We start from the raw sequence: 67,231 nt of genomic DNA, 5'->3' as shown, positions 1-67,231 counted from the left end.
CAGAGGAACATCCACACTGAGGGCAGGAGGACACACCAGTGAAGGGCAGGGGGACTTTGGTAGGGACACATTAGTCAATGCCAGGGGAGCGCCCCCATCGAGGACAGAGTGACAGCGCGGACACACATCCCCATCGAGGGCAGGGCGACACGTAAGGGAGACGGGACCCCCGCCCCTCGGCCCCCGGGCAAGTCACAGGGCGATGCCCTCGGGCCCCGCCCGCCCCCATCTCGCCTCCCACCGCCTCTTCCCGGGCCGGTGGGGCCGTATAAAAGCGGGCGGACCCCGAGCACAGCCCTCCGTGCCCCGAGAGGTGCCAGCCATGCCCCGAGCACTGCCTGCTCCGGCCCCATCACCCCCGGCCCGGCCCGACCAGACTTTCACCATCGAGGCTCTGCTAGGATGCTCCTACCCGCCGCCCCCGGCCCCGCCGCCGCCACCGCCGCAGTTCTGGGGTCCCTGGGGGTCCCTCCCAGAGTCCGGCCCCGCCGCCCGGCCCCTGCCGCCGCCGGTCTGCATCGTCTGCCGCAGGGTCCCGCCCGCCTGGGCCACCCGGCTCGGGGACACAGGTACCAACGGCCCTGCCAGGGGACACACCGGGTGGGGACACAGCTCAAGGGTATCTCTTCCAGGGGGACACACAGCCGCCTCCCCTGTGGAGCTGTCTCCCAGCCATGCTTTGCCAGATCTCCAAGGGGACATCCCTCCAAAGGAGACCCCTTCTAGGGGGACTCACGGTCACCTCTCCCATAGGGATATCTCCAAATGGGGACCTCTTTCCATTTCTTTGAAGGGGCACCTTCGAACAGGGCACTCCCTCTCAAGGAGACCTCTTCCAGGAGGATCCACACCCACCTGTCTTATGGGAACACCTCCAAAAGGGGTCTCCTTTCACCTTTCCAAGGGGGGACCTTTTGCCACCTTTCTAAACACGGAATCCTGCACAAGTGGATCTATTCCAGGGACCCTAATTCACATCTTCCAGGAGGACATCTTCAACCAGGGACACCCCTGTCCACCTCTTCCATGGGGATCTTTCCAAGTGGGAGTCTCTTTCCACCTCCAAAGGGCATCTCTTACAGGAGAACCCAACCCCACCTCTCCCCGGACCTCCAAATGGGGGACCTGCTTCCCTCTCTCTAAGGGGAGAATATTGGCCACCTCTGCAAAAGGGATACCTCTCTCCCATGAGGCCCTGTTCTTGGGGAGTGGTACTCCTGTCCACCTCTCAATCAGACGATTTCATAAGGGGGACCTCCACTGCCTCTCAAGCTAGGACCCTCTCGCCTGTCTCAGGGGAACATCTCCAGATGGGGGATCTCCTTCTACCTCTTCATGGTGACCCCATCCAAAGGGAGTCTCTCCAAAAGGGACAAGTATCCACCTTTTCAAGGGGCTCCTCTACAAATGGGGGACTCTGTCCTACCTCTTCAAATAGGGGACCCCTTCCAAAGAGACTCTTTTTACCTTTGTAAAAGGCACACCTCTAAATGGGAAGATTCCTTCTACCTCTCCAGGAAAAGACCTTCCAAGAGGGGACCCCACTCTGAAGGGGACCCCTCCAAAGGCTTCTCTCCACCCTGACTTCCCCTGTCTCCACCTCCAGACTTCCTGATCTCCAAGTGCTGCCTCCCCATCTTCAAAGCCAAGACTGGCAAAGCCAAGCGTGTCCGGACCATCTTCACCAGTGACCAGCTGGCCCGTCTGGAGAAGGAGTTTGCAAGTCAGCACTACATGACAGGCACAGAGAGGCGCTTGCTGGCCTCCTCCCTGTGCCTCACTCAAGAGCAGGTAAGCCCCACCATGCCCAGCCTCCATCTGCACCCACCAGCAGGTCCAAACCTCTGTGCAGTGACTGGGATGTGGGCCGAGTCCCTCAGCCTGAGGCAGGAGCTGTGTGGAGCAGTGATTGCAGGTAGCTTTCATTGAAAGGGTGGAGGATCTCAGACGGGGAAACTGAGTCACAAAGTGACTTGTGTCCAGCTTATGGCTTGATCTTCACCAGTGGCAGGTCCCAGCTCAGCTCTTGGGTTGCAGGGGACAGTTTTCCATCTCACTGGGCATGGAGTGTGGCAGGGGACATCTGGCCAGCCAGGGGACAGCTGAGGCTGTGGTCACCTAAGGGTTTTTGGAATGTCTGGGCACTGCCTGAGTCATGGGGGTTTAGCAGACCGTGACCCCACGGACCATGGAGGTTTGAAAGCCAAGTTTGCCTTTTCCTAAGGTGAAAGTCTGGTTCCAAAACCGGAGGATCAAGTGGAGGAAACAAAGCCGGGAACAGCAACAAGCCGAACTGGCCAGGAGGGGTTTGTCCATCCCACAGAGCAGCCCTGACTCACAGAGCCACCACGGTGAGGAGGACAAAGACTTCCCAGCAGAGTCAGGGGACAGCCAGGAGCATGTGGCCTCCTCCCCTGGCTCAGGAACAGCACCTGCACAGACCGTGGCACAGAGCTGCTGAGCTGCCCCTTCGGGCCACCACTTCCCTGTGTGTATTATAGGATGTATCATAGCTGGCAATGAGTCTGTCTAATATATATGGCACCCACTGGCCTACAGTGTGGAAATAAATTATTTATGCAACTCTTGGGCTCGTCTTTGTGGCAAGAGGAGGAAGAACATGACGTGTGCCCAAAGAGTGGCTGTCAATGGCTCCATGTCCCAATGGAGGCCAGGGACAAGCAGAGTCCCTCAGGGCTCAGTCCTGGGACCAGTCTTGTTCAACATCTGTGTTGGTGCCATGGACAGTGGCTTTGAGTGCACCCTCAGCAAGTTTGCTGATGACACCAAGCTGTGTGGTGCAGCAGACACACTGGAGGGAAGGGATCCATCCAGAGGGACCTGGACAGGCTGGAGAGGTGGGCACAAGCCAACCTCATGAGGTTCAACAAGACCAAGTGCAAGGTCCTGCATCTTGGTCGAGGCAATCCCAAGCACAAATCCAGGCTGGGCAGTGACTGGATGGAGAGCAGCCCTGAGGAGAGGGGCTTGGGGGTGCTGGTGGAGGAGAAGCTCAACATGAGCTGTCAGTGTGCACTTGCAGCCCAGAAAGCCAAGCAGAGCCTGGGCTGCAGCAAGAGAAGTGTGGCCAGCAGGGCCAGGGAGGGGATTCTCCCCCTCTGCTCTGCTCTGGGGAGACCCCACCTGGAGTACTGCATCCAGTTCTGGAGCCCCTATTACAAGAGGGATATGGACATGCTGGAAGGTGTCCAGAGAAGGGCCACAAGGATGATCAGAGGGCTGGAGCACCTCTCCTGTGAGGACAGACTGAAAGAGTTGGGGCTGTGCAGTCTGGAGAAAAGAAGGCTCCGAGGTGACCTTCTTGTGGCCTTCTAGTATCTGAAGGGGGCCACAAGAAAGCTGGGGAGGGACTTTTTAGGCTATTAGGTAGTGACAGGACTGGGGGGAATGGAATAAAGCTGGAAGTGGGGAGATTCAGACTGGAGGTGAGGAAGAAGTTCTTCACCATGAGAGTGGTGAGAGCCTGGAATGGGTTGTCCAGGGAGGCGGTTGAGGCCCTATCCCTGGAGGTGTTTAAGGCCAGGCTGGATGAGGCTCTGGCCAGCCTGATCTAGTGTGAGGTGTCCCTGCCCATGGCAGGGGGGTTGGAACTGGATGATCCTTGTGGTCCCTTCCAACCCTGACTGATTCTATGATTCTATGCCTGCAGTGGCAGCAAGTGTTCAGTGGGTGCTTGTTCCTGGCAGCAAACTCTGGAGGTCCAGGGGAATGGGGCACCACCTGCACAGCCCACCCACAATCAGCCCCACAGCAAGGTTCATCCCAAAGGTGCTCAGATACCTACAGCTCAGGACCTTAACAGAGCTCAGGTTCCTTGTAGAGCTCCATCCATCCTCCTTTCTGCCAGCAGCACCTTCACTGTAACGTGCTGCTCTGCCCCCAACCCAGGGATTGCATCCTGCTCTCTAGGGCTTTTGGAGCCACAAAACTTGGGAAGTCCAGGGAAAGCATACCTGCAGGAGCAAAGTTAGTGGCTTTGTGAGCTGGGTACCTGAGGTGTCATCTCAGCTGGATGAGGATTAGCCAGATTTTAATGTTAACTGCTTGACCAAGCAGAGGTTTTGAATCCAGATGGTTTGGGCCAGATACTGGCCTGAGGATGATCCAAGGGTGGTCTCTGTGGGGATCTGGGGAGATCCTTCCAAGGATGTAAAGCAGGCAACTACCAGTGGCTCTGGATATCCTAGATAAGAAGGGCAATAGGGACATCTGGGTGCTTCTCTGGGCTTGGTTGGAGGAAAAAAGGACTTGGAGGGTTTATTTGAGCAGGTGTGAAACTTGATGCAAGGAGAGGGGACAGTGCAAAGAGATGGGGATGATGCAAGGAGAAGAGGGACAGTTAAGAAGGGGATGGTGCAAGGAGAATGAGATTATAGAATTGTTTAGAATGGAAGAGACCTTTAAGATCATCAACTCCAACTGTTAATGCTGCACTGCCAGGTCAGCACTAAACCACATCCCTCAGGCTTTGAAACCCCTCCAGGCATGAGACCTCCACTACTGCCCTTGGAACTCTATTCCAGGGCTTGACAACCATTTGGGGGAAGAAATTGTTCCTCTTGTCCCACACGGACCATCCCTGGCACAACTCCAGTCCATTTCCCCTTGTCCTGCTTGCTCATGGGGAGGAGAGACCGGCCCCCACCTGCCTCCAACCTCCTTTCGGGGAGTTGTAGATAGTGTGAAAATCTCCCCTTAGCCTCCTTTTCTCCAAGCTAAACAACCTCAGCTCCCTCAGCTCTTCCTCGGGAGCATCGTTACTTCTCCTAAAAAGATGCAAAAAGGGAGGATGAGGCAAAGAGAAGGAGGTGATACAGGGAGGGGGGGACAGCGCACGGAGGAGGGGATGATGCCAGGAGAAGAGGACGGTGTGACGGAAGCTGCCCTTTGTCCCAGCTGTTTTCAGAGGCAGGATTAGCTGGCGGGTCTCAAAGAGCCCAAACTGTGCTAATGTCTTCACATGTCTGCCGCGGGTTTCGCCGCTAATCTCGCCTGCCGCTGGGGTTATTGCAATCGCCCCGAGACAACGGCGCTTACCGGGGATGGTTTAATACTGCCCGGCCGGGGGCCGAGCTGATTGCCAGAGTTAAGTTGTTCTCAGGACACCTTTAATCCCCTGGGAGCTGGCAGCGCTTAGCCTCGGGCAGGATTGGACCTTTTCCATGGGGCAGGCGGCTGGGGGACCTGTCCCAGCCTCCCCGCAGCCAATGTCCAGCTGGGGAAATGACTTTAATTAAAACTGCTGGGCTGGACATAGGGTTGGTTTTTTGGGGTGTTTTGTTTTTTTTTTTTTTTTTGTTTTGTTTTGTTTTTGGTTTGGTTTGGTTTGGTTTGGTTTGGTTTGGTTTTGGTTTGGTTTTGGTTTGGGTGGGTTTTTTTTGTTGTTTTTTTTTGGTTTGGTTTTTTTGAGAAGTGACTTGTATATGAGAGTAATTAAACCACCTCCATCACTCTGGCACCTTGGGGAGGCTTTTCTCATGATGGGTGATAATCCTTGGCTGGTCCCTCGGGGCACCTGTGTCCTCTTTCCTACTTGCACAGGATGGCTGGGTGCCAAGGAAGGCCATTCCTTGCCTTCTCTCACCTGTTTGCAGGTTCCTTAGGGTGGGAAAAGGACCATGCCTGCTCCAGTGGAAAGGAGAAGAGCCAAACACAAAGGTTTGCCTCTGATAACAGGATGGAGTTGATAGTTTGAAGAAAGGCTGGATTCAGGTGGGTCATTTTATGCCCTGCCAAGCCCCTGCTAGCCCTGACATCCTGGAAAGGTGTTAGAAATGCATTTTCTTTTTCTAGCCAGAGACAACTCCTTCCCCAGTCTGGGGAGCAGGTCTTACAGTTCAGTCCCAACTGCTGGCAGCTCAACTGAGTCATGGAATAAAACCCAGGCAGAGTGATTTGGCACCATGGAAAATGGGTGAGAGATGCCCCAAGAGCTTGGGCTAAGGTCTTGGGCTGGTTCGACTCATCTGGGACAGAGCCTTGACCCCTCTCATCCCTCAGGAATGCTGTGTGCCCTTACTCAAACCCTACATGCATCCCCAAAACCCCTCTAGTCCCTTCCCAATCCTGCATATGCCATTAAAGATGCTGCCTTTTTCACCTGTCTGCAAAAAAACAGTTGACTTTTAGTGGCAGATAATTATAAGGAAGTGAGAATTAAGGAGTCTTATTAAGAGGATAAAGATTATCTGTTAAAGATGCAGTGCTGAGCCTTCTCCAGCAAATCTCATCTCTGCAGATAAGCAGGCCCCATGTAGGAGGACAGGCAGATTGTGAGAGGGGTTGGCTGGGTCTCTGAGGGTGGACTGCTTGCAGAGAGGAACAGCCTGGGCTGCATGTGGATAAGATGGGTGGGTGGGTGATTGGGGATGAATGCAGAGTGCTGGCAAATAGGTGCCAATGGGTGGCTGGGTAACTGGGATGGAATGGGAGATGGAGAGATTGATATAGGAGAAGGGACAATTGAGTGGAGCTGTAGGGTACAGCTCCTCCCTGTCCCCCTCCCTGCTTTGCTTCCTGCCAGGATTATTCCTGCTGAGCACATGGCGACGGACACGATTTGTTTGCACCAGTCGTGGTTACTCAGGAAGGGAGAGGTTTGCAGGAGACAGTGTTGGGATGCTGGAGCAGCAGGATCCTTCCAGCCTCCCAAACCCTGTGACCCAGCTGCTTTCCCAGGCACCTTTAGCATCCCTTTCCCGAGCTGGCAGCCCCCTTCCCCTCGGCTGACTGCCTCCTCGAGCTCTTCTCAGGGAGTTGTGCTCAATGGGATTACCTTGTGCTGAGGGCTGGGTGCTGGGCAGGATAACCTGCCAGCAGCAGAGGTTCAAGCCAAAGCCCAACCCAAGCTGGGGCACGGGGTGTTGGGGTTGGCTGTGCATGTTTCCAGGCTGCCTTGCATCGTGTAATCTTGTTAAATGGTCAGGGAGCAATTCCCCCCTGTTATCCCTCCCCTTTAATTCCTGATTGAAACATCAAATAAGTTTCCCAAGGCTGCTGGGCAGCTTGGATGGGTCCATGTTGCCTGGTTTCAGTGGGAAGGAAAAAAAAAGACATCCCAAGCAATGAGAGGAAACACCACCACATCCCATCTTTTGCAGTCTTTCTGGGATTACTTTGCCCCAACTTGCCTTGCTCAGACAAAAAGCAAAGGCATCAGCTCCTTCTATTAAACTCTCAGCTAGGAAGTGTCTCCTGGATTCAGAAAAATAAGGAGAAATGGTATGACCTGCCTGGAAATGAGGCAGTGGAACTGGATGACTTAAGGTGACCCCTCATAGTGGGTGAGTATTGCAGTGGCCAAAATCTCTGCGTTTAAAAATCCCAGGTTCCAAAGGTGTTTAACCTGCAACAAGAAACCCAAGGCTGCGGAGCAGGACCATGGCCTGAGTGCTGCTGCCGTGGGAGTGAGCAGTGGGGAGGGCTGGGGTCTGGCAAGGGAATGCCATCAGCCCCGATCTGGGTTTGCCATGGGGCACATCAGGTCTTAAACAGCTGCTGGTCTTCATCCCACCAGCTCTCCTGCTCTCTGCTCCTTCCTCCTCTCCTATCTCAGTCTCAAGAATGGAATGACTGGGAGGAGATACCCCCGGGGCTCTGCTCCCAGACACATTGTCAGGGCCAGCTTGAAACCAGTTGGCTTGAAGCAAAAAGAGAAACAAATGTTGAAAATTGCATCATCTCCCCCTTTGCACGTGGTTGGTGGCACAAAATCTCTTGGTCCTGTGGCATGATTGGGCTCTGGCAGCAGACATCCTCTGCAATGGTGTGAATTTCATTTAAGAAGTTGATTAGATCATTAAATCAAGGAACCCTTGACAGAATGGGATGAATAAGGGGATCTCATGGGACTGACAGACAGATAAAGTGCTCCCCATCCCTGCCAAAACCTCCTCCTGGCTCTTAGGGCTGTGATGCTCTTGCACCTCAGTTTCCCCAGCTGCAGGAGCAGCCTTGAACACATCTGGGATCCATGCCAGCTCTGATCCCACTCCCACTCAGCACCCCTGTCAAGACCCAAGCTGGATCCAACCCCTGCTTTTCCCCATCGTTCCCTCCCAGCAACCCCCCTCCTTGTCCTACCCTCCACCCCCACCCCCTGCCCCCAACTCCATCTCTATTGATTTAATAAGATGGAGAGGAATTAAGATGAACAAAGGGGCAGCGCCAGAAAAGATGCTGCCAGGTTTTAATGATGAGGCAGGGCAGATCCCCTGCTAGCTGTCCCTTTGGAGTGGCGATTAAGAACATACTGTTATTGTTAAAGCAGAGAGATAAATCCCTGCACCGTTTCTGATGTGATCAGCCGGGGCTTCTCCCCACAATTTGTGATCCTATTGTGGATGGTGTTTGCCCTGGGCAAGGAGAGTCTGGGAACCACTTATGAACCATCCTTTGGTCATTAGTCTCCTCATTAGGAGAGAACAATGTGAGAGAAAAAAAAGAAAGATAATTGAAGGGAGCAGCAGGCTGATGGTGCACTGGGCCTGTCCCAGGGCTGCCTCAGCACCGAGTTTGTTTATAACTCCCAATTAATTTTAAATGTATGGTTGGGGGATGCCCTTAATAATCGCCATTGCAACCCCTGTGAACCCGGTGTTCAGGTCTATGCTTGACAGGAAGACCAGGGAGGACCTCAAAAAGAGCATTAGCTTATCCTTGGGGGGCCACTCAGACTTTGGTGTCAGCTGGACCTAGCCCCATGGTGGACTCAGCTGTGGACTCAACCCTTGTTGTATTTGAATCGTAGAATCACAGAATCCTTAGTTTGGAAGGGATCTCAAAGATCATCTGGCCCAAACTTCCTTGGCAATGCATGGTTTGGACAAGTCAGGCCAGCAGCTTGTCCATCTTAATCTTGGAAATGTCCAATGTTGGGCCTTGACCACTTTTCTAAGGAGATTATTCCAATGGCTGATTGTCTCCAGCACTCAGGGAAGGGGAGGGTGATGGCATGCAGCAGGTCCTACTCCCACATTTTACATCTGTCTGAGATATGAGGCCAGATGTGACATGGAGGAGTGTGACACCAAAGAATAAGCCCTTCTTGGATTGTGGACATCTCCCCACAAAAAAAAAGCTGGGGTAGAATCCAGCCTTCCTGAGCCTCCCTGCAGTTTAACTCAACCTTGACTGGAAATACCAGCCTGGGTGATCAATTGCAGGAAAGATCTGAGACTATGGGGGAAGAGGGAATTTGCCCTATAAGCTTGGCAATGGAGTAATAATAATGGGAGCAGATTCTGTCCCAATCCCCAGGGACACCCTAGTCTGGCTGGGTGCTGGGCTCTGTGCCCTGGGGTGGAGGAGAAAGAGTTGCAATTCCTCAGGATGCCTGATATTATCAAGTGCTAATGAGACCTGGATGGGGCTGAGGTGCTTTGCAGGCCATTATCCCAAATTAACCTGACAGTGCAGCAGGGGCCAGTGTCTGGAAGGTGGCTGGGGTGTGTATTGGCTGTCTGGGGCCAGCAGGGAGAGAAGGCTGCTGCCCTCTGCCTCCCCCAACCTGTGCCAGCTCCCCTCTGCCTGCACCCCTGGGCTCTGCATCAGGAGTTCTCCATGGCATGAGTGTGTTGAATCAGCTCCCTGAGAGGTTTGACAAGCCAAGGATAGAATAAGGTGGTAGGGATGGAGAGGATGGGTTGGGGTGGGATCTCCTAAGCAGGCCAGCATTTTGGATAAAATGGAGGAAAGTTGGATGTTCTCAAGTCCATTCCATGCTGCTACTTCCACTGGGCTTTCAGCAGTGCTTGGGCAGTGAAATCAAACTGCAAAGTAACGACCAGAGAATCACAGAATGGTCTGTGTTGGAAGGGACCTTAAAGATCATCTAGTTCCAACCTTCCTGTGATGGGCAGGGACACCTTCTGCTACAGCAGGTTGCTCAAAGCCCTGTCCAATCTGGCCGTGAATGCTTCCAGGGAAGGGGCATCAACAACTTCTCTGGGCAGCCTGTTCCAGTGTCTCACCACCCCCTCAGTGAAGAACCACAATCTCAGAAGAAACGTTTTCCTGGAGCAGGTGGCTGGCCCTGTGCTGGCCTCTCACAGGGGGCTGTATGGGGCTGGCTGTGCTCAGGTCACCTGTAACTGGGGCTCCCATTGCTGGCCCCCAAAGTGCCAACTGTGTTGTGCCACTGCTGCTGTCATCACTTCAGTCTGCACATGGAACCTTGCAAGGTGCTGAGGATCCAGAAGACAAGTGAACTGTGGCCAGATCCTGCTGCAAACAGGAGTAACAGGGTTTGCCAAGAGCAATCAACACCATTACCCTTTTCTGGAAATCTCTGCAGCTCCTTGGCACTTTGCTGAAGGTGGCAAAGCCAAGGCAGGATGGTACCCTGGCTCCTGGCACTGCTAGGTGCTCCCAGAGCAGAGAGTGTGCACAGGAATTATCATTAATTTAAGTAATATCTCTTTTCTAGACTTTATGATAAAGGAATGAACATGCATCAGTTGTCCTCCAGGGAGAAACCTCATGGCCTTTTTTTTCTCTCCTCTCCCTGCACCCATGGGATTCAGTGGGATCCAGCTTGGGAAGGAGCAAATCACCAGCTCCAGGAGCCACATATTTTAGGGACATACCTTATTGCCCTTTTATTGTTGGATTGTGGATTATTAGTGATTATTACCATGGATTATCACAGAAAATGTGGCTGCAAAAATCTGATACAAGGCCAAAAGCTAAAGATGGATGTTCTGCACCCCATTTTTAAGTCAATTTGTTTCGCTGGGTTTTTTTAAGAGTAAAAGGCACAAGCTCATGATTTCAGACTCCTCGGGTTGGCAGTGCTGGGTATCCTAATGAGCACACCCCTGTTGAAACAGCACAGGAGCCCTGGGATCCATCTTCTCCCTAATGGGATGAGACTGAAAGGATGCTCTCTGTCAAGAAGATGTTTTCCCACTTGCAGAAAGGCTCAGACTCGGGATTAGCGATGCACAAAATCCCTGTCACGTTTTCACGTGTGCTTGCTGTGGGTTTGGGGAAATTTCCGCCACTTCTTTTGCCCCCTGGGATGGTTTTGGGGCTGGCAGAGGGCTGGCAATGGAGCCAAGCTCTCCCCACCGACCCAGGCGAGGTGTGAAATTTCTCATGGGCAAACAAGTGAGAGCTGCGGGGTGCCCAGAAGAAGGGGGACAGAAAAGATGAGGGAGAGAGGGGAGGGGGGAGTGGAGGAGGAGAGAAAGCAACAGCCAGAGAGAAACAAAAATCCCCAAAGCAGCAACCTGGTTTGAAGAGTGGGCCGTTTTCTATGAGGGGATTGTAAAATGCGCTCTCTTTCCCCTTTGCAGGGGGGAACAAGGGCCCCCACTCTATCTGATAGTCATTAGCATCAATTAGCCCCGTTTGAAGTAGGCAACATCTTTGTCTCTTGGCAAAAAAAAAGAAATAAAAAAACCATTCAGGGAGCCCATAATAACATCTGGAGCAAGGAGAGGCTGAACTCAAGTTCCCCACTTTCATCTCTTGTCGAGGTACTTGGAATGTTAATGCAGCCTCATTCTCTAATGGAGTTATCAGGAAATGCTTTTCACCTCCTTCCCTTTGCTCAGGGGGGATGTTTACAAAGGGCTGGGGGCGCTTTTTTGTTGTTGTTGGGGATTTTTTTTTAGTCCCCCACGCCCCGAAATCCTCCTCCTCTTTATATTTTCTGCACTCATGAAAAGTAAAACTGGAATAAACTTAAACAAAACAAAACACCAAAACCCCACAGCTAAAAAATATAAGAGGTTCAGGCTCCATCCTTTCATCTCCCATACCCAGCTCCTGTAAAAAGCCCTTTTGCCGGGAGCAGATAGGGTGGGGATGGAGCCAGTGGTGGAACCTCGTGTGGGCAGGGGCAGGTGAGGATGGGGTGGTGGTGGTGGGGGGTGTTCCCCGGCCCCAAGCCCCCCGCTCTGCCTGGCTGCTGGGTGCGAGATTTCCCAAGTCATTACCAGCCAGTGAAAATTTCCAGCTTTCAACCGAAATGCATTAGCTGAGCACACACTGCTAATGGGAAACAGGACGCGTCATTAGGCAGCCAATTCGGCCAAGGCAAGAGTCAGCTGGTGGGTTTGCTGCTTGTCCATCCCTCTGTCTATCCCATCTGTCTGTCCAACCGTCCTGCCAACAGCAGCTCCCCGTGCCCCTCTGTTCCACCGAGGGCTTGCCTACCCCAACACCCACCACATATCTCTGCTCCCCTAAGCGTTTCTGACATCTCCTTCCACACAATCTCCGTGGTTCCCACAACTTGGCAGTCAGGTGATGGCTGAACTTGCTGATCTGAAAGGTCTTTTCCAACCTGAACGATTCTGTGACTTACTGTAATGAAATAACGGTTGGACTCGATGAGCTTCAAGGTCTTTTCCAAAGTGATTCTATGATTCTATGACATTATAACAAAGGAAAATAATTCAGCAGCTTGGGAGAGTAGGCTTGATGGTTGGACTCAATGATCTTGAAGGTCTCTTCAGCCTAAATGACCACAGAATGTTAGGGGCTGGAAAGGACCTTGAAAGATTATCCAGTCCAACCCCCATGCCAGAGCAGGATCACCTATACCAGATCACACAGGAACACATCCAGGTAGGTTTTGAGTTTCTCCAGAGAGGGAGATTGCACAACCCCCCTGGGTAGCCTTGTTCCAGTGTTCCATGACCCCCATTGCGAAATTTTTTTTTCTCATGTTTCTATGGAACTTCCTATGCCTCAATTTCCACCCATTGCCCCTTGTCCTGTCACTGGGCACCACCAAGAAGAACCTGGCTCCATCCTCTTGGCACTCACCCTGCAGATGATTCAAGTGGTTTTTAATAAAACAACCCTTTTTAATAAAACAACCCAAACCCTTGTCTTGTAGCACCCATATTTTAATCCACACAGCCTCTGTGCGAGCAGAACCAGAAGCTGTGAATCCCTGTGGATTTATTTTTCTCACTGGTGGGTTTTGGTTTTTTTTTTGTTTTTTTTTTTTTGAGGGGGAGGCTTCAGCACTTGCCCAGCTTTGAAGGTGTGATTTCAATTAAGCCCAGGGTTACAGGGTGGCAGGGCTGGGGCTGCCTGTTTGGACAGGGAGCCATAAAGCAGCAGCTGTATTTATTCACCTATTTTGAAGCTGCTGTGGAAGACAGGATGCTAAATAGCAGGAGGAAAAAAAAAAAAAGAAGTGTTTTAAGGGCAAACTTGAGGGACTCTTTTGTCTCCTGCAGGCATCCTCCTCCCCATGGCCATCACCAGGGTGCTTCCTTGTGAGTGGGATTATCCTGCCCATCCATTCCCAGAATTTCCATTTTGCTTTGAAATGCTCAAAAATATTGAGCTGCTGGTTTGTAAGGAGGTCTATTTCTACAGCTTGGGCAGTGAAAAGAGAGGTGAAATGCACAAATTCCTGCTTTGAGGCAGGGTTTTCGGGATGCAGGCAGCTGGCCTGTGCATGCAGGGATGGTTGGTGCTGGGTTATCAAACCACAGGGGATTTTTGCTCTGTGTTTATTATCCTGGAGACACTGCTCTAGGGATTTCTTCATGTTGGCACACACCAGAGGGAGTTTTCAGCTTGACTTTGGTGCTTGGGGTGATGTGAGCAAGAATGGTTGTGCAGGCATGTTCCCCTTGGCACAGTGGCAGGACAGGCTCCCACAGCTGGTCCCAGGTTATGCCCATGGGCAATGAGTCAGGGTGGGCAGGCCTGAGAAGCGTGGCCACGGTGTTGCTGTGAGGCTTGGGGAGAAAATGTGGGTGTCAGGGGGTGTTTGAGTGTCAGTGGGGTCAGGCATAGAGCTGCAGCTGTCCATGTGGGTGTGTGTGGGTGAAGGTGAGGCTGCCAGAAAGGTTGTGCAGGTGAAGGTGTCCATGAGGAAAGGGCCACTTTGGAGACAGGTGATGCTGTGGGTATCTGTCTGGAGTGGGTGTTGGTGTGGGTATCCATGCAACAGGAGAAGGAGCAGGTGTCAGTGTGATGATCTGTAGGGAAGGAGGTCGGGTGTTGGTTGTGGGTGTCCATGGAACAGGAGAAGGTGTCTGCAGGGAAGGAGCAGGTGTCAGTGCAGGCATCTGTGAGGAAGGAACTGGTGTCAGTGCGGGTGTCTGTGGGGAAGAAGTGGGTGCTGGGTTGGGTGTCTGTGGGGAAGGAGCACATTTCAGTGGGAGGGTCTGTGGGCAAGGAGTCTGGGTTTTGGTTCAAGCATCCATAGGAAAGGAGTCATGGTGCCCGTAGGGAAAGATACCGATGTCCAGGTGGGTGTCAGTGGAGGTGCCAGCAGGGCAGAAAAGATGTCCCAGAAGGTGTTGGCATGGAACGAGAAGTGTCGGTGGAGGAGCTGATGTGGAAGGAGAGGTGTTGGCAGAAGAGCTGGTGTGGGAGAAGGAGCGTTGTGAGGAAGAAGAGGTGTCCCTAGGCGTGTCGATGTGGAAGGAGGACTCTTGCTGGAGGAGCTGGTGTGGAGGGAGGGGTGTCGGTGGGTAAGGAGTGGTGTCTGTGGGGGTGCTGGTGGCCAAGAAGGGGTGTCGGCGGGGACGAGGGCTGTCGATGAGGAAGGAGGGGTGCCGGTGGGGGTGTCGCTGTGGCAGGAGAGGTGTCGGTGGGGCTGCTGCTGCGGGCCGGCGGGTTGGGGGCACCCCCCGCTGCCCCCCCGGCGTCGCTTTGCATAGGAGCGCGGCTCATCCCACCCCCCAACGCCCTCCATATAAGCCGGTGGGGCCGGCGGGCAGCTCACCGGCCTGGCCATGCTGCGAAGCCCTCCGCGCCCACAGTCGGGCCCGCCGCCCCCTCCCACCCCCAAAACCCCCTTCCACATCGAAGCGCTCCTGGCCCGGGAACCGCCGCGCCGGGTCCCCGCCGCCGCCTCTGCCCCGCTGGCCCCGCGCTGGCCCGCGGCGGGACCGGGACCGGGACCCGGGCTGGGACCGCTGCCGGGCGGCTGGGGCTGGGGCTGGGGCAGCGGTACAGGTGAGCAAGCGTATGGGGTCACGGGTGGGTGCGTGGGAGCTGTTCTGGGTGGACGGGACGGCTCTGCAGGCGGGGGTGTGGGCAGTTTGGCAGGTTGAATAAGGGAGTCTGTGACACCAAAAAGTGCGTTTTTCTTTCCCCACTACGGCTGTAGTTTAATTTCCTGCAGCCTCTCGACTAACCCCACGGTGAAGAGTCGGGCTGGGGAAAATGAAGAAGAGAGGGAGAAGAGTTTCGTAATTTTTTCCCTCGGTAGTGATCGATAATTCATATTCGTAGAATCCTTAAGGTTGGAAAAGACCTCTAAGATCATCAAGTCCAAGTCTCGGAGAGCCATTTACCCCCAAAGTCACCTGTCTGGTTGAAGTGAGACCCAGATGACATCTTTTAAATCCCGCAGGCTTGGCTTCAGTAGGTTTCAGGGAAGGGACAGCTGCCCTCATGGCCACGGGTCCTGCATTTTCAGGGCGGGGGGGTTTGCACACTCCGGCATTTGTTTCTCTTCTCGCGTCCTAGAAAGGCATTGCAGTGCCGGTGCCTGCATACCAAAACCTGCTGTAATTTCCCAAAGTCCTTTTCCCACCCCTTCCAGCACCCCTCTGCTGCTCTGTGGGGTCCCCTCTTCTAGACTGCCCTGGTCCATCTGGAATTTTGCCATCCTTGAACCAGGAATATAAATGCTGAGTATTTTGCAGCATCTGGCCCCAGAAACTGTATTTGTAGTGCAAAACCACCTAAGGAAAAAGATTTTTGATCCACAGGTTAAATTCCCACAGAGCTGACAACTGGGGCTAATCCTTCAGGTTCTCTGCATCTTCACTGAGGGCTGCTGTAAGTTTTTGTAAGCAAAACGACTTCTTTGTTAGTTGTCAGAAGATTTTTGTGTGTGTGTGTGAAATTAAGAATCTTTTTAGCATTCAGAGGCTGATCTCCTTGTTGCCCAGGCAAAACCCTCAGCCAAGCACCTATTTTACTTGTATGAGAACTCTTGATTTGATCCTGACAGCTACCAAAACGATTTGCAGCTCTTGATCTTTTTTAACCCCTGCTTAATCAATTCCTTCTTCCAGGAGAGCGTCTGCAGGGCTGGGTGTTAATCTCTGTGTTGTGTCAAATGCAGAGGTATGAAAATACAGCTAAAGAGTTTGCAAAGCTACTTCCACAACGCATTTCATGTTTGAAATCACACTTGCCATTATCCCAGGATTAAAATAGGAATAAATGTGACAGCTGAGATGATGGTGGTGATGGAGACAAATTTAAGTGCAATTACAGCTGTTAAGCTGTCAGGTCTCCATCCCACAAATCCTCAAACACAGGCAGAACTTGCACCCAATTAATGACACAAATAGGTCAAGGTGCCTGTTTGTGCCTGGAGAACATGACAACATCAGCCACAGAACCTCAGCATGGTGAGGTTTGGAAGGGACCTCTGGAGATCATTCAGCCCAACCCCTCTGCTAAAGCACACTCACAGCAGGTTGCCCAGGATCACAATGTCCAGGTGGCTTTGGAATCTCTCCAGAGGAGACTCCATGACTTCTCCGGGCAGCCTGCTCCAGGGCTCCAGCACTGTCACAGCAAAGTTTTTCCTCACATTAGGTGGAAGTCATTAAAGCAGAGCTAAGCAGTGGGTGTGAATTGGCATCATTATGTACAGAATTCCCATAAAAGTCAAAGAAACTTTGCTTGCCACCATGCCATCGCAACAGTTCAGCAGCCCTGCTGCTGTCCCCTGATGATGCCATGCAATGACTCCTGCTGAGCAGGACCTCTGCAAGCTGCTGAATCCAGCCTCTGCTTGGAGCAGAGCTGATCTCAATTTGCATTTCAGAACACTAACGGTAGGGAGCAGGAATGTCCCTTTGGCTGTACTAGTGGGGTTATCTTTCTTAGAACTAAAGCGTGTGGCTTTGCTCGGGTTGCACCAGAAGAGGTTTGGGTTGGACATGATGAACAATTACTTCCTCAAAAGGGTTGTCAAGCCCTGGACCAGGCTGTGAGGCCAGTGATGGAGTCCCCATCACTGGAGGGGTTTAAAATCCATCTAGAAGTGTGGCTGAGGGTTGTGGTTTAGTGGTGACCTAGCAGTGCTGGCTTAATGGTTGGACTCGATGATCTTAAAGGTGTTTCTTCCAACCTAAACGATTCTATGACCCTATGAAGAATCACAGAATAGGTTGGAATGGACCTTGAAAGATCATTTGGCCCAAGCTTTTGTGGGAAAGGGAGCCTAGATGATATGAGGTAGGTAGGGAGAGGACTGGGGACATCCCTGCTTTTCTTTTTGGTGTTGCTTTCTCCCAGCCCCCTTCAGCAGGGAGTGCAGCTGTATCTGGATTGCAGCTGTGGATTTCAGTGGGTTTGGCATATCAACAGGGCTGGAGAAATGGCCTCAAACATGCAGACCCCTTCAGCTGCTGCTTCCCGCTTGTAGGTCTGGAGTTCTCTCACTGTTTGGGGGCCAACTCGCTGGGCCCTACTGTGCCCTGGAGGTCTGGAGGGCCCTGCAAGATGAAGAGGGTCCGGACGGTCTTCAAACCAGAGCAGCTGGAGCGGCTGGAGCAAGAGTTCCTCAAGCAGCAGTACATGGTGGGCACAGAGCGAGTAGACCTGGCTGCAACTCTGCATCTCACAGAGACTCAGGTAAGAAATTAGAGAGCTGGGGATGGTGGTGTAGATCCTGGGCCTGGGTTTGGTCTGTGGTAATTTCCAGGGCATGAAGTTCAGTGGGAGGAGGACATGATGAAAATGACCCCGGGATGGGGGAGCTTCCTGCTGCAAGGTGACACTGAATCCACATGCCTGGAGGGACATGAGATGGGTTTGGAACAGGCTGCCCAGGGAAGTGGCTGAATCACCATCCCTGGAGGTATTTAAAAGCTGCATAGATATGGTATTCAGGGACATGATTTAGTGGTGGACTTGGCAGCTAATGGTTGGACTCAGTGATCTTAAAGGTCTTTTCCAATCCAAGTGTCTTGTCATGCCCTTTGTCAACCATAGTCCTGGGGATGGATTCAGTGGCTCCAGAGATCTTGCTGAGGTGCTTCCTTCACTGCTTCAGCCAGATCCTCCTCTCTGCAGCTGCATCCCCCTCTCCCCATGACCTTTCTCTCAGCACCACTCTGCCCACCATAGTGTCACCTCCAGATTGCAGTGCCTTGAGCAGAGAAGGGGCATGTTCCCCTCTTTAAGGAACTCTGCTTTTTAGGGACATCTGCCTTGGAAGCAGTTAACAACAGCCCCGTTGGAAAGGGCCCCCTGGGGACCTTGAACTAAGCTGTGGTACCATTTTCCTTCTAGGTGAAGGTCTGGTTCCAGAACAGGAGGATCAAATGGAGGAAGCAGAGCATGGAGCAGAAGGCAGCAAAGCTGTCACAGTTTGGAGTGATACAGCCTGCCACTGCGGACTCCACAGACATCAAGGACCATGAGGAGGACACTGTGGATGTTGAGCTTTGAAAAGCTAATGGGATTCAGCTGCCACTGTTTCTTGAGCCGTGGAGATAAGAGGTTGCAGGCACATCTGTGCTTCTTTGGTCCAAGCAAGACATTGCACTCTCATTCTGAGAGTCAGAGCTACAGGACAAACTGCAGCTGGCTGGGAAGAGCCCCCAGACATTCATTGGTAGCCATGTGCCCGCATTCCTGAGGCTTCAGCACCAGGCCAGTTGTACTTGATGGTGCCATAGCTGTGATCTCCTGTTTGGGTGTGTTTGCAGCAGAGAGGCTGGGGTGGCAATGAGATGGTGTCTCTGGTGGCTCTCAGCATCAGGGCATTTGAACACAGGGTCACTTGTGTTGCATGTGGCTGTGTGCTCCTAGAAGGGAGATCTGTGCTGGAAAGGACAATCAATGCTGATTGTTTTCCCTGGTCAACTTGACTGTCATGTTTGATGCTTAGATCACAACAAAAAAGAAAATCAGAAAGCCTTTTGCTCTCACTTGCAGACTATCATTACTCTTGCAATAAGATGAACAGGGTCTGATCCTGTCCCTGGAACACAAGTGCCTCTGCTTGTTCTGTGCCTTGGGAAATCTGTGCCTTTCTTTTGGCTCCCCAGTGTCTTCTGGCACTGTCTTCACACTTCAAGGTGTGTGTAGAGCTGCTGCAGCAGGGAACGAGGTGCTTGGGCTTGGCTGAGGTGCAGGGATCAGGGCTGTTATAAAACAGTGGCTTTCCAACACTTCTGGTGCTTCAGACACCCCCCTGCTCCTTGTCCAGATGTGCTGATTCTGGCCCAGATGGCAGCTGTTCGGTTCTCTCCTCATTATACACCCAGGTGCTATGGGGAACGGCACCTGGAGCGTTCCAGGAGCACATTGTAGCCACCCACTGCAGTTAGATGTTGGATTTCTGGTGGGTGGGAGGGCTTTGAAGGGGTCAGCACTAAGCCCTCAACCCACCCCATCTGTGTGTTAACAGCCAAGCGCTCTTAGGCCAGGCTGCACCTTGCCTTCTACATCTGCCCTGGGTACCAGGCACCACATCCTGTCAGCTCAGGTAATTTATTTTGTCTCTTACTATCACTTTACTCTTCTATTCTTATTTATAGAAATAACTTTTTTTCCCCCCTCATTAATAAGTGTCACTTATTTATTTGTGTTGCTTCTTAATAAATGTCTAGTGTATTTTAAAAAGAGATGGGACTGGCTGGGGGGAGGCAGGGTCACGCAGCTCCTTGGTTTCTGAGTAGGCAGTGATGTCTCAATGGCTTCTTGCCCCACATCTGCCACAGATGGGTATATTTATCCATCCTTTTTGTTGTGTACAGTTTTAGCTCTTTCTGAGGGGGTGGGGGAAAGGGGCAAAACCAAAAGAAATACACCTTTTCCTCCCCCTTAGGAGACGCCTGTTGTCACAATGTAACATCTGCTTTCCAGCAGAAGTCACCAAAGGGAGATTTCTTCTTGAAAGAGTGATTTACTTTTTTCTCTCTCACACATTTTCATTCCTGAACATGCCAAATACAGCTATGAAAGCAGGGTGTTTTTTGCCCTACACTTCTGTTTGCTGGCAAACCTGTGCACTTGCCTCAAGTGTGAGCATCGAAAGCAGAACAAGAACAGCTTTTAAATAGATCAGTTGCAAACCTGCAAGTGTCAAAAAACCCCCCAAACCCAACAAAAACACCAGAAAGGAAACACATTTCCAACTACTCTTCAATTTTCAATTGAAATTACTAATAAACACTCCCCATCCCACCCCCCTCCCCCCCAATATTTTCATCTTTCCCAACAGTTTTGAGTTTTTGTCTTAATAAACTGTTTTGGACAAAATAAAGGCTAAAAAAAAGTGTTGTTTTGGTTGTTTTTGTTTTGTTGTTGCTGTTTTTTAATTGATTGACAGTCCCTTATCATGGGTGAAAGCAGATAGCAAGTTATTCTCTCTGGCCCAGTTCCTTGCAGAGATAGCACTACTTGCACAGCAGAAAACATAATGTTATCATGGGATGGGTTTGGGGTGCTGCTCCCAGAGAACAAAGATCTTTATCTGGGGGTGGATGTAGCTAAACCCTCTGTGCAGCCCCTGCTCTGCCAGGCTGATGCTTCAGCAAACTGAAGGTCCAAGGGGAGGTTCCTCGTGTCCTCTGCAAACACAGAAGCAGTCCTATCCCAGGTTCAGATTCACATGGGCTTGTTCAGAGATGTGAAGGATGCTTTGAAATGTTGCTGGCTGGGCAATGACTCAAGCTCATGCTCTGTGTGAAACGCCCTGGTATTCAGAACTGAAACCCTGGGAAAACAGGACACATAATGCTGTTATTAAAATAATGGCTACTCCTCCTGCTAGGAGTATAGAGATGAAATTGACATAGGAGCCATGTGGTAGTATTGCTCAACCTCTGTCTGAGTTCTTGTATTTCCCTGGGATGAGCTTCTCTGCCCCTCACAAACTGCTGCTGGGTTTGCTGGGACCAGACCCCAAACCCATAGAATGATTTGGGTTGGAAATGACCTTTAAAGGTCACCTAGTGCAACCCCCCGGGTGACAGCAGAGACATCTCCAATGAGAGCAGGTTGCTCAGAGCAGTGTCCAACCTGACCTGGAATGGTTCCAGGGATGGGGCATCTACCACCTCTTTGGGCAGCCTGGGCCAGGGTCTCACCACCCTCACGGTACAACATTTCTTCCTTCTCTCCAGCCTAAATCTCCCTCTATTTAGCTTCAAACCTGCCACAGCAGGCCCTGCTATAAAGTCTGTCCCCAGCTTTCTTATTAACCCCTTTAATCACTGAAAGGCCACCAGAAGGTCTCCCTGCAGCCTTCTCTTCTCCAGGCTGAACAACTCCAACTCTCAGCCTGGCCTCACAGCAGAGGGCTTCCAGACCTCACATCACTGCTGTGTCCTCCTCTGGCCCTGCTCCAACAGATCACTGTGCTGTGCTGGGAATCCAGAGCTGGTTCCAGCACTGCAGGTGGGGTCTCGGCAGAGCAGAGCAGAGGGGCAGAGAATCCCCTCCCATGCTGGCAGATGGGGAAGGTGTCCTACGCAGTCTTCTGTCCCTTTGCCACCATCGGGGTGGCCGCGGAGGTGTGCTCTGCAGCCCTGCTCAGAGGCTGCTGCCCTGTACTCGGAGGCGGCAGGATGCACCAGCTTGGCCCCACCACGCGCCGACAGTGACACCTAGTGCCTGCAGCACCCCCGAGCGCCCCGGGCACCAACCTGCCTGCCCCTGTGCCCCAGCCCGCTGCAAGCCGCCTGCTTCGTGAAGAGCGGCACTGAGTCTGAACGGGGTCTGGAAGCGCCGGCGTGAATTACTAAATGCAACTGAACCCTGGGTTGGTGCATTCCAGGCGTTTGCGAGCAGCCTGCCAGCAGGCAGAGATTGCACAGGGGCCACAATAGGTGTTTCGTTTTTTTTTCCCGGGGGAATATCGGGCCGGTGCTGGTCGCGCTGGGGCAGCTAGCGGTGGCTCTGCGCCCTCTAAGAAGGTACCTTCCCTTCCTGCCTGACAGGAATATGAAGGCTATTCCTCCCCCGGTTAAAAAAAATAACCATTAGTACGGGAGAGGCAGCAAAAGTCCTGCCCGAGTGTGGCTATGGAAGCGCGCCGGCCCCGTTTCGGAGCTGTGGAACCGCGCTTCGGAGGGTGGCGGTGGGGTAAGGGGAGGGATAAGATGGCTGCCGCCCCCTGCCCACCCCGGGGCTGAGCGGGATGATGGCGAGCGCAGACCCCCGAGGAGGGGTCGGCGGCCATCTTCATGCGGGGCGGTGGGTGAGGAGGGCGGAGGAGGAGGAAGAGGAAGAGGCGCTGCCCGCCCCCGGCGGGTCAGAGCCGGGAAGTCGCCGCCCGAAGATGGCCGCCGCGGCCGGGGACGTGTGCGGCTCCGTCTCGGGGAGCCGCGCCGGGGCCAGAGCCGGAGCCGGAGCAGGGGCTGCAGCTGTGGCTGCGGCGGAGGCGCGCTTCATCAGCAGCGCCAAGGTGAGCCCTGCCACGGGGATCCCTCCCTTCTCTCATGCTGCGGTACAGCCAGGTTTTGGGGAGAAGAGGGGATAAACCCCGGCAGCCTCCCCTTAGGCTGGGCGGAGGGATGGGGTTCCCGCAGCCCCGGGGTGGGTTTCGGCTTCGTTCGCTGACCCACGGCTCTCCGTCGGCAGGGGAAGGGCTTGTTCGCCACCAGAAACATCCGCAAAGGGGAAATCGTCTTCGTGGAGAGGCCGGTGGTGTCGTCCCAGTTCCTCTGGAACGCTCTGTACAACTACCGAGGTGAGCGGTGTGTGGCACATCCCCTTCACCAGCCCCGCCGGGGTGACTGCGGGTCCCGCAGGAGCGGCCTGGTGTTCAGCGAAAGGGTTTGGGTTTGTCTGAGACCTCCAGGAAGGTGGCCCTGCTGCCATCTCTGCCTCTGCGCTAAACGAGCTCTTGACAAAGAATTTGGGGTCCCTGAGGGATAGTTTGAGGGAAGTCTAGGGGATACCTTCTGTTTCTCTCCAACTAACTCCCGAGAAGGAGATTGGAGCATAGGACAAGAGGAAACGGCCTCGGGTTGCACCAGCAGAGATTTAGGTTGGACATGAGGAAGGATTTCCTCTCCAAAAGGTTTGTCAAGCCCTGGAGCAGGGTGCCCAGGGCAGTGGTGGAGTCTCCGTCCCTGGAGAGGTTTCAAAGCTGTGTACATGTGGTGCTGATGGACGTGGTTTAGTGATGATCTGTCAGTGATGGGTTAATGGTTGGATTCGGTGATCTTCGAGGTCTTTCCAGCCAAAACAATTCTACGGTTCTGTGATTCTCTAGTGACTTCCATAAACCCCTCGGGAAAGCACCACGTGTTGCCATCGTGCACCATCTCTTTCAGAACCTTAATTTTTCAGTGGCATGGGCACTAATCCCAGTCACACCACCACACAGTACAGCCCACAAAGGTGCCGGTATTCTCTGGATGTGCCAGAACAAAACCCAAGGGTTGTAAGGACAGAATTTTAAACTTTGTTGTCCTACCTAGACCCTGCTGTTTGCTGAGCTTCATCACAGGTCAGTGAGATGGAGATGCTTGCCATCACATGGCCCTCAAATACTTGATGTTACAGGGCAGCACATGAGGGTTGAGGGGGTCCAAGTTACAGCCAAAACGCCTTTCCTGTGAAAGGGTCAGTACAAGACTGATACCTTCAGCTCAGAGGTGGTGTTGGTACCAGTCGTGTTGTCCTGCTCTGGGCCCTGGCCCCTTTCCTTACTGTGATGTCTGTCTGTCTTGCCTGCCTGCAGCCTGCGATCACTGCCTGCGGGCTCTGGAGACTGCGGAGGAGAACGCCCAGCGGCTGCTGGGGAAGAGCTCGCTGGTGCTGCCTCACCCCGAGCAGTGCAGCATCCGGAAAGACCTGCACCAGCAGTGCCCCCGCTGCCAGGTATGGGGCTGCTGGGAGGAACCATGGTCTTGTTGGGGTCACCAGCTCCTTTACAGCTTCTAGCCAAGCACTTATGCTGTCCCAAGATGCCCCTTTTTGCGTCGTGATGGCTGAAGATCTGGGATGGTCAGGGAGGGGATGCAGCTGTGCCTCAGACCCCCTGTTCGTGCTGCCATAGCCAATGCTGGGCACTATGCCCCTCACTCTAGGTAACCTACTGCAGCGCTGAGTGCAGGCAGGCCGCTTTGGAGCAGTACCACCAGGTCCTCTGCCTCGGCCCATCCCGTGACGACCCCACGCACCCCCTCAACAAGCTGCAGGAGGCATGGAGGTAGGGGACAGTCCTGCCTGTTGCTCCACTGGCAGAGGAGGTGGCTCTCCTGGACTGGGTGACACTGCCTGGGACCAGGGCTGAGGACTATCCTTGCTTTGCATCCGTGCATGGGGTGGCTGGAGGGTGGTGGTGGTCATGGGACACTGCCTAGCTCTATCCACTGGTTGAGCAGCAGGTGAATTTGTGTTGGCTGCACAAGGTTTTGGGCCCAGGGCTGAGGAGTTAGCTTTTTGCCAGTAAAGGGTCACAGAGCACTGAGGAGCTCATCCCTCACTCCTGCAATTTTGTAGTGCTCCTGCAGATCTCCAGCCTCTGGGATATCCTTCTCATAAGCACCCCTGTAGGTACATAAATTGCTGTCCCTGCTTGCTGGTGACAGAATGGGCACAGAGGGCAGAAGTGATATTCCTGACCCAAAGCTGGTCAAAAACCCCAGCTCTTGCTGCAGTCCTGGGCTCTGTACGGGATCCAGGCTCTAGTTCAGCAGTGGGGGAGCATAATTTGTATTAGTTAGAGCAGGCAGGTAGGTGCAGGCTTCTCACCCCAAGTGGTGCTGGATCCCCATGCAGCAATGCTGTGGTGGCCCTTTCATGTGACAGATCAGCACAGGCCTGCCTCTTTGTCCCTTCAGCTTTTTATTTACATGCTAGCACCCATCTCATCTTTTTTTCTTCATTCTTGTCCCACAGAAACATGCATTATCCACCAGAGACTTCCAGCATCATGTTGATGGCCCGGATGGTTGCCACTGTCAAACAGGTACATCTGCTCTTTGGAGCCACAGCTGGTGTGTGGGTCCTCTTCCCATTGTGGTTGTTATTCCCAAGGACTCATCTCTTCTCTGGACTGGCAGAGTCCTTAAATAGATTTGGACGTTTAGTAGTCCCTGGTCATGGAGACAGCAGGCAGTAAAGGAGGTTCCTATGTCCTGCGCCAAGCACATCTTACTGTCTGTACCAAAACAGGCAGAACTGAATCTTTTTGTCTGGCTCTGTTCCATTGACCTGCCTTTCCAAGAGTTACTCTGACAATAAACTGCCACCATGCAACTGTTTCTGGTGGTTCTTAATAGCAGGCTGGATAGCTCTGAGCTCAGCGGGGCTTGTCCTGTCCCCTCCTGGCTGGGGAGGAGAGTGGTGTTGGTGCAATGCCTCTGCTTCATTCTTTTGTTAGGCTAAAGATAAGGAGTGGTGGATCAAGACCTTCTCCCAGTTCTGCAATAAGACAGCAAATGAAGAGGAGGAGATTGTGCACAAACTGCTGGGGGATAAATTTAAGGTAAGAGCCTGGTAGTGGTTGGATGTGTTGACTCCCTGAGTTGTGCCTGTGAGTCCACATGCTGCTTGTTGCTGTGGTGGAGATGCTTCTGCTGTGGGTTGGGGCAGGGTGATATTTAACTGCTGAGTAGGTGGGTTTTGCTGCTAAAATGAGTGGCTTGTACAGCTGTGAGGACAGCAGCCTCCAGCCTTGCAGGAAAGGATGAGGAGTCTGACCCCTGAGCCCATGCTGGGCTTGGCCATGAGCCTGGGTCTGTCTCCCAGTAGCACCTCCCCACCTTGATAGTGTTGCCATGTCCTGCCAGGGCCAGCTGGAGCTGCTGCGGTTGCTTTTCATGGAAGCCCTTTATGATGAACACCTCAGCAGGGTGAGTTGAGCTGCCTCCTGACTAACCCAGGAGTGTGGTGGGATCCTCCAGTCGGAGTCAGCCCCCCTGGGTCATATCTGCCTTGAAGGCCAGTGCTTCCCCTGGGATTCTACCCATTCCTTGCTTCCCCCAAGCTTCCCTGTGGGATCTCGGGCACTTGCAGAGCTGGGTGCTGCCACAGGCTGGCCTGGGCTCAGCTGGCTTTCTCATCTCCCTTCTGCAGTGGTTCACTCCAGAAGGCTTTCGATCCCTCTTTGCCCTTGTTGGGACCAATGGCCAAGGCATAGGAACAAGGTAATGGGACTTTCTGGGTGCTCCTTGTAGAGCAGCAGAGACATGGCACGGAAGGGATGTGCCATCTGTAAATCCACACTGTCCTGGGTGACGGATGGGTTCAGATATAAGAGAGGGGGATGGAGAGGCAAACTTTAAAGCAGTCCTTCACCTTGGCTGTGTCCAACCCTTTCATGTCCCTCTGCCAGACCTTGGCTGCTTGGAGCCGTGGAGTTTAACCCTGAGGCGCGCGTTGCGAGGTCGCACCGTGTGCCGCCGGGGCTGTAACGGTGTCCCCTGCCTCCCGACAGCTCTCTGAGCCAGTGGGTGCACGCCTGCGACGCGCTGGAGCTGCCCATGCTGCAGCGGGAGGAGCTGGACGCCTTCATCGACCAGCTCTACAAGGACATCGAGAAGGGTAAGGCTGTGGGCAGCACCCAGCGGTGCTGCTTATAGGACCTGGTGGAGTTTCTTCTGCTGAAGACTTCTCAGGAGTCAGGGACTAGGGGGGGTTCCTGCAGGGGACTGGCAGATCCCAATTCCCCTTGTCCGTGACAGCCATGCACTCTGCCTTTGCCTTGCTACATGGATAGGGAAGGTCCAAGGGATCCTGTGCAGACAAGTCTCATCTACACTAAACGTTCAAAGGCCTGTTTATTACTTTTTTGACTGTGTGAGTACAGGAGCAGGCCAGAGAGCCTGACAGTGAAGTCTTCATGCCCTACATCCCTTTTCAGTGAAGAGGGAAGGGTGCTTTGGAAACTGTCCTCCAACACTCAGCCCTCAAAGCAGTGCTGTCTGCATGCCTTCAGGATTGATGGACAGTGCCTTTGGGCTCACACTGAGCTGCGTGTGGGGAAGAGTCAGAACAGCCCATGCAAAGCTCTAACCCACTTCTCTATGCTGCAGAGTCAGGAGAATTCCTCAACTGCGAGGGATCAGGTCTCTACGTGCTCCAGAGCTGCTGTAAGTAGCAAAAGGAAAGTAGTAGGGAAGATGGGAATGTCCTGGACTGGACCAGCTCACCTCTTCCTAAAGCCTGTGGAGAAAGGGACTTCTGCTTAGGTGGGGTGGGATGGGTGCTGCCTTGGAGCCTGTCTGCTCTCGGGGTCTCCTGGCATCTCCCCTCACTATGCAATGGTCAGTCCTGGCTGGAATGGACTCAGATGTGATACAGGCTCTGGAAGCCATGTACACAGCAAAGGAGCTGCCTCCAACCTTGTCTGAGCAAAACAGTTGAACAAACCATGAAGTGGGGAAACCTTTCTTGGCCAGGCCATGGTGATGTAGGAGAGGGTGTCCCACCACATGCCAGGTAAAGCACAGCCCTATGCCTTCAGCCTGTGGAGGCAGAGACAGTGCAGTGCATTCCTAGGGTTGTTCAGGAGATCTCACTCTTCCCAAGTGTGTTTTGTGGGTCTGATGAAGAGCCCTGGCCCTGCATTCTGTACACCTGACCCCGTAGTTCCCAGTGTGAGTGGACAGCCTCATGCTTGTCCCCCAAAGCAGATGGGATGGCTGCAGCATTGTGCTGCCTTATCCTTAGCTAGCCCACAGCCTTCCCAGTTGGTGGCACCCATGTGCCCAGGCCATGCAGAAGGGCAGGCACAAGCTCCAAAGGGATTCCCTTCCCCTTCTTCCAGAGACACTCTCACAGCTGCTTCCTGTCTTCATGTAGGTAACCACAGCTGCATCCCCAATGCTGAGACATCCTTCCCAGAAAACAACTTCCTCCTGCATCTGACGGCTCTGGAGGACATTGAAGCAGGAGAGGTGAGGCAGTGAGGATGAACTCGGGGTGGTGGCGTGCCTTGGCAGAGGGTTGCTGCGTCCCCTACATCCCCTGTGGGCCCCAGCCCCACATCTCTCATGTCACACAGTGTCCTGGCAGAGGAGTTCATACCTCAGCCCATGCATGGGTGCTGCTTTGGGTTTGTGGGGAGTGATTCTCACCTCAGAGCCCTTTCTCTTTGACAGGAAATCTGCATCAGCTACTTGGACTGCTGTCAGAGGGAGCGCAGCAGACACAGCCGCAACAAGATACTCAGGTAGGGGCTGCTTGGAGGCACTGGGGGGGATGCAGCAGCCCTGTGCACCTCCTCGGAGCTGTATCTCCACTGTGGGGCCCTGGTGTGTGGCTGTGCATGGGCTGGCGTGCAAGTGGTGTGCTGTGGCAGGGTGTGCAAGCAGCACATGGTGCTTTTGGGCTTTATCCATTCTGCTGTGAGATCACTGGAGGACTTGTCTCTGAGTGAGGCTGGAGCTCCAGGCTCTCCCTTCTCCTGGGTTGTAGCCCCAAGGACTGAGGATTTGGGCTCGTTCACTCTGCACTTGGCTCCTACAAACTGTTGCTGTCCCCACCCACCTTCCTTTTCCTTCTTCACCCTTCACCCTGCAGGTTATCAACCATCTCCATTTCCCATTACCACCAAAGGGCTGGGACATCCCCCTCTCCACCAGGACTATCACCATCCCACCTGAGCTCAGCATTACTTGGAACTCAAAAATTCCCTGGATTTAAAATATTGTCATAGAACATTGAGAGCAGGGAGGCCCTACAGAGGGATCTGGACAGGCTGAATTGGTGGGACAAGGCCAAGTGTTGGATCCATCTAGCTCTCTACAATTCCCTTAAAGGAGGTTGGAGCCAGGTGGCAGTCAGTATCTTCTCCCAAGGAACAAGTGATGGGAGAAGAGGAAATGGCCTTGAATTGCACCAGGAGAGGTTTAGGTTGAACATGAAAAATTTCTTCCCCAAAAGGACTGTCAAGCCCTGGCCCATGCTGCCCAGGACAGTGGTGGAATCCCCATCCCTGGAGGGATTTCAAAGCCACATAGTTGGTGGTGCTGAGGGACATGGTTTAGTGGTGACCTGGCAGTGGGTTAAGGGTTGGACTTGATGATTGGACTCAACCTTGGAGATGTTTCCAACCAAAACAAGTGTGTAGTTCTGTATTTAGCCCCTTCCTGGCTGCTCTGCCCCAGACGCCCTGCCCAGCAGCAGCGTTGGGGTTGTGCCTGTCTCCATGCCATCACTCCTTCTCCTCCTTCCTTCCCTTCTTCCAGGGAGAACTACTTATTTACCTGCTCGTGTCCCAAGTGCCTGGCGCAAGCTGACGATGCCGATGTGACGTCGGACGAGGAGGAGGAGGGAGAAGGGGAGACAGATGATGCTGAGCTGGAGGATGAGATGACTGACGTTTGATCCTGGCCCTGGGCAAGAGGAGAGGGAAGGGACTGGGGGGATCCTCCGAGAGGCAGCAGCTTTAAATTAATTGAAACAGGGTTGTGTTGTGGGGTCGGGTGGGAGGCCAGGTGCTGGTGGTGGGTGTGGAGGTCCATTGGAGCTGGGCAGTGAGGAGCCAGAGGCAGCCCCTGCTCCCACCTGGCCTCCTTGTGTGTGTGTGTGTGAGGCTGGGCCTGTCCTCCCTGCGAGGGCAGGCTGTGAGCTGGTGGCCCCCTGCCATTTCCCACTCCCCACAGAGGGGCTGGCTGGTGCTTGCAGGGTTGGCTGGAGGAGAGCAGGATCCAGCCAGCCCCTGGGACATCAGGATGGTCACTCATGGTCACCCACAAGGCTGCTTCGCCATGTCTGTGCCGGCCGTGGACATGGAGAAGCAGTTCCTTGCCTGGGGGGCTGAGGGGAACGTGTGTGCCTGTGTGTGTCTGTGTGTTCGTGCACCAGGGGTACTATTTAATGTCTATATAGCACTGTCTACACACTATGAGCTGGGGTCCTTCTGTATTCTCCATTCCATGCCTTGGCTTGGTGAGCAGCAAGGGGCAAAGCAACTCTGTGGGTGGGCCAGAGACACTTTCTGGGTGACTTTGATGCCTGAATCCAAGCGGAAAAATGGAGCACCTCCCTTCCACCTTGGCCCCATCCCTCAGGTGATGCAAAGCCCTGTGCAGCAGTTGCCAGGCTATTTGGGGAGGGGGAACAGGGAGGCCGTGGCTAGCCCAGAGCTGACATGGGTTACAGTGTTGTGTCAGCAAAGTCACCACCCAGAACCCAGAAGGTATTTTGGGTTTTGCAGAAAATGAGCCACCCTGCTGGGCTGCCTAGCTGTGGGCCGCTTCAGGAGGGTGTGCCCAAGCGGGAGCCACCATGCCCAGGGACACACCGAGTTGCCCCATGTGGGGATGTCAGTGGCAGCTGAGTGTTGTCATCCTTCCCACCCCCAATGAGGTCACACCACTGCCTGCAGTATCCCTGTCTGTGGTCTGCACTGCTGGAGAGAGATGACAGCTCCAAGTGATGGACGGACAGCAGGTTGGGGATGTGCCCAAGGTGTTTTCCTGGCCATGGGGATTTTGGGAAGCTGTTTTCCGTTGAGCCCTGATAGCAGGACTGTGGGCAACGCTGCAAATGGGCACCTCTGACACCACCATCACCACCAGCCCTGCACCCTGCTGCTTGTCCCCAGCTGTCCCAGGGCCCCTTCTGTGTTTGTAATAAAGCAGGACTGGAGAGAAGCTGTGTGGTTTGTAGTGGTAAACTGGAGGGTGGTGAGTGCAGAGCAGACAGCTGTGATCCAGGGACTGGTCCCAGTAGGGAAACACAGGTGTGTGGGGGAAGGAATAGATGTCCACTGATGTTTGGGCTGCGTTCTCTGCTGAGATGCCACCTGAAGTGCTGGGGTCAGCTCTGGAGTCCTCAGCACAGCAGAGACAGGGACCTGTGGGAGCAGGGCCAGAGGAGGCCACAAAAACGATCCAAGGATGGAAGCCCTCTGCTGTGAGGCCAGGCTGAGAGATTTGGGGTTCAGCCCAGAGAAGACTCTGCAGGAGGCACCTTTGGGAACTGTACTGGGCAGAACATCCTTAGGGGATGAGATTCGTCCCAAATGCTAAAAAAAGGAGAAACTTCCCTTTTTCTAAAACTTGCTTGGACTTCATTAGCTGAGACAAAAACACAAAGGTGTTGGGCAAGCCCTGCTAGTACAGACCAAGCTGCATTTCACTCTCCCTCCCATCCCCACCAGATGCATCCACTCAACCCCACATCACTACAGCTGCAGCACAGTTTACTGGTGGCATTGTTAAAATGTTTCTCAGGGAAGCACTGGCCTGCTCTGGGCCATCACCTCCCTCCCAGAATGTCATCACAAAGGGTGCTCAGGGTCAGGCTCAAGGCTCCCACCACGGGTCCTGGTATTTGTCCTTTCAGCCACACGCCAGCGGCAGCAGAAAGATCTCACCATTGCTGGACAGTGGGATCTCCAGAGCACCGTGGGACTCTTTCCTCAAACCTGGTCCCTGGGACAAGCTCTTGGGATCCACCAAGAAGTCCTTGATCTGCTGCAGTCTCCCACTGCTACCAGAAGGTCCATGGGGGCTGCATCATTTCATATGTGGGGATGCTGGTGACGTTGACGGGGATGGAGATGACAGCCCAGGGGAGCCCATGTTGCTCCAGGGAGCGTCTGATCATGTACCTGGAAGAAGACATGACAGGCATGTGGGAGCCACATGAGCTGGCCAAGTGGAGCCCAGATGCAAGCAGAAACCACAAAGCAGCTCAAAGAGAAATTCTGTGGATCAGTTATGGCTGAATTCACTAAAAATTTGGCTTGCCAAACCCAGGTGGGGACATGATGATCACTGGGACCTCCCTGTTTGGTGGGGACAAGGCTATCATTTGGCCCTTCCCATAGAATGTTCCACACTTGGGAAGATGAAGAGCTCGAAAAGCTACAGATGTAAATCTGGGCTTCCGCAAAGCCTTTGATTCAGTCTCCCACAGCATCCTTCTCTCTAAACTGGAGATGGATTTAATGGGTGGACTGTTAGCTAGATTATTTGCTTGGATGGTTACAGCCAAGAGCACAGTGATTGACAGCTCAAAATCCAGATGGAAACTGGCAACAAATGGTGGCCCTCAGGGGTCTGTAGTGGGACCAGTGCTGTTTAATATCTTCATCAGTGACACAGGCAATGGGATTGAGAGCACCCTCAACAAGTCTTCAGATGACACCAGGCTGACTAGATAGAAGGAAGAAATACTTTGAGGGTGGTGAGACCCTGGCCCAGATTGCCCAGAAATGTGCTAGATGCCCCATCCCTGGCAACATTCCAGGTCAGATTGGATCACAGGATGTCACAGATTGGATCAGGATGTTGGAAGGGACCCAAAGAGATTGTCAAGTCCAACCCCCAAGGCTCTGCATGCTGCTCTGTATGTGGTCACAGGATCACAGGATGTTAAGGGTTGGAAGGGACCTCCAGAAATCATCAACTCCCCTGCAAGAGCAGGATCATAGAGTCCATCACAGGTTGCACAGGAATGCATCCAGATGGATCTTGAAAGCCTCCAGAGAAGGAGACTCCACAACCTCCCTGGGCAGCCTGTGACCCTCACAGTGAAGAAGTTCCCCCTCATGTTGAGGGGTTTATATCCATTACCCCTAGTCCTATCACAGGGATAGAGAAGAGCCTGTCCCCTCCCTCTTGCCCCCCAGCCCTCAGGTATTTATAAACATTTATCAAATCCCCCCCTCACTCTTCTCCAGACTAAACAGCCCCAGGTCCCTCAGCCTCTCCTCATAGCGCTGGACTAGAGGAGCTTGAAGGGATTTAAAGGAGCGCTGCTGGATTGTGCGGCACACATGCTGGCCGAGGCACCTACCCGTCCCTGCCCAGCAGGAAGAGCGCAGGGATGTCGGCCGTGCGCCTGCTGCTGTCCTGGATCATCTCGATGTAGAAGCTGTCGTTGTCGTAGGCGTTGTCCGCGATGATCACCGCCCGCCCGCCGTGCTCCTGCACCACGCGCGTCTTCGACAGGAACGAGCAACCCCTGGGTGGGGCAGAAAGTCACACATCTTTGGTGGCCACCTTGGCAGAGAGGAAAGCTGCAAGTACCACAGCTTGCCTGCAGATGCCCAGACCAGGGGACTGTCTTCCCGGCCCCACGCCTCCCCCCAAACCCTGCTCCTCCTCTCTGAGGCTGTATTTTAGGCACAAGCTGCCCACACTGCCACTGTCTCCTAAGAAAAATTACAATAAACAGGGGCTTTGCCAGCCCTATTCATGTTTTTTTTTTTTTTTCCCCAGCTAAAAGATGGAACATGAAATGCTCTGGGGCAAGAGCAGCCCGATGTTTTCCTCATATACCCACATGTGATATGTCACAGGAAAAAGCTAGAGGTGCTGGTAAAATGTGCCCATTACCCTGCCACCCTCTGTGCCATTGGCAGCTCCCCTCCTGCCCAAGGGTCCCCCCTGGAACAGCTCCCGTGATGCCACACGTACCCCCTCTCCACCAAGGCAATCTGGTCCTGGATGAAGACACCATTATTTAGCTCTCCACAGGCTTCAGGGGGATCTGCTGGGACCAGGTGGATCTGGTCGTACCTTGTGTTCTCCAAGAAGGAGAGAAGCAGAGGTGAGTGAGAGGGGATTGGGGCTGCTTCCCATTCCCTGCCCCACCACAGCCATCTCCACTGTCCTATTCCCTGCTAATCCCTGTGCAGAGTGTACTTTTAGTGAGATTTAGGGCTTCCAGACACAGGGACACTGGCTGTCCCTTTCCAGGCCCTGAAAAGCCATTCTGACCCCACTCAACAGCTTGTCTAGATCCAGCACTGCCAGGTCACCACTAAACCATGTCCCTCAGCACCACATCTAAACAGCTTTTAAATGTCTTCAGGGATGGTGGCTCCACCACTGCCCTGGGCAGCCTGGTCCAGGCCTTGACAACCTTTTCAGGGAAGAATAGCATCTTCTCCTCTAGAGAGTACCATTTCCATTGCTCTAAAGACACTAGAGAAAGTGTCTTCTCCTCTGCTCCTTGATGTCCCATGTGGTTGTCCCCATAAGGGACATCTGCTCCTGCACCCTCACTCCAACTCTGTGTTTATTCAGGGCAAGTTCTTTCCTCTGCAGACCAGTTGGTTTATCTCTGCTGTTCTCCATGGCAGCCTGACCACCCTTCCTGGGCTATGTCTGTCTCTGCCTCAGCCCTTGGAGGTGGGAAGAGTGGGGCACATGCTCCTTGAGCACAAGCAGGGCCAAACTCCTTCCCAAAGCCTGCTGAGGCCAAAGGCAGGGGCCAGCACATGCCTCCAACCAAAGGGCATGCTGGGGGAAGAGAAACTATCTCCCTGTTACCAAAGGCTTCCAATTACAATGAACAAATGCTAGGATAGAAGGAGCCAAAGGGATAAGTTGGGTGAATACTTACAAACACACCACCGAAATCCTTGGCTGGAGTGGCAGTGAAGATGTAGCGAATATCTCCAGGGCTCAGCACTTGGAAATACAAATACTCATGGATGCGTAAACCTGGGTGTGCATGGAGAGAAGGGAGAGGTAGAGAAAACGGGGGAAATTCCTGAAAAAATGGGAAAATATGCAGCTGCCACCCCTGAACTGTACCATGCTGATGAGAATGTGCCCTTTGGCAACAGCAGCTCCTGGTTGGGCCTGGGGGATGAGGACCCAAAATGGGTCCAGCTTGGGGAGTTGCGAGAGAAAATGCTCCAGCATTCGGGGGGAAAGCACCAGGACTGGGGTGCACAAAGGTTTCCCCATACGAATGTGGGTGGGAAAAAACATAAATTCCCTCCCTTTCCCCGTTCTCCAAATGCAAATGGGCATGGAGGGGATAGGGGTGACATCACTGGGATCAAGGGGCACAGAGGGGAAATGTGCTTGGATAGAGGCACCCTGAAAAGGAATGCAGCTGGGATGGGATGTAGGAGGGGAAATGGAGTAGGGCTGGGGTGTAGGAGAAGAAATACAGCTGGACTGGGGTGTAGGAGGGGAAGTGCGGCTGGATTGCGGTGAACAGAGAGGAAATGCAATGGGGCTGGGTGCAAAAAGGGGAAATGCAGCAGGACTGGGGTGCAGGAAGAGAAATGCTATGCAGCTGGGTGGCAGTGATTAAAAATGCACCTAGATCGAAGTGCAGGAGACGAAATGCACTCAGAATGAGGTATTGGACGGGAGAAATTGAAATTAGGTCAGGGTGCACCGAGGGAAATGCGCTCGGACTGGGATGCAGGAGGGGAAATGCAATGGAGCTGGAGTGCGGGATAGGAAATGCACACAGACTGGGGTGCGGTGATGGGAAATGCATCCAAACTGGGGTGCTGGATGGAGAAATGCAGTGAGGCTGGGCTTCAGCGTTCGGAAATGCACAAGGGATGAGGTGCGGGAGAGGAAGTGCAGGCGGATCGGGCGGTGCAGCGAGGGAAAAGGCAGCCAGCCGGGGATGCAGGGCGGGGAAAAGCAGCCGGGCGACGAGGGGCGGGGTGCAGGGTGGCGAGACCGGGCAGCAGCTGGCACTCACCGCGGGTCGGGCAGGAGCAGAGGCAGAGGCAGAGCCAGAGCGAGCGGCGGAGCATGGCTGCGCCCGGCACCGCCAGGCGCTCCGCCTCCATCCCACGCCCATTGGCGGAGCCACTGCAGCTCGCCTTCCTATTGGCTGACAACACCGTCCATCTCCAGAAAGACGGGGGCGGGCAGGCGCTTAGGCCTGTGCGGCCCTGAGAGGCGCTGGTGGTTTCCTCTGTCCGTGTCACTTTGGTGTCCCCTCACTGGCCCTATCAAATAAAGCTCCACACGCCACTCCTCCTTTCTCCGGGCCGCTCCTCCCCTGGCAAACACTGAGCCGGCTTATCCTCCCTGCCTCTCTATGGCCGCTGGAGGGAGAAGCGACACCTCGCCGCTGCCGCTCTGCCCGCCCGTACCATAGAGCGCGGCGGAAGCGGTCGCCTCGCAACGCGCGCTTCCCTTCCTGCCCCGGGGAAGCTTCTGGGTGAGCGCGGTGCATTGTGGGGTAGAGCCTGTGTGAGGCTGGGTGAGCCGCAGCGAGAAGAGCCGTCAGGATGATGGTGAGTGTCATCCATCGCCATCGCTACCGCCGCCGCGTCCCGCCGCCCGAAAAAGGCTTCCTCAGCCTCTTCCATTCTCCCAGGGCTGTGTTCGGCGGGGCCGATGCGCGTTCTGGGGCGATGCGCGTTCTGGCCCGGCGGGAGGGGATGGCAGAGGCCACCCGGCCGCAGAAGCCTGCCGCTACCTGGAGCGTCCTGGGCCCGGGGGTACAGGCTGGTGTGTGCTGGGAGCTGTAGTCAAGCAGTTCGGGTGTGGCGGTCCCGGAGACCCCCACCCTGCGCCCCCTCAGCAACACGGTTCAGATCTCCTCGTCCCCGGCTGCGGAGCCCCTTCGGCACTGCCCAGTTCGGTGCTCCCTTGCTGTTGACCGTGTCGGCCGCTCCCCGTTTTTTTTTTTTTTCCCGGTGTCTTTTCCGTTAGGATTTTGAAAGGCTTTCGAGTGAAAGAGGGGGGATTTAGATTAGATCTACGGAAGACGTTCTGTACTGTGAGGGCGGTGAGGTACTGGCACAGATGACACGGAGAAGTTGTGGATTCCCTGAGTGTTCAAGGCCAGGTTGGATGAGCGATCTAGTTCATTGCAGGGACGGGGTTGGAGCTGGTTGGTCTTTAAGACTGTTTCCAACCCAAAACGTTCTGTGACTGTGACTATGAGATGTCCACTCTGGTGAATGTGGAAGAACTTAATGAGTTTTCTTCCCCAAAATGTTTCCAGTATTTAGGGAGGCCTGACTGTGATCTTCACCCCTCTCATACTTCCAGTTTAGCCCCTCAGCCCCAGCCCTGTTGCTTTTTAGTACAGTAGTCAGTCATGGAATTGTGTGGTTGGAAGAGACCTTTCATGTCATGAAGTACAACTGTTAATCCAGTACTGCTAGGTCGCCACTTAACCATGTCATTCAGCACCACATCTACACAGCTTTTAAATCCCTCCAGGGATGGGCTCTCCATACAATATCAGGTTGGAAGGGCCCTCAGGTATCATCTGTTTCAGCCCTGTTATGTACGACCACAGGTGGTTGTTTAAAACTAGTGCCTCACAAACTTTGGCTGAGTTTGGGTTTTGCTTGAGCTTTGCCTGTAAGGCACATTGGGCCTCTCATTCCAAGAAGGACATTGAGGTGCTGGAGTGTGTGCAGAGAAGGGCAACGATGATGTTGATAAGTCTAGAGCACAAGTCTTGAGAGGAACAGCTGAGGGAACTGGGTTTGTTCAGCCTGGACAAAAGGAGGCTGAGGCTCCCTGTCTGGCTTTCTACAACTCCCTGAAATGAGGCAGGAGTGAGGTGGGAGGGTTGGTCTCTTCTCCCAGGGAGCAAGCGATAGGATGAGAGAAAACAGCCTCAGGTTGTGCCAGGGAAGGTTTAGGTTGGATACGAGGAAAAATTTCTTCCCTGAAAGGATTGTCAAGGCCTGGACCAGGCTGCCCTGGGTAGTGGTGGAGTTCCCATCCCTGGAGGGGTTTTAAAACTGTGTAGATGTGGTGCTGAGGGACATGGTTTAGTGGCGACCTGTCAGTGCTGGCTTAATGGTTGGACTGGATGATCTTAAAGGTCTCTTCCAATCAAAACAATTCTGTGACTTGTTTGATCTCTGCAAAGGGCAGTAGCGCTCTCAGAGCACTGAGAATTCCCTGTCTGCTGTGTCCATCTACCATCAAATTCAGAACTTTGTTGAGCTGCACTGTATGGAGGAAGCCCACTTTTGGGGCCAATCAGATATGGTCCCAGAGCCTCTCCTGGAGGCAGTTAGGTGAGTTCCAGTTACACTGGGGGAGCAGTGGGAGATAGAAAGCAGTAGGGTTGTGTGACAGCAGTGGAATTTTGAGGGAACTATGGGTTTTGGTCTTGGTGTCTTTGCATGATGGCACCTGGCTGGACTGTGTTAGGGGTTAGCTCCAGGTTATCCTGCAGGCTGCTGGGATGGGAGTAACAGCTCTGCTGTGGGTTCTCTCTTCAGCCAACACCAGTTATCCTGCTGAAGGAGGGGACAGACACCTCACAGGGCATCCCCCAGCTTGTCAGCAACATCAATGCCTGCCAGGTGATCGCTGAAGCTGTGCGCACTACGCTGGGACCTCGGGGCATGGACAAGCTCATTGTGGATGATGGGGGTAAGTACTGGGCAGTGGCTTCATAGCCCTGCAGAAAACTGGCTGGAGAAGAGTGTCCAAGTGCTGGCAGTGCGTGTTGGCTTGGAGCCACCTACCAAATACAGCATTTGCATGCAGCTTCACCCTGTACTGAGCTTAACTCTCACAGCAGAGGTTTGGTTTATGTCTCAATCTTCTCTTTAACACATTGACTCCAGCCTCTGCTGTTCAAGAGAAGATAATCATAGAATTGTTTTGATTGGAAGAGACCTTTAAGATGGAGTCAAATCATTAACCCAGCACTGCCAGGTCACCCCTAAACCACGTCCCTCAGCACCACATCTACAACGCTGTTAAACCCCTCCAGGGATGAGGACTCCACCACTGTCCTGTGCAGCCTGGTCCAGGACTTGAGAACCCATTTGGTGAAGAAATTGTTGCTCATGTCCAGCCTAAACCTCCTCAGATTTCACTTAATGTGCTCCAAAATGGGTCTAAAAGATACTGTTGATACAGAATGGAGGGACCTGCAGAGAGCCTCTCTGTGGAACAGCCATTCTGGGCTCCTCTCCATGAGGGTGACTCCTTCACTTCCCTTTTCAGCCATCTGAGGGTTGTGTATGTGGCTGTAGGAGTGTGTTAAAATACCAAATCCCAAAGGAGAAATGCCAGTCATTTGACTGAAGAAAAAATACTTTTAAGTACACATTTGGAACAAGAGCTTGTGGCTGTTCAGATGTGACAGAAGTCACAGTGATGCAGGACCAGGGCTTGGCTGTGGAGCGCTCTGGTGTGACAACAAATGGGGGGCACGTTTGACCTGAAAGGTGAGATGGTGAAGCAGAGTGAGACTGGCTGCTCTGAAATGGTTGTATTTATGCCTCTCTGAGGTCTGTGAAGCTCCCCTGGGCTGGACCCATGGCAGACAAGCCTGACTTTCTTTTCTACATCACTCCTAGGCAAAGCCACCATCTCCAACGACGGTGCCACCATCCTGAAGCTCCTCGACGTTGTCCATCCGGCTGCGAAGACGCTGGTGGACATCGCCAAGTCTCAAGATGCAGAGGTAGGAGGAAGGCCACCTGCCTGCACTCAGAGGCAAAATGCAGCAGCAGCTTGCTCACCTTGGTGCTTCTGTGGGCTTTGGTGGGAACTGCTCATGGAGCGCAGGCATCTATTCTGGCTTCTTTATTGATGCCTGCTCTTCCATGAGTGCTTTGAAATCTTAGACACTGTTCTGGGCAAATCTGGTGGGGAGTTTGGAAACCTCAGAGGCACAGAGTTCATGGGAAATGAGACTTCACCCTCCAGTGGGATTAGTCTGAGCTCAGCCCTTAACAATCACTAAAGAATCCCTGAGCAGAGAAAATGATGAGATCTGATTTTCTCTGGAAGTCCTTGCCTATTTTTTGAAGCTGCTCAGCAGCACATGGATAGCACAGAATGTTTCCTTTCCTTGCAGGTTGGTGATGGGACCACATCTGTAACTCTTCTCGCTGCTGAGTTTCTGAAGCAAGTGAAGCCCTATGTGGAGGAAGGCCTCCATCCTCAGATCATCATCCGTGCCTTCCGCACAGCCACGCAGCTGGTAAGGCAGCACTGCTTCTAGCTGAGGGGTGAGTTGAGCTCCACCAGAGGCTGGGTAGAGGAGTTTGGTGCCAGAGGAAGAACATCACGCTTATGGGCAAAATTCAGTAGTGAATGGGCGTGGGGAGTGACAGCAGTGATCTCATGATGTCTTCCTGCAAATATCAGCTGCCTTTGCAGGTGCCAGGGAGCTGTCAGTACCAGTTAGCACCTCTGGAGCACTGGTGCTTCCTTTGGTTTCCTTTCAGGGAGGAATGAATAAATGGGATAACTTGTTTGCCATTCTCCTGCACATCCTGGGAAGCCCAGCAGTCCCATCTCCTCTGAATGTGAACTCCCCCAGCAGCCCTTTGGTTCCCCAGATGTCTGCTAAAAGCAGTGGAGCAGCTCTGAGCCTCTTCCTGATCCTATTAAATTGATGTTGGTGTGCTTCTTAGAATTACCTATGCTGGAAGGGGTGGAACAGCTTAAGTGCTTGAAACTTGAAGTAGGGAGTAAAAGAGAAGGTAAACTGGAGAAGTTGAAGATCTGATCAGCTCACGAGCATGAATCATTAATCCAGCTGCTGGCTTGTGTTTTGACAGGCTGTAAACAAGATCAAAGACATTGCTGTTTCAGTGAAGAAGGAAGATAAAGAGTAAGTTTCCCTTACTGATGCCCTGCTTGTGTTGCTGGGCTTCACTGAGCTGGTGTGAGGGCATCTCTGACTCCTGCTGCAGCTCTCCTGAGGTCTGGAGCTCAGGCTGAACAGCTGTGGCCCCAAGCTGTGGTTGTGAATTTTTGAGGATTTCCTGCTCCTCCTCTGGGGAGGGTGCCATGCTGTCCCTGGGGCTGCAGCCACTATGTAGGCCATTGTCTGCCAGTGTGCATGGAGGAAGTTAGGTACCAAAATAAGTGGCCTGATTTCTTTTTGCCAGTGGTAGTGGAGACTGGCAGTGTTTGCTGCATAGAGTGGCAGTGTGAAATGCTCAGCACTTCTCAGAAAATCCAGACACATTTTAGCAGTTGGACACATGAAGTTTGCCAGCTAATAGCAGTAAGAGCTGATCCCTTCAGCTGAGGTGAAAGTGCCAGACTTTGTTTGCTCCTTGCATTTCAAGCTCTTATCTGCTTGATCTGACCTTAACTGAAGAGCTGCAGTAAAAGTCCAAGTTGAACTGCATCTTAAATGCACCAAAATGTGATGTGAAATGCACATCCTCTCCTCCTCCATGTCCTCCTCCTGGTCAGCAGTAACTTGGGTGATAGAGCCTGGGAGTTGGATCCATATTCCTCTGGTGTCCCTTACATCATAGAATCATAGACTTACTAAGGGTGGAAAAGACCTTTAAGGTCATTGAGTCCAACTGTAACCCAGCTACCATGACCACTAAACTATCTCCTGAAGTACCACATCTGTAGCTTCTTGAACACTTCCAGGGACAGGGACTGCATCACCTCTCTGGGCAGCCTGACCACACTTTCAGTAAAGAACTTCACATCATCCACTCTGTCAGGACATACGTCACCCGAGTTAATGGTTTAGAGAATGTGCCATCTTCACAGGGTTTCAGAATCTCCTTACTTCCTTGGGATAGAGAGGAAGTTCTCTACCTCTGTGAACCCTGCTGTTTTGCTCAGGCCTGTGGTGTGTAAAAGCCAGCCAGCATGGTCTGTGCAAGTCTGATCCATAAGAGAAAGTTGTGCTGTGGTATGTGCCTTGCTTTCCCCATCGACACAAGGGAGCTGATCTTTGTCACAGTGGATTAATCAGACCAGCCATGGCGTCTTGGGAGCTTGTGGGAGGAGTCAACAAGTGAACACAACCTTGTGTGTTCTTTTCCTTGCAGTGAGCAGAGAAGCCTGCTGGAGAAGTGTGCAGCCACAGCCCTGAGCTCAAAGCTGATATCCCAGAGCAAGGAGTTTTTCTCCAAGATGGTTGTAGATGCTGTCATGATGCTAGATGACTTGTTACAACTTAAAATGATTGGAATAAAGAAGGTGCAAGGAGGTGCTTTGGAAGTAAGTTCTGTCAGAGCCTGTCCTGAAAGGATGAGACAAAGACCCCACCTTGATAACGTTGGGAATTACCAAAGGAAATAGAATTTTAATTCCAAATTCCAGTAAAGGAATTACCAGAGCAAGACAAAGTTGTTGGTGTGAGGGGAAAGCTTAGTGAGGAGGGCTGCATTTCTTTTCTGCAGGTGGAGAATCTTTTTTTGAGCCAGATGCTCGCTTATCTCGCTGCCCTCTGTGGTGGATGTTGTTACTGATAAAATTCCCATTTATATCTCTGCAAAAAATTAAATGCTTACCTTGTGGGAAGTCTTTACTACTTCTGGAACCAAAATCCATACAGTCCTGGTTGTGTGCATGAGTACTGGGCTGGTTAAAAATGCACAATAAACCTGAAGGAGCTGATCTAGTGGTGGGAAGGACAGATGATGGGCACGCAGCACTGCTGGAATACTGTCATGGGTGTGTGGCAGGGGGTTCTGGGGCTGTGGGAGAACTGGTGTGTCCATGATACCTCCTGCCTGTATCCTGTATAGATTTGGGACCTCTTGCTGCAGAGTAAAGCCCACCACAGTCTCTGAATTATTTCTGTGTGGTTGTTACTGTCTGAAACACTCTGCATGAGCATTTCCATTGAGATGAGATGTTACAGCTACATTATTATCTTGCCCAGACAGCTGATGTAGTGAATTATGAACGTTTCAGCATCTGTTTTTGCAGTATCAGGGCCTGCTGGTGTTCTGAGGCTTGCAGAAATCAGTCCCCTGGGGAGGGTGGTGTCTCCTGTTCTGGATAAAAGTGGCTCTCTTTGCTCTGTGTTGTTCATCCCTGAAATTCTGTTGTCAGACTCCTTGGAGATCTGCCCAACGATGGGGCAAATAATTCAGCATGCTGCTTTTCAGAGTGGGCTTTCCAGCTCTTGGGTCATCTCATCCAGTCAGAGCAGAGAGGATCTGTGCTTGTCCAGCTTAGGAGGGACAGAGGGATCCTTTGGGCCTCACTCTGGAGAGAGGCAAGTCTGCAGTGTGATCAGACCCTTGCGTAGTAGGAGGTTAAGGTGCTGATTTCTCTCCTAGACATGAGGTTGAGTTCATGTCAGGGAGAGAGCACTGCTGGGCAGAGCAGTCCTGCTGTAAACCAGTCCTGGAGGTAGTGATGGAGCTTGGAAACACAAATGAGGGCAAAATACCCTCCCTGAATGTGAAGCTGTGGATGAAAAGTACCCATCTTCAAAGGGGAGAAATGGGAAAGATATCAGAGAGAGAACAGATTGCTCCATCCCTTGATCTGAAGATGTTGTGTATGGCATCTTTGGCTGTGGTGTCTGGAGGGGTAGAAAGGGAGTGATAGAAGCTGGTGTGTGAAGAGAGAAGAAAACCCTTGCTGCTTGTTTTCTCTGAAAGTGGGTTAATCCAAGGAGACATCTGTTGGTGAGCACTCTGTAAATGAGGACTCTGAAAACAGGGAGTCTCCTGTGGGAGTTATTAACCCTGTTGAGAAAACCTTGGGAGGTTGAGCCTAACACAAATCCCTCTCTTCAAGGACTCTCAGCTGGTGGCTGGAGTTGCCTTTAAGAAGACCTTCTCTTATGCTGGGTTTGAAATGCAGCCCAAGAAGTATCAGTCTCCCAAGATTGCCTTGCTGAACGTGGAGCTGGAGCTCAAAGCTGAGAAGGACAACGCTGAAGTCAGAGTAAACACGGTGGAGGTAAGAGCTGAAGGGAGCCTGTCACACTTCCTCATGTCCACAAGGTGTGGTGGCTGCTTGGGATAAATGGGATTGCCTTCTGCATGTCCTGCCTCCCCTGACAATAGCTGCTGGGTTGTATTGGCTGAGCTGGGAGAAGGGTATGGCAGACTTGTGAGTTACAGGCATATTTCTGCTCAGCAGTGCTCTGGGAAGTTGTCAGCTGTGCGGAGACTTCTCCATGCCTAACAAGTGGCCTTCCAGGCAAGGTTTGTTAAGCAGTGCTTTGAGAGTTCTGAATATTTAACCAAAGAAGGTAGCCATTTGGACAGTTGTTCCCTTTCCATCTTGTTAAAATACCTTTAGGAAACGTAGTCATTCTCTGACACCTTGGAAAGTTGAAGTCCAGTGGAGGCTACACAGATGGTGAGGGGACTAAGGCTTCTCTGTGGGGAGGACAGGCTGAGAGGCCTGGAGGTGTTTAGCCTGGAGAAGAGCAGCCTGAGAAGGGATCCGATCAATGCTCAATAGCCAAAGGATGGTGGGCAAGAGGATGGGGCCAGACTCTGCAGTGGTGCCCAGTGACAGGACTAGGGGCAACAGACACAAACTGGAACCCAGGAGGTTCCATCTGAATAGGAGGAAAATGTCTTTGGTGCGAGGGTGCTGGAGCCCTGCCCAGAGAGGCTGTGGAGTCATCTTCTCTGGAGAGACTCCAAAGCCTCCTGCGCAGCCTGCTGTGGGTGACCCTACAGGAGGTTTGAATAGGTGATCTACGGAGGTGCTTTTGGTGTCTTGGCCCCACTGTGATCTCAGAAATTATTTCCTTGAAGCTCCTCTGTCTGCCCTGGGGAACACTGCAGTCTCCTGTTGTAGTTGGCTGTTGTGTGTGGTGTTGCTGTCTCCTTTGTAAGCTGTCCCAGCTGTCTGTGGCTGCATTTCACTGCCAGGCAGAGCATGACAGGCTTGTGAAAGCCTGGGCATGCCAGTGAGGATGAGATTCCTCAAGAGGGCTGTTTTTCCTCTGTGATAGATACTGAGAGTCTCCACCACAGCCTCCCTGCACAGGTCTGTAAATACCTCTCAGACATCAGCATGATCTTTCTTCCTCCTCATGCTCTCTTGTTGCTGCCTCTCTGTCAGTTCACCCAGCCCTTTTATCAACTCTCTTCTGCTGCTGGAAGCATTTTAGCAGGGAGAGCTCTTTGCTATAAAATAGAGCAACCCAAAATCACCTTTGAGCCTTGGAAAGCAGTTGTGTGCCAGGGCTGCTGCTGTCTGAAGAGAGCTCTTCCTTTGGTGCTGTGGGGTTGTGTTCCCAGTCCTCTCTAAAGTGGGTGCTTGTTTCTTCTCCCTCTCCCTGCCAGGATTACCAGGCCATCGTGGATGCTGAGTGGAACATCTTGTATGACAAACTAGACAAAATCCACAAGTCAGGAGCCAAAGTTGTCCTCTCCAAACTCCCCATTGGTGATGTGGCTACCCAGTACTTTGCAGACAGAGACATGTTTTGTGCTGGTCGTGTCCCAGAAGAAGATCTGAAGCGAACGATGATGGTGAGCTGCCTTGTTTTGGAGTAAAGACAGGGAAGAAGGGGAGGGGCTCTCAATCAGGGGCTGTAGTGATAGGAGGAGGGATAGCAGTGTCCAGCTGAAAGAGGAGAGACTTCAGTAAGAGATGAGGAAGAAATTTGTCACTGTGACTGTGATAAGGCACTGGAACAGGTTGCTAAAAGGTCCAGACTGGCTCTGAAGAGCAGGAACCCACTGGACAGACTTGTCTTGTGTGCCCATGGTGGCAATGTCATGCTTTACTTCCTTCCCTTGCAGGCCTGTGGCGGTTCCATCCAGACCAGTGTCAATGCCCTGTCAGATGATGTTCTGGGCCGATGTGAACTCTTTGAGGAGACTCAGATTGGAGGAGAGAGGTAAATACCTGCAGTCCTGCCTGAGCACTCAAACACAAGTTTGAAAAGCTGCCATCTAGCAGGTTTGAGCACCCTAAGGTCATGGTGAGAAGCCAAGATTGTGTTACTGTTGCTTTATATGAGGCTAAGGGAGAGGCCAGGAGGAAGCTTTCACCTACATCTTGCCTCTTTTCTATGCTTGTAAGAGCTTCTCTGTCCCATACTGTGGTGTCAGTACAAATCTGTTCCACAGCAGCACTGCTTCTCCCTCACTGTCACCCTTCTTGCCTTGTGCCATTGGCAGGTACAACTTCTTCACAGGCTGCCCCAAGGCCAAGACGTGCACAATAATCCTGCGAGGGGGTGCAGAGCAGTTCATGGAGGAGACAGAACGGTCCCTGCATGATGCCATCATGATAGTCAGGAGAGCAATCAAGGTAAGGACTGGTGGAGATACTTCCCTGCCCAAGTGGCTTTGGGATGGTTGATGGGACCTGGCACAGCTGTAAGTCTTTCTAGAAACCTTTTCATACCCCAGTGTTTGGCTGAGGTCTCTTGAGAGAGAGAGTGAGAGCTTTCAGCCAGTGGATTGTGCAGATGGGCAGCATCTGATCAATGAACTCAAGTGCTGTTCCTTGGCCAAAGAATTGTTGGCTCTGCAGTGTTGCCAACTGCTTTTTAGGCACATCTGGCTTTTGCCTTCAGTACAGCTGTAACTTGGAATCACAGAATCATTTTGGTTGGGAAAGACCTCTCAGATCATTGAGTCCAACCGTTAACCCAGCACTCCCAGGTCACCACTAAACCATATCCTTCAACACCACATCTACACAGCTTTTCAACTCCTCCAGGGATGGGGACTCCACCATTGCTCTGGGCGGCCTGGTCCAGGTCTTGAGAACCCTTTTGGGGAAGAAATTGTTCTAACAGCCCAGTGATCCAGTCTCTCCAGGTCCCCCTGTCTTTACATTCCCGCAAATCAAAACCCCTGCCCAAGTTGGTGTCATCTGCAAACTGACCAAGTGTGCTTTCAGTCTCCTTGTCATTGATAAAGATATTAAAGAGAGCTGGCCCCAGTAGTAAGCCCTAGGGAACACCACTTGTGACCAGTTACCAACAGCATTTAACTCCATTCCCCACCACCCTTTGGACCTGGCCATGCAGCCAGTTTTTCACCCAGCAAAGTGTCCAAGCCATGAGCAGGATGCTGTGGGAAACAGTGTGAAAGGCTTTACTAATATCCAGGTAGGCAACTTGTTTGCTGGGTTGTGATGTGTTCCATAAGCTCCTCCATCCTCAAGGGAAGACAGTCTTTGGGGTACATCAGGCTGAGCCTCAGTAGGTTTGCATAGGAGGGTGGATTTTGTGGTTGTCAGCACCCATTAAAGCCACTTGTTCCCTCTCTTGGTGACCAGTCAGTCTGTGAGGTCACTGTCCCCTGGCTGTGAAGGCAGGCTGGGAGCACCAGGAGAGAAGTGAGGGCCACGTATGGATGCAAGCTGTGCTTGTGGAGTTGCTAGTCCCCTGTGGTAGATGCTGCCTGGGAGCATTTCTGGGCTATGCATAAAAACGTGTTCATGTGGTGGGGTTTGGTTAAAAACAGCTCTGAGGCTGAGCGTCCTGAGGGGATGGGAAGAAGAGCAGCAAGATTTTTTGGATGTTTTGCTTTTAGAAAGAACATCCTGAGCTCCCTGCTGAAACAGACAGGGAGGGGGGGGAAAAACAGCAGGACTTGGCTGCAAAGTTCTGCCGCAAATCTCTTTTAAGTGCTTTAAAGTGGTCTGTGGCCTGCCCTGGTACAGCATCCCCGAACGGATGGAAGTTCTTGAAGCTCCCCAGGATGGCAGCAGCCTGCACTGGTGTGTCTGTATCACCCTGACTGCAGCACATGCAGGAAAGGAGGTTTTTACTGCAATGCCAGTTTCCCTTGCTCTTTCAGAACGATTCTGTTGTTGCTGGTGGTGGTGCAATAGAGATGGAGCTTTCCAAATACCTCCGGGACTATTCCAGGACCATTCCAGGCAAGCAGCAGCTGCTGATCGGTGCTTATGCCAAAGCCCTGGAGATCATTCCCCGCCAGCTCTGCGACAACGCCGGCTTCGATGCCACCAACATCCTGAACAAGCTGCGAGCCAAGCACGCGCAGGTGAGTGCCACCCTTGAACCCACGGCTGTCGGGGCTGACCAGTCGTGTGTGAGATTTTCCTCCTTCTTGCCTTTTCTGAGCCTGAGGGACCCGGTGTAACCCAGCAAAGCTCATGTTAGCCTTGTGTCCTCTTTGCTGGAACCCCATGTGTGGTGCTCAGATGAAGGAGGGGCTTGCTGCAGGCTTCTCGATAAGGAAGAGATCTGTTTCGCCTTTGATCGCAGCTGTCCTGTGACTTCCACAGCGTGGAGGCTTGGTTTGCCTTTAAGAAATGCATCATCTGTCAGGAGGGAGGCTGCTGTGTCCAATATCAAAGTCATGAGGGTGTTGAATTTGGCCAAGCTGAGTGTTCTCCAGAGGAGCTGCAGACTGAATCATAAGAGTTGTGGTTGGAGGAAAGCCCTCCAGCATGGGGACTCTGCCACTGCCCTGGGCACCCTGTTCCAGGCCTTGGCAGCCCTCTGGGGATACAATTGTTCCTCATGTCTGAACTAAACCTCCCCTGGTGCAACTTGAGGCTGCTTCCCCTTGTCCTATCACTTGCTCCTTGGGAGATGAGACCAAGCCCCACTCCGCTCCAACCTCCTTTCAGGGATTTGTAGAGAGCCAGAAGGTCTCCCCTCAGCCTCTTTTTCTCCAGGTTGAACAACCCCACAAGACTTCTGCTCTAGATCCTTCACCTTGTTGTCCTTGTAACACATTCCAGCACCTCTGCTCTTCTTGAATGAGGGTAGTGAAGGTCCTGAGCTGATCACTTCAGACCTTGTGGAGCACACATATGTGCACATGCCATCCTCATTCAGGCAGCGAGAGGTTGGCCCTTGGCAAGCAAAGCATCTGTCCCAGTGGGGTCAGTCCTGCCATGTTCCATCCTGCTGATGTTTGTGGACTTGGGGCTGATGCCCCAGAGTGAGCAGTTCTGCCTTGGGCTGCAGGAACTGGGGCTGTGGGTCAGGGAGGGAGACAGCTCTGGAGCAGAAGTTGGTGCTGTAGGGCTCCTGCAGGTTCTCTCTAAATGGAGCACAGCAACTCCATGAGGCCTCACAAGCACTGCTCTCACCACCAAGGCTTGCTGGGGTTGAGTCCTCTCAAGCATCATCCCATGATCCATCATGGCCCAGTCTCAGCCTCTCCCTGAACATCTCCACCTCACCATGCCGGCCCCAAGGTCCTGCGCAGCTCTGTACGGAGCCCCTCTTGCCTCCTCTGTGCCTGCAGGGCGGGATGTGGTACGGCGTGGACGTGACCAAGGAGGACATCGCGGATAACTTCGAGGCGTGCGTGTGGGAGCCGGCCGTCGTGCGCATCAACGCGCTGACCGCCGCCTCCGAGGCCGCCTGCCTCATCGTCTCCGTGGACGAGACCATCAAGAACCCTCGCTCCACCGTGGACGCCGCGCCTGGTGCCCGGGGCCGGGGCCGGGGCAGGCCCCACAACCACTGAGCGCCCCCCACCTCCAGCTGCTGAGCCCCTGGCCGTGTGGGGCACCACCACTGAGTGCCCCCAGCCGCTGAGCCCTGCTCGGTGTGGGGCCGTCAGCCGGTGCGCTCCTCCAACCCAAACGTGAGAATTAATTTCTAGCTTAATTAAGGGTCTGCTTAGCAGATGGTCATTTTGAGGGCCTACAGGCAACTACTGGCCTTGGTTAATTAGAGTCAAATCTTGGCCTGGGCAGTGGCGACCTCCTGTGACAGGCCCTGCCCCAACATTTCCTCCTCAGCACTGATCCCCTTAGGCCTCAGCCTGCCTTCAGCTTGGGAGCTGTGCAGAGCAGAGCCCTCTGTGGCACAGGGAGGGCAGTGAGCATGGGGCCTCTTTCTATTTATACTCATTTTTTGTTTTGGTTTGTTTTTTTTCCTTTCTGCTGGGGATTTTGAACTCAGCCTCAAACACAATAAAACGGTGACTTCGTTTCAGTGGCAAACCGCAGGTCTTCCTCTTTTCATAGAATGGTCTGGGTTGGAAGGGTCCTACAAAGGTATCCTGTCCAAGCCCCCCTGTAGTAAGCAGGGGTGTCCTCAACCAGATCAGGTTGCCCAGAGCCCTGTCCAGCCTCACGTGGAGTATCTCCAGGGATGGGTCCTCAACCAGCTCCCTGGGCCACCTGTTGCAGTGTTCCACCACCCTCACGGTACAGAACCTGTTCCTAACATCCAATATCAATCTGCTCTGCTCTAGTTTCAAGCCATTGCCCCTTGTCCTGTCACTGCAGCCCTTTGCAACAGTCTCTCTCTGTCCTTCTTGTAGACTCCCTTCAGGTACTGGAAGGTTGTTATCAGGTCTCTGTGGAGCCTTCTATTCTCCAGGTTCCTATCCTTGTATCAGAGATGCTCCAACCCTCTGCATCATTTTTGTGGCTCTCCTCTGGACCTGCTCCATCAGGCCCATGTCTTTCCTTTTCTGTACTGTTTGTTTGGGTCATGCCACAAGGTGGTAGTTGGTGGTTAAAAGATTTGTTGTCCCATTTAAAAGCAGGCACTGCTGGGCAGAAGGGCCAGCTCCCAGTGCTCTCCAGTTCCCTCTGCTCCTGAGACAGATCACCTCTGGGTGATCTCTCTGACGCTACTCAGTCACATTTCTACTTGATTTTGCTTAATTTGTGTCTTGCCTTTTGTTTCATGGAAGGTGTCTGACATCTCCAGCCATGGGCTGAGGATGTGTGGGGCTGATGGGGTTCAGGGATGGATCCTGGTGCTTGGGGCATCTCTGACAGGAATGTTCTCTTGAAAACTTGGGTCTGAAAGTGTCAAAGGAGGACAGTGGAAGAAATTTGGTATCTATCTGGTGTCAGCCCTCTGAGATCTGATTTAATTAAGCAAGTGGCTGGTCCATTACACATGAGCATGTGACTTCACAGTGTTCATAAGTGCTGCCTTGAGACACCCGTGTTAGAGGCATCTGCTGTGTCCCTTTTGGCAGTGGATTTTAAACAGGTTGTGTGTGCTCCTGCCTGTCCCGTGGGAGTGTGGCCCCATCTCCTCATGCCCTGGGGCTGCCTCACCAGCCTGGCAGGGACTTGGGGAAAGCTCCATTTCCAGCTCTTGCTGTGATGCTTTCTAACCTGTAAAGCTAATTCCCACCTCTGTTGGGTGGTAGTCTGGGAACGGGAAATCTTCCAGCCACTTGGGTTGAGATGGAGACATCAAAAATTAAGCCCCCTTCTCCTTTTTATTTTTTCCCTCCAAGACTGTTTGGCAGTGGGGTTTCTGTTTGGCTAGGTTTTTATTTGTTGGTTTTTTTTTTTTTTTTTTTTTTTGTTGTGGTTTTTTGGTTGGTGATTGTGGTTTTTTGGTTGGTTGGTGGGTTTTTTGTTGTTTGGTTGTGGGGTTTTTTTTTTTGTTTGGGCTTTTTTGTTTTGGGGTTTTTTTTCATTTGGTTGAGGTAATTTGTGTTTGGGTTTCTGGGGATGGGTGGGGACTGTTATTTTCTGTTAGCAGGGAATTGGCACAAGGATGTCCAAACTCCATTTCTCCCCCTACAACAGTCTCCCTCACTGAAGGCTATGGGACAGGAGTCATTGCTCTCTCCTCCTCTTGGCCTGTCAACTGCCTTTGCCTATCTCTGGGCTCTCCAGCACCATCTTGTGCTCTCAAATGCTCCCACAGGGGAGGCTGCTCCCCTCCTGCTGCCCCTGTACTCCACACTGTCCCTGTGCCCCATGGAGCTGGACCAGCAGAGACCCCTGTGCCTCCAGGGAGAGGGAAATTGCTTCCATAAGCCTCAAGTGGTCTGGCTGTGGAGCTGGCCAGCACTCACTTTGGCTCAGTGTCCCCCCTTGGGAGAGTGAAAACTCAATCTCAAGAGTCTTTATTCAACACTGAATCATAAAATAGCTCCTTTACACATGGTTCTGGGGTTGGGTTTTTTGTTATCCTTTAAATACACATTGTTTACACTGGGCAAAGGGTCAAAGCAACAACATCAAAGTGCGTCTACAGGTGACTGTACCAACCAAAGTGCTAAGAACAGGGGCTGGGGCGGGCAGCAGCTGCCCAGCGCCCGCTCACTCCGCCTGCTGTTGGACCCTGCTGCCCACAGTACCACCCTGACCCCCCCCCAGTCTCTGCCTCACCCACATCCCCACCACTCCTCCTCCTCCAGGGCAGCACCTGGCATCACGAACCTGGTTTAGCATCAAGGAACTGTGGGACGGGGAAGGGACAAAGGCGGTTTGGTTCTCCAGACACTGGCACATCGCTGCAAGAGACTAAAATAGACCTAAATTTATAGAGGCTTAAAAAAATAACTTGGGCGGCAACGTTGCTGCCCTCCAGGAGGGGGGAGGTCACTGTCCAGGGCTCCTTGGCAGTGGCTCACCAGGGCTGGAGCCAACGCTGCCATCAGGAAGCGCTTCAGGGAAAGGACCTCGCTGCTGGGAAGTTTCTCTATGTTTTCCCTCCTCTGATTATCGCTCGCTCCCCAACAGCCATCCCACACCATTGCACCTGCTTGTCCCCGGCCCCAGCCCTCTCCACAGGGCTCAATCCCAAGACTGGATCAGAAAATCCCTTTTTTCCTGTTTTTTTTTTTTTTTTTGGGGGGGGGGAAGGGGGGCAGTTTTTCCCTCCTGTCCTCACTCCTGCAGGCCGGGGAGGGTCATGCAGCAGCTTCTGCTCAGGGCAGGAGGGACCATGTCGCCCTCCAGGGGGATTATTTTGCCTCCCACCAATGGGGAGGGTTCTGCAATTACACCCTGCTCTGCTTTGCTCACAACAAACTATCTCCACTTGCTAAAATGTCTCTGTTCCCTGGGTTTATTTCTTTCTTTCATTCTATTTAAAGCATTTTGTCATTTGGCACCAATACCCAAAGGCTTTCACTCCAACCAAACCTGCAGGTTTTCAACCCAAAAGGAGAGGCAGAAGCAATGTGCCAGCTCCTGGGGTGGGCTCCTCTAAGAGCTGAGAGAAAATGTTCAACCACTTGAAGAGCCATTACCAACACTTTACCTCTTCTTTTTGTTCTATTTTAACCAAATTTGGAGTCTTTTGGAGGATCCAAACAAGACCTGGCCCTGGCTGTGCCTTAGGTGGCAGCGTGGACCATGACACACGGCAAGAGGTGGGACGTTATTTTTTTGTCACCTTTGCTTGATGGAGAAGTTTAAAAACCTTGGATGGAGCTATCCTGGAAGGTTTCCTCTTTTCCTCAGGACCTTACCACCCAGGGGCCCCCAAACTGGGAGTGGAGAGATGAGGGCAGGAGGTGGCAGCCAGTCCCTGGAGCATCCCTGGCTTCTGGGGGCTCAGGGTGATGGATGATGAGAAAAATCCAGCACATAAGCAGACAGAAAAGCATGGATTTGGGATAAATTTGCCCCCCCCCCCAAGCTGTCTTTGCTGGTGGTGCTCCTCTTGAGATCCCAGACCCACCCCCAAATTCAAGCAAAGGGGAAGGCTGAGAGCATTGGCCATGGGGAAAATTTGGGCAAAGTCACTAGAAAAGGAATAAATCGCCCCAAAAATGGTCCTGTGGGAACCAGGTGTGGCAGGAACTGGTGGCACTATGCAGATCTGGCCATCACCATGACCCCCAGCCAAGTCTGCTCCTGCTGGGCTGGGTGGTTAGATCCTGGCTTTTCCTGGGGATTGTCATCGCAGAGCCCTGCTGGGGCTTCCCCAGGCTCTCGAATGAGGTCAAGCTCCCACTGCTGCAGTCCTCTCCCTGCCAGGACCCCCACGCCCTGCAGGATCTCAGTGTTCCTGAGGGGTTTGGTATTTCTGAGCTCTCCATCATTGCCAGAGGAAAACAGGATTGAAACCCCATGACTGATGTGGTGACTCCTCCAGCATCCTGTAGGGATCTGGGTGGTGCTGGAGGTTCTTGGGGGGAGCCAGGGGGGAGGCATGTTCCGGTGGGATGGACAGCAGCAGGAAAGCATCACCATGACATTTGAGTGAGAAAAACCCACAGCCATTAGTGAGCTCATTCCCATTAGCAACTTGGGCAATTAGGAGCCACCAGGAGGGCTGGGGACAGCAGGACTCATTAACACCAAGCCTGTGCCAGCCACCTTCATCCCCAGATGAGGAGGAGGAGGAAGAGACCTATCCAAGCCCAGGAAAAATGGGGAAAACCCTTCCCATTTTCCATCTTCTAATCCTTGAACCTGCTGAAGGCCTTGATCATCACAAGATTTTTGTAAGAAAGTGGCTTTGCTAAGCCAGAAGTTGGACTCTTTGGGAATGCTCCAAGGGGAGGTGGATGGTTTGGTCTGGTCTTGGTGAGGCACCAAAGCATCACATTGGGGTGAGATTGTCCTGCCACGACACAGAAAGCCCTCACACACACCCCCACGCTCCACACCGCCACGGTGAACACCAGCAGATGCGGCTGCTGGCAGCACAGGCTGCACTGCTCAGCTTCTCCAAGGAGTCTTCTCCAAGAAGGCTTCTCCAAGAGTCCTCAGCATCTCCCCCTGCTTCCCATCACCCTGTCTTGGCCTTCTCCATTGCCTGGAGAAGCTGGGGGAGCAGTCAGGCACAGGCTAGCAGCAAACCTGGAGCAGCCACCTTCAGTCTTCAGACAGGACTCTCCAACACGACAGTCTTGAAGCACAGAGTCTATAAACATGCTGAGTAAATAATTTTCCTTTAAAATCTCTCTTTTTTTTTTTCATTTTCTTTTCTCCTTCTTTATAGAAATAAATACTTTTTTGTTTTGTTTTTTTTTTTAAGGGAATCTCACAGGTCTCTGCACCGTTTTGAGTGGTGACATTTCCACTGGGCCCACACTCGTGGTTGTGGTTGTCCCCGGGGGGGTTGGAACATTGCTGGGTGGGATTTTTTTTTGCTGGTTGGGGCCATCTCTTGCTCCTCTCACCCCTGGCTTATGCCTCCCCCGGGTGGAGGTAAACCCGCGGCAAGGAGCTTGTCCCTGGTGCTGTGGAGCTCATCCAATGCTGCCCATGGTGGGCACAGTGGGACATGGGAGTTTCTTGCAGGCGTTTTGTTGGGCTCCTGCATTTTGTGCATACAGGGAGCAGCCTTCTCCTGGAAAGCTGCAGTCAGTGGGGGAAGGGAGGTGCTTCAGTGTGGGGATTATGGCCAAAAAAGCTTACCCTGTTTTAGAGGAGATGGTGTAGATGGGAGGAGAAGTGGATGAAATGGCCTCCTGAGGTGGTTTCTGGGGTTGGAGACCCAGGAGCTGTCTCCAGCCCACCACCAGCTTCAGCGATTTGGAATTGATTTGACTTTCTGTGAAGGTCCCCATGGGCTGTCAGCATGCCCCCGGCTGAGGTCTGTGCTCTTGTGCTGTAGATGAGGAAGGTGGTAGCATGTTGGGGTCTGCAGCCTTCTCCCTCCTGGCTGGATGCTCCGTGGCAGCCTATCCCCACAGAAGGGCTGGAGGAAGGGGAGATGCCCCAGGAGGGGCTGCCTCCTTGCAGCCATGCTGGCCAACAGGCACCAAAATCTCCAGCGATGGTCCAGAGAAGAGGACAAAGCCCCAAAATTTGCTTTCCCCTTTTGGCTCCTTTGCAGCTCAGCAGGTTGGGTCCAAGCATGGCTGGTTTGGGCTCAAGGTGCAGAGGGCTGTGGTTAAGGCTGGTGTGTCCCTGCTGCTGGCAGTGCTGTGATGGCTGTCCCCCAAGGTGTGGGCACCTCCTGGCATCTTCTCAGGATGGAGGATGGAGACACATGCCAGATGCCTTTCAAAAGCCATTTCCTTTGGGAAGAGGAGAGTATTTTGGTGATGTCATCATTGCAGGCAGAATACAGCCAAAAAAAAAAAGAGGAGAATTAAAAGCCCCAGCCATGGCCATAGATAAGAGATCTAGCAGGGCAGCTGGGTTGGTGCTTTCACCAGTAGCTTTGGATTTCAGGACAGCTTGGCCAGGGTTTCTCCCTCAGGCTGCTTGGGATGGCAATGAGATGACAAACATGAGTGTCCCATGCCAGTTCCTCTCTCTGCATGGGACAGCTTGGAGAAAGCCTGAGCATATGGTGGATGTTGGGGGGACAGCAGTGTGACCTGTGTCTCCTGGTGGATGAGGATTTTGGAGATGGTTTATTGCCTTGGCAGGAAGGTTTGGTTGGAGAGCAAGTGAGGCTGGAAACCTCTGGAAGAGCAACCATCTCTCCTGGTGTCCTCTGGCTCTCAGCCTCTGGATGCAGCTGTGCCATCCGGGCTTGTGCTGTTGTGGGCTGCTGGTTTCTGGACAGATTTGGGTGCCCCTCTGTTAAACCAATGACATGAATAGGAGCACAAACCCTGCAGGAGCTCTGGGCACCATTTACTCTGGAGGAACAGCTCCATCCCGTCCCACCTCCACCAGCCCATGGAGAGGATTGAGATGTTCCACCTGGGACGAAGCAGCACCAAGCCCAGTGCTCTGCAAAGAGTCCATGGGGATGGGTTGAGCCATCTTCATCTCCCACACCATCAAATGGCCAAAATAACCCCAGAAAGAGTCTGAAGAGAAAGACATTCCCCAAACATGGATCCTTGGCAACAAGCAGCTGCAGGGGGAGGGGGATCTGAAGCCATCTTCCCTCCCGGAAAAGAGCACAGCCCTGCCACTTTGGGCAGCCAAAAAATGTCCTCAAGTAGCACCTTCTGGCCCAGCAGCTGGCCCTGGGGATGAGCACCAGCCCCCAGTCACTAAGGCCTGCAGAGTCTGGGGGGATTTGTGCGTGGGCTGGCGCCACCCAGCTCCAGGCCTGGCAGCGGATGGGCGGCGGATGGTGGGTTTGGGTCCATGGGGCCTCTGGCTCTGCTGGGCAGAGGAGGGAATGTGCTTTGTGCTTCCCTGAAGGTCTAGCAGCCTTCTTCCACTTTGATGTGTAGTATCTTGGAGAAGCCAGGTCTCTTCCTCAGGGCCTGGAGGAGGAACAGAGTGAATGGTTGGGGCAGCACCTGGCAGACCTGCCCTGCTCCAGAGGTGGCAGGTGCCCCATTCCTGGAAACACTCAAGGTCTTACTGCCCCATAGGCTGAGCAAGAGAAGGGAGAGGACATCTCATATGCCTGTCATGGGGAGGGGTCCACCTGGTTCCATCCCCACCATGGCAATCCATGGGGACTTGGCTTCCTTACAGAACTGACTCAACACCAGAGGAGACTCCACAACCTCTCTGGGCAGCCTGCTCCAGGGCTTCAGCACCCTCTCAGCAAAGAAGTTTTTTCCTCCTGTTCAGGTAGAACCTCCTAGGTTCCAGTTTGTCCCCACTGCCCCTTGTCCTGTCACTGGGCACCACTGACAAGAGTCTGGCCCCATCCTCTTGCCCCCCACCCTTTAGCTCTTGCTGAGCACTGATCAGATCCCCTCTGGAGCTGCTCTTCTCCAGGCTCAACAGCCCCAGGGCTCTCAGCCTGTCCTCCTCTCAGAGATTCTCGAGGCTCATCAGCATCTTTGTAGCCTCCACGGGACTCGCTTCGGAGGTTTCCTGTCTCTCTTGACCTGGGGAGCCCAGAAATGGACCCAGTGCTCCAGATGTGGCCTCACTAGGGCAGAGCAGAAGGGGAGGAGAACCTCCCTCAACCTGCTGGCCACACTCTTAATAAATCTCAGGATAAAATTTGCCTTCTTGGCCACAAAAGCAGACTGAGAACGTCCACCAGGGGATGAAGTGGAATGGAGGCACCCATTTTCCCCTTGGACAGGTATGAGGATGTCTGCCTTGGAAACCTTGAACATGTCAAGGATAGCCCAAGCCCTGCTGACCATCGCAAGCTAGGCAAGGTCTGAAATTCAGCCTGTCCCTAGTGAACTCAGAGGTTCTTTACTGAGAAACCTCAGTGGTGGGCAAGAATTTGTCTTCAGAACCTTATGGGGACACAGGACTGGTGACCCATAGAATCATAGAATCAAGAAGGCTGGAAGAGACCTCAAAGATCATCGAGTCCAACCTGTCACCCTACACCTCATGCCTATCTAAACCATGGCACCAAGTGCCACGTCCAATCCCCTCTTGAACACCTCCAGGGATGGTGACTCCACCACCTCCCTGGGCAGCCCATTCCAATGGCCAACCACTCTCTCTGTGAAGAACTTTCTCCTCACCTCCAGCCTAAACCTCCCCTGGTGCAGCTTGAGACTGTGTCCTCTTGTTCTGGTGCTGGTTGCCTGGGAGAAGAGACCAACCCCCTCCTGGCTACAACCTCCCTTCAGGTAGTTGTAGACAGCAATGAGGTCACCCCTGTGCCTCCTCTTCTCCAGGCTAAACAGTCCCAGCTCCCTCAGCCTCTCCTCATAGGGCTTGTGCTCAAGGCCTCTCCCCAGCCTCGTTGCCCTTCTCTGGACATGCTCCAGCAATTCAACATCTTTCCTAAACTGAGGGGCCCAGAACTGGTCACCAGGGAAGGGCATCCTTTACCTGGAGTTTGTTCACCATTTCTTCAAACATCTTCTTGGCTTCAGGGCTGTGAGGCTCCTTGAAGTAGTCCACAATGCCCACTTGCACCACAATGGACTTCAGGTTCCGGCACACACCTGGGGGCAGAGGTACCACCTGAACTCACCATGCATGGGGGAGGGAGAGAGCCCCCCCCACAGCCAGGATGGACCCCCAGATCCATCCAGTGCTCCTCAAGGCCTCATGCATTTGGGGAAACCTCACCCTGAAAATGCAGGAGACCTGCTCTAGCTGACCAAGACCTCTGTAAGGAGGATGGTGGTGTGTGAGGTACACCACAGACATTGAGGCCTTGATCACACTGAGAGGAGCACAGAGGGAATGTCTCCATCCTCCCTGTGATGTAAGGCAAGATCAGCTCCTCTCAACCCATCCTTGGCAGAAAGGTGTTGGATCCTCTCTTAGAAACCTTCCAATGTTGGCAGTGGGATCCTGTGGGTGGGGCTGCAAGACAGGGTCTGGCTCATGTGGCTCTGGATATCTAAGTGGCCTTTTGGTGATCCCCCCTAGCATTGCTACTCACTGTTGAAGTGCAGCAGGGCTTTGGGGGTGACTGGCGTGGAGGTCAGCACCAGCATCTCCAGCCCCTTCAGCCCTTCTCGGCACACCTCTGCTGCAACCTCCTGGTTGATCTCCGCCACGTGGTCCAGCTCCAGGACCTGGAGCCGCATGCAGTTGCGGGCTGGAAGGAGAGAGCAACCCCATCAGCACCCCGTGGGGAAGCGATGAGGGCAGCTGATGGGAGCAGGCTGGTAGGAGGGATGGGTGGCTGCAAGGAGGGGCAGGGCACACCCATGGTCCTCGGAGCAGGCTTCTCCGCTCAGATCCCCATGGGGCATCTCCTAGGGGCACACCCTACCTCCAGGAGGGTCCCCTTCTCCTTGTCCCACGGGGGAGAGCTGCCTACCTAAGGATGCCAGTCCCTGGACGCCGCAGCCTGCGCCCCCAACGCCCAGCGCCCGCAGGTGTGGCCAGCAGCGGCCGATCATCTGGAGGCAGCGGTTGCTGAAACGTGTCGGCTGCTGGCTGAGGAGAGGAAGAAGAAAGAGCTGGGGACAGCTAGCAGAAGAGCTTCCACCCCCTCCATGAGTGCTCCTGCAGGTGGTGTAGGACTGGAACCTCTCCCACCACACTAACCTAGGGGGTTACCACACTAGAAGGAGATGTCTCCAGAGCAGACATCTGATCAACCACCATGGGCTGTGCTGCAACCAGGAGGGGGCAGGTCCATGCACTCCCTTAGAGTCCCTCTGCCCCAAAATCTCCATCTTTGGAGATCCACTAGACAGGATGAGGCTTTGAGCAGCCTGGTCTAGTGGAAGGTGTCCTTGCCCATGGCAAAGGGGCTGGTCCCTTCCAATGTAAACCATTCTGATTCCATGATCTGAATCAGGCCCTTGAGCTCTTTTGCTTGCAGTGATCAAACCAGTAGCAGGAGCCTGGACCTCTAGCCTACCTGCTGTGTGGCTTCTCCCCCAGGGAAGAAACAAGCCGTCAAGGACTAGACCTCCAGCTTCTCCTGCTAGGAGACATCTCCCTCTGTACACCTTGACCCAGACTGATGCAGAACATGACATTGCAGCAAACCTCCCAGAACTAAAACAAATGCTCAGGAGGCAGCCCTGTGGCATGGGAGTGAGGAGCCAAGTGGCCTGCTCTGAGAGCCATGAACTCCTGAGCAGCCAGATGTGGCAGGGTGGAGATGCAGCAGCATCTTCACACCCCTTCCTTCCCCCGCCCCTGCAAAATGCTCTTCCAAAGCAGGAGCAGCTTCAGCCAGCTCCCTAAGCAGCCACTTGACACCTGCTTAGACATCCAGGCCCTTCTGGACTGCTGTTACTTGAGGAGCTCAGACAAGTGTTTGATGTTCAGTGTCACCTACCAGACCCATCACAGCTCCCCTTTCATCTCAGCCTCCCTGGAAACATTCCCAGCTTGTCAGGAAATGCCTACACCCAACAGCTCCCAGCCTTCACAGGGAGGGATGGGCTTGAGCTCCCAGTTCTCCAGACTGGCCTCTAGAATTGCTACTTCTCCCATGAGGAAGCAAATCTGGATCTGGCACCCATTTTCTTTCTACCCTAGTGGTGTCCCTCACACTCAGCCTGGCCTCTTCCTAACATGTTTCTTACCATGGATGCAGAGGTGCAACCTGGAGGGAGATGATGTCCCTGCAACCTGCTCCAAGGGCCCAGATGACTTCATGACCCACGGGGTCTGTTGAGCTCCTGGAACAATACAGAGGACAGGTGGTGGCCCTCACCAGCAGTGATGCCACCCCAGGGACTGTGTCTGTAGCCTCCATGCTGCTACACCTCTCTGCACCTGGAGGTAGAAATCTGGCCAGTATTTCTAGCCCATGATCTGCCCATGAACTAGAGTCCCAACACCAACCCATGCAGGAAGGCTGAAGACATTTCTAGCTGGATTTGTGCCTATGGATGTGCGATGTCAAGAAACAGTGGGAGGTGAGGTTGGAAGTGGGGCTGAAGATGAGTTTGGAGCTAAGGGTAAAGGCTGAAGGTGAGGTTGATGATTGAGGGTGAGGTTGAAGGTGAAGGCAGATGTCTTCCAGATGCAAAGGTGGCAAGGGACTGAACTGAGGCTGCCAGGCTGTGTACCCTTGCAAGATGAAAACAATGTCCCTGCAGATCCCACTGGCTTGGTTTCACCTGCCACCTGCCCAGCCATGGGGTGGTAAAGGTGCTTCAGCTGATGGGTGGTTAACTTCCACCCAAGGGAAGTACTCTGTGGCAGCTCTGTGGTTGTGTCACCACACCTGTAGGTGGCTGTTGGCCAAACGTTGCTGCAGGGGTTTCCTGTGGGCTCCTCCTTGGTGTTTTGGAGGTATCAAACAGGGGCCCCATGTGGTTTCACTGCACCAAGCTGCCTCTTGAAGACCAAGGCCACACTTCCTAACTTCAAATGACCTACTTCAAAACTTCAGGCAAGCCTAAAAATAAGCAGTGGGTGTTAACTTGAGCACTTCACACATCACTGGAGAGGGCTGCAGGAGCCCTTTGTGAGCCTGGTGGTTAATCAGACCACGAATCAGAGTCACAGGTTAGCAAGGTGCCGGGATGCTTGGGCATGTGCTCACAAGCAAGCCCCTTGGAAGGGCTGATGGAGAATTCTTTGGGTTAAACCCAACAGCACTGGGCTGCTTCCTGGTGTGGGATCCCCAGGTCAGAGCCATGTCTGAGCTCACTTGATTCAAGACAGAGGAGCTGTCTGGATGTGGTTTCCTGCCTGAAGGACTCTTCACCCTGGACTGATCGAGGACAGCCATTAGCTGCAGGTGAAGTGGATACCAAGGCAGAGGTGGTCTTCTGCAGGGTGCAGTAGGGCAAGGATCATCTTCCTCAAGTGTGTAGGAAAGCTAAATCCTGTATCCACAGGAGGAAGAGCCTCTTCAGAAGGTGACCAATACCAAGGGGCAGTCAGTGATCTCCTCCAAGACTTGTGACCTTCTCCAGGACCGGATTTGGTGTTCCTGGTCTCAGACAAAGCCTCCAAGCTGAGCCTTAGCAATCTCGTGGTAGAGCTATTTCAGGACAGAGGGACCTTGAGGTCTCTTCTCCTCATTAGAAACCTTAGTCAAGGGGTGACAGTCAGGTGGGACTTCACTGGGCCCCAGTGCTGGTGTGCCTCTTCTTCATCTTTCTCTAACAGTGTCCCCACACCAAGAGCCTGGCCCCTTCCAGCTGCAGTGAGGTCAGTAACAAAGTAATGGGAATGGAGCTGGGAGGGAAACATCTGCATGGGAACACACCAGAAGAGGATGAGAGTTGCTTGGGGAGAGACTGGGGCTGCAGCTGGGCTGGGGATATGGAAAGGTGGATCCTTCACTCCGGGCCAGATGGGCTGCATTCCGACAGGGAATAGGGTGGGTATCAGAGGAGTCCCAGCACATCCCAGGGGTGTTCCCAACCTTCTGTCAGGCACGGAAGGACACAGTGCAAAGGGGGCTGCTGGTGGCCGTCCTTACCGGTAGGTGACAGCCTGCAGGGCCCGGCAGTAGCAGCTGGCCAGCCAGAGCGAGCGGTCGGTCAGCACGTTGGGGCAGTGCGAGATGCGCAGGATCAGCAGGTTGCTGCCCGTCGCCTTCAGCAGGGACTCCAGCCCAGCTTCCAGGCAGCCCCTGCCAGGGATGGAGGCAGGGTCAAGCACCTCAGCCACCCCAGGGCCACCCCAGAAGGGTGATGTGTCCCATGGGGATCTGTGGCTCCAGAGCTCCTTGAACCCGCAGAAGGAGCTGGTGCGTGATGAACTTCCATGGGTGGAAATGAGATGCTGAGGCTCATGGAGCATCATCCCTAAGGAGCAGCAGCTCCAGCTGTGGGAGGAGGGTGCCTGGGGATGTGGGGACTCACCGTGTGCTCTTCATGTAGTCCTCCTTGCTCTCCTTCTTCCCTCGCTGGCGTGGCTTGAGGTTTTGGAGGGTGAGGGAGTGCATCTGGGTACACCACTGTGACAGCATAGCCAGGAACTGGGGGGACAGGGGTGGCTGTCACTAAGGGGCACACCTTGGGCATGCCCACAGCACTCCTCCTTGGCTGTCTCTGGGCAGCTGTGTGCAGACACACACTCACACACACAGAGGCTTCTCTGGACACACACCATATATGTGTGAAAACGCACACACAAGGCCACCCAAGAGTGTGTGCACCACCATCACGGGTGGCACCACAGAAGCACCTGGAAACATGTCCACATGTGAGCTCATGCCCACAGGCATGCACCTGTGAACGTGCAACATGTCCAGCTGCTGGCGCAGGCACACAGCTGTGTGCACCCATATCCCCCATGGCATGACAAGTGGCACACGATTGATGCTCATGTGGCTTCACCCTTCTAAAAGGAAGGTCTTGCTCCGGGCACTGCCATCCCCACCCCTGGTACCTTGGAGGACACCCTGGCGTTCTCCAGCAGCACCCGTGTCCACACGGCCGGGTGCCGGGCCACGAACTTCCAGTCCTTGCACACCTCGGCCGCCCGCAGCAGGGTCTTGGTGTCCAGGTAGGTGAAGATGCAGAACAGAGCCGCCCGCATCTTGAGGATCTCGGGGCTGATCACCTCGCTGGAGTGCCCGGGGCTGCCCCTCTCCAGCCGGCACACCTTGCCCCCAGCAGCCTCGGTCCTGGCTGCAGAACACCTACCATCGGTTGCCACTGGGAAGGACATCAGGAAAAGGATGCTTCTTGCAGCTCCAAAGACCCATCCTCATCCTCCACCCTCCAACTTCCCCACCCTCCCAGCCCGCCGGAAGCACGGCGTGGGCTCACCCGTCAGCCGGCAGCTGCCGCTGGGCCGGGACGCGGCAGATCCAGGCGCCTCCGGCTCCCAGCCCTCCGCTTCTGACTCGGTGGTGCGGGACCCCACGTCGGAGACGTCTCCCTCCTCTCCCTCGGTGCTGTTGCGGTAGGGCCGGCGGTGCCAGTTTTGGATGGCCTGGCGGCGCAGCCCCGAGCCGCGGGCCCCGTCCCGTGCCTGGTAGGGATGCCCATCGGTGGTGTCGTCGGTGGGACACGGCTCTGCGCTGTCGCTGTCGTAGCAGCCTGAGCTCTGCGAAACGGCTTTCACCCGGCTTGAGGCCCTGGGGGACAGGGATGCCCACCCTCAGTGCTCAGCAGGGCGCTCAGCCCCTTCCCGTCAGCCCAGGAATGAGCATCCCATCAAATCCCAGCCACGGTACTCACCCAGTGCTGGAGGAGGAGCGCTGGTTGGACACCAGGTAAGGACCATGAATGGCCACTCCCGGTCCTGGGTGTCGGTCTCTCTGCAGGGAGGTGGGACAAGAGGAGCCAACGTGGCAAATCCCAAAAGGTGGATGGTGCAGCTGAGCAAGATAACCCCAGCAGCCCACCCAGTGCCATGCACACTTGGCAGTGTGGCCATTCCCAAGTGGGATGCAGAACAGCATCTCCAACATCATCCCAATGCCTTGCCCACACACCATGGCAACACAGACCCAGAGAGAAGCAATTTCTCATTGGGCCCTCCCCCCAGGGTGATGCATTTCCCCATGGGAACAGGATGAGGGTCCCTACACCTCCCTGCTAAACCCTTTGTAGCCATCAGAGAAGCCACACAGGTGCATGCCCGAAGCGGCTGGGTGCCCGTGCCTGTGCCCGTGGGGGTACCGGTCGGCCGATGGCCTTGGGCCCTGGTGTGCCACAGCGTCCCAGGCTGCCGTTTGGGGTGGTGCCACAACTGCTGCTGATGATCTGAAGCTGCTTCTCAGCCCTGTCTGCCCGGTCCAGCAGCTCCTCGATGAAGTGCTGGAGGCGGACCTTGGCGTTGGCCTCGCGGGCAGCTGTCTCCTTCAGGAACTGGTCGATCTGCAGCACCTCCCTGCACAGAGGGACCAGGGGGTCACACCTTGATCCCTTCCAACCCCTCCCTGCTAAGGACCTCCATTCGTGTCTAGGAATTGGGATGGGCAGGAGGGTCAAGGATACCTGTGTGCATCCAGAACATTCCATCATGGAATTAGGACAAGAGGAGATGGACTCAAGTTGTGCCAGGGGAGGTTTAGGTTGGACATGAGGAACAATTTCTTCGCTTGAAAGGGTTGTCAAGGCCTGGACCAGGCTGCCCTGGGCAGTGGTGGATTTCTCATCCCTGGAGGGGTTTAAAAGCTCTGTAGATGTGATGCTGACGGATGTGGTTTAGTGGTGGGCTGGGCTAATGGCTGGACTGGATGATCTGCAAGGTCTCTTCCAACCAAAACAAATTCTATGATCATCAGCCTGATTTGGGTCTGTGCCAAGCCAAACAGCTTCTGGGCATGGTTTAAAGCAGAGCAGGAACCAAGGAATGCTCCTGTCATACAGGGTGGGTGTGGCCACCTTGTTTTGGAAGGGGAGGACATTCCTAGCACCTTTACTGGGATGTACATTGCTCCCAGGGCTGGAGTCAGACCCCTGAGTGCAGTGGAACAGGGAGAGGGGGATGGTAGTGGTACCCTGCCATCTTCCAGCACCTTGACAGCTACCCTGTCAGACTTTAAAGACCTTAAGGGCAGCCTGAAGCCCTTAAACCCCACACAGACCCATAACCCATTAAGCCCAGTGGTTGCAGGGCCCCAGATCCCTCATTAACACATTATTTACCAGACAATGGGGAGCTTGGAGCCCACAAAGAAGCAGGATTCACCCTGCTGAGGCACTGTCACCCCTGAGATGTGACCAGCTCTGAGCTGGAGCATGGCAGCAGCTCAGTGACCCAAGGTGGCCCCATCCCACCCCATGCACATCTGCTGGCATCAGCTGCTTCCCACACCCAGGAGTACATCACACAAGGGCACACACAGCCTCTGCCCCCCACAGGCACAGACATAGGCCCTGCATGCCCCTGCAGCAAGATGTGCCCTGTGAAGGCCCAGGGGCACACCTGGACATGCAGAGCTGTCCTGCACACCCAGAACCACCCTGTCTTGCACAAGCACCATGAAGCCACAAATGCAGCTGCAGACCCTGACCCACCTGCACAACCAGACATGACCCACAGGCAGCAGCAGCAGCACAAACCCCCCTGGCACAGCTACAGCTGTGCACACCTGCACGGTGGATGGTGCCCACCACACACACACGTGGACAACAGCTCTCACACCTTCACCCAGCAGTCCTGCAGAGCCACAGACTGCTCTGCCTGGATGGCTTCTGACCATGGCACACACAACCATGGACACCTGACCATGCACACCTGACCATGCCTACCCAGCTGCACTGATCTGCATAGGAATGCAAAGGAAAGGAGGGAGGAGCCCTTTATGACATCATTCCTGCTGCTGGTTATTAATTGCCATGTAATTACTGATTAATTGCCCCCCCCCCCCCACCTGCCCTCTGTGGGTGAGCCTGGGAGCTTCCCAGCCAATGGCCACCGGTGATTTGGAAGGCAAATGTGGCACTGGCACAGCAGGTGTAAGGTGATGCTGATGGTATCACCTCCTTCTCTCTCACTTCCATGGCAAGGATGGAAAAACAACCCCCAGGGAAGCAAATGGAGCCCAAGAGCAAAAGCCTCCCATGGGGACAATGGCCTCATGGTGTTCTGGAGCTTGCAGGGCTGAGCTTGGGCACCAGTAGTGACAGTCAAGGGGTAGGAGGGTTCTCTAAGGAAGGAGAGATGTAGGAGGTAGTTTAAGGGCTTAAAATCAGGTTCCTGGGTGGTGACAGTGTCCAGGCTCCACCATGAACCAAGTAAGACACATTTGACCCATCAGTCACTCCCTCTCCACCCTGTCTTGCATCTCTACTGCTCCAGACAGGTGGTCCTTACCCTGCCACCATGCAACCCCAAGATGCCCCTGGACAACACCATGAGGCAGCTGATGGCAGTCCCCAAACCTCTCCATTGCCTGTCCCCTACACATGCATCCAGCCCAAGAAGTGGTGACCTTATCCAGCCCCAGCATCCTCTCAGTCTTCACCCCAGGACCAGCCCTACTACCAGCAAGTCCTGTGAACCTTGTTTCTGAGTTGCAGTCATTATTTTGGAGTCAAAGTCTTTAACAAACATGCTGATCATGGTGGGGACTAAGACAAGCCTTGAGGCATTCCGCCAGTGCTCCCAGACCAGCACAACCATGACTGGCCCAACTCCATCCTGATTGTCTTTCTGGACCCCATGGTGGCCTCCAGCTTTGCTAAGGAACTCCTGAAGAACAAGGTCTAGTTTGCCTGAGCAATAGAGATGGGCAAAATTACCTAGCACTTGACCAGAGGAAAACTTGGAAGTATCTCTGGGATGGGAAGGGAGATAATAATGCCACAGCAAATGGAGGTCATACTGCTTGGGCTATGCCACCCTCCTTCTGAGAGAAGAGACCCTGAATTGGGCATGGCCAGAGTGGCCTCTCTCATGTTTATGGCCATAGGACAGGTTGGTGGGATTGCTCTGGTTGTATAGGGCTGGGTGACTCAGCTGTGGAGCTGGAGGAGATCACCAAGCCCTGGTTTTGTGGAGGACACCCTTTGGTATTAGAGATGAACTGCAGTAACATCACCACTACCATGCTCCCTGGAAGGACAGCAGGATGCTCACGTGCATCCTCAGCCTGGCCATGTCCTGGGGGCACTGGTGGCTCTGGGACAAGGTCTGGCATGATGTGACCCAGCTTGGTCACTTACAAGGAGAGGCTCGGGTCTATGTGGACACCGCCCACGAGGGAGAAGATGCAGAATCTGATGAGAAATGATGCTCATGGGCACTGCCAAGGGGATTGTGCACTTGGTCTGAGGGTTTGGCGATGACCTTGGGTTCCTCGGGGCTTGCCACTGGGGACCTCTTTCCCCCCACCCTGCAGCCAGGAGAGGAGGCAAAGGACTCACTGCTGCTTGCGGGTGAGCTCCTGCTCCTTCTGCACCAGGTCCTGCTTGAGGGAGGCCAGCATCTCCACGCTGACATCCACCTGGCGGGACAGCTCTGACGCCCGGTCCTCCAGCTCCTGCTTCTCCCTGCTGAGCCGCAGGCTCTCCTGCTTGGCCTTCTCCAGCTCTGAGCTCTTGCGGTCCAGCTCCACCTGGAGCCGCCCCACCTGCGAGGCGATCTTCTGC

General features: G+C 53.6%; 6 protein-coding genes across 6 annotated transcripts in view; 4 read left to right on the top strand and 2 right to left on the bottom strand.

Moving 5' to 3' along the window:
• Positions 1–202: 202 nt before the first annotated feature.
• On the top strand, positions 203–2,461 carry LOC128974743 (homeobox protein not2-like). The gene is made up of 3 exons (XM_054391438.1): positions 203–569; positions 1,607–1,791; positions 2,225–2,461. Exons 1-3 carry the CDS (start codon positions 203–205, stop codon positions 2,459–2,461), a joined length of 789 nt encoding a protein of 262 aa, XP_054247413.1.
• Positions 2,462–17,403: 14,942 nt separating this feature from the next.
• Positions 17,404–18,423, top strand: LOC128974916 (homeobox protein not2-like). The gene is made up of 2 exons (XM_054391677.1): positions 17,404–17,604; positions 18,265–18,423. The coding sequence occupies exons 1-2, from the start codon at positions 17,473–17,475 to the stop codon at positions 18,421–18,423; spliced, it is 291 nt and encodes a 96-aa protein (XP_054247652.1). The 5' UTR covers positions 17,404–17,472.
• A 3,841-nt stretch (positions 18,424–22,264) lies between these two features.
• On the top strand, positions 22,265–29,271 carry SMYD5 (SMYD family member 5). Its single transcript, XM_054391639.1, has 13 exons — positions 22,265–22,390; positions 22,567–22,675; positions 23,675–23,814; positions 24,024–24,145; positions 24,838–24,907; positions 25,322–25,426; positions 25,731–25,793; positions 26,017–26,087; positions 26,378–26,484; positions 26,976–27,032; positions 27,745–27,839; positions 28,044–28,114; positions 29,133–29,271. Exons 1-13 carry the CDS (start codon positions 22,265–22,267, stop codon positions 29,269–29,271), a joined length of 1,275 nt encoding a protein of 424 aa, XP_054247614.1.
• A 1,892-nt stretch (positions 29,272–31,163) lies between these two features.
• On the bottom strand, positions 31,164–35,841 carry PRADC1 (protease associated domain containing 1). Its single transcript, XM_054391437.1, has 6 exons — positions 35,759–35,841; positions 35,359–35,486; positions 34,249–34,349; positions 33,318–33,427; positions 32,695–32,862; positions 31,164–31,504 (listed from the first exon to the last, which is right to left on the bottom strand). The coding sequence occupies exons 1-6, from the start codon at positions 35,839–35,841 to the stop codon at positions 31,384–31,386; spliced, it is 711 nt and encodes a 236-aa protein (XP_054247412.1). The 3' UTR covers positions 31,164–31,383.
• A 23-nt stretch (positions 35,842–35,864) lies between these two features.
• On the top strand, positions 35,865–48,757 carry CCT7 (chaperonin containing TCP1 subunit 7). The gene is made up of 12 exons (XM_054391491.1): positions 35,865–35,902; positions 37,862–38,015; positions 38,954–39,060; positions 39,457–39,582; positions 40,166–40,218; positions 41,411–41,582; positions 43,119–43,283; positions 44,630–44,818; positions 45,092–45,189; positions 45,473–45,605; positions 47,108–47,314; positions 48,533–48,757. The coding sequence occupies exons 1-12, from the start codon at positions 35,897–35,899 to the stop codon at positions 48,755–48,757; spliced, it is 1,635 nt and encodes a 544-aa protein (XP_054247466.1). The 5' UTR covers positions 35,865–35,896.
• Positions 48,758–56,071: 7,314 nt separating this feature from the next.
• The window catches only part of FBXO41 (F-box protein 41), an 11,657-nt gene continuing 497 nt past the window's right edge, over positions 56,072–67,231 (bottom strand). The window contains exons 1-12 of the mRNA XM_054391669.1: positions 67,007–67,231; positions 63,794–64,022; positions 63,368–63,447; positions 62,954–63,264; positions 62,571–62,839; positions 62,042–62,157; positions 61,657–61,809; positions 59,801–59,896; positions 58,576–58,694; positions 58,192–58,350; positions 57,630–57,745; positions 56,072–56,134 (exon numbers count right to left, since the gene is read on the bottom strand). The exon at positions 67,007–67,231 is cut by the window's right edge and continues 497 nt beyond it. Of these exons, the coding sequence (XP_054247644.1) occupies positions 56,072–56,134; positions 57,630–57,745; positions 58,192–58,350; positions 58,576–58,694; positions 59,801–59,896; positions 61,657–61,809; positions 62,042–62,157; positions 62,571–62,839; positions 62,954–63,264; positions 63,368–63,447; positions 63,794–64,022; positions 67,007–67,231 (1,936 nt within the window). The remainder of the gene's footprint in view (positions 56,135–57,629; positions 57,746–58,191; positions 58,351–58,575; positions 58,695–59,800; positions 59,897–61,656; positions 61,810–62,041; positions 62,158–62,570; positions 62,840–62,953; positions 63,265–63,367; positions 63,448–63,793; positions 64,023–67,006) is intronic.

Source organism: Indicator indicator, chromosome 23 (genome assembly GCF_027791375.1).
Source record: "Indicator indicator isolate 239-I01 chromosome 23, UM_Iind_1.1, whole genome shotgun sequence".
Lineage (NCBI taxonomy): Eukaryota > Metazoa > Chordata > Aves > Piciformes > Indicatoridae > Indicator > Indicator indicator.
The sequence above is the reverse complement of the archived record's forward strand: the minus strand, read 5'-3'. Positions and strand labels throughout refer to the sequence as shown.

Excerpts from the sequence above, each read along its gene's own strand:
- LOC128974743 (XM_054391438.1), top strand. The coding sequence starts at position 203 with ATGCCCTCGGGCCCCGCCCGCCCCCATCTCGCCTCCCACCGCCTCTTC. Across the intron at positions 570-1,606 it reads CACCCGGCTCGGGGACACAG|ACTTCCTGATCTCCAAGTGC; the intron begins GTACCAACGGCC and ends CTCCACCTCCAG. Across the intron at positions 1,792-2,224 it reads TGTGCCTCACTCAAGAGCAG|GTGAAAGTCTGGTTCCAAAA; the intron begins GTAAGCCCCACC and ends CCTTTTCCTAAG.
- LOC128974916 (XM_054391677.1), top strand. The coding sequence starts at position 17,473 with ATGAAGAGGGTCCGGACGGTCTTCAAACCAGAGCAGCTGGAGCGGCTG. Across the intron at positions 17,605-18,264 it reads TGCATCTCACAGAGACTCAG|GTGAAGGTCTGGTTCCAGAA; the intron begins GTAAGAAATTAG and ends TTTTCCTTCTAG.
- SMYD5 (XM_054391639.1), top strand. The coding sequence starts at position 22,265 with ATGGCCGCCGCGGCCGGGGACGTGTGCGGCTCCGTCTCGGGGAGCCGC. Across the intron at positions 23,815-24,023 it reads AGCAGTGCCCCCGCTGCCAG|GTAACCTACTGCAGCGCTGA; the intron begins GTATGGGGCTGC and ends CCCTCACTCTAG. Across the intron at positions 28,115-29,132 it reads AGCCGCAACAAGATACTCAG|GGAGAACTACTTATTTACCT; the intron begins GTAGGGGCTGCT and ends CCCTTCTTCCAG.
- PRADC1 (XM_054391437.1), bottom strand. The coding sequence starts at position 35,841 with ATGCACCGCGCTCACCCAGAAGCTTCCCCGGGGCAGGAAGGGAAGCGC. Across the intron at positions 35,487-35,758 it reads CGCTTCCGCCGCGCTCTATG|GAAGGCGAGCTGCAGTGGCT; the intron begins GTACGGGCGGGC and ends GTCAGCCAATAG. Across the intron at positions 32,863-33,317 it reads ATTGCCTTGGTGGAGAGGGG|GGGTTGCTCGTTCCTGTCGA; the intron begins GTACGTGTGGCA and ends TGCCCCACCCAG.
- CCT7 (XM_054391491.1), top strand. Across the intron at positions 40,219-41,410 it reads GTGAAGAAGGAAGATAAAGA|TGAGCAGAGAAGCCTGCTGG; the intron begins GTAAGTTTCCCT and ends TTTTCCTTGCAG. Across the intron at positions 41,583-43,118 it reads TGCAAGGAGGTGCTTTGGAA|GACTCTCAGCTGGTGGCTGG; the intron begins GTAAGTTCTGTC and ends CCTCTCTTCAAG.